Raw genomic sequence first — 72089 nt, forward strand, 5'->3', positions numbered from 1 at the left:
GGCCCTCCAAGTAACTCAAGCTCTCCTTTTTGACAGAATTGACAGATAAATTATATAACAAGATGCAGTACGATAGTTTCTTCGGCGGAGGGGGGGAGGAGGATTAAGTGCAGTCAAAATTGAAAGCTTATTTAGTATTGGGGCTATTCCTTGACTGTGCTACTAAATAAAGCACCTTTTTAGGTGCTCCTAAGGCACTTTACAAAAAGCACTTTGCAAAATATAGCCAAGATTTAAAATGACATGGCTGTCTAAATTAGATTCCTTATTCTATAGTTGAACATACCAATAATAACTCAATAGTCGAAAGTGTTTGACCTCCCACAAATCCCATTAACTTTGGCATGAGGAGCTGCAAATGATTAGTACCTTTGAGTTGTGCAAGTAATTTTAGCTTTCAAAACTGAAACTATAGATCCTAACGTTTGAAAACACTGGTTGAATTTGTACTAGAAACCAACATGTAACCATGTTAAAAGGCAGAATAGATGAGTGTCCTTGTTTCTTCTGACTTAATTTCAACCACCTGTAGCTCCAGAGGAGTTCTCTGGCATTTCCCATTCTTGGTAACACTTCCTTTATAATCAAATCAGTAAAACAACATATTGCACCACATTCTTTATACTAATTTCTAATAAATGTTTTCAAAACTTGTGAGGCTGTCTTCCTTGAGTCATTTTAAGCTCCTTCAGGGAAGACTTATAAAGCAGAATGAAGTGATGAATGAAGAGGAAAAGAAATTACTTGGGACAACAAGTAAATGTTCTCAACATAAGTATAAAGAAATCTTTCTCTCTCTAGAGTTTTGTCTTGAATAGCTGCTTTCACATACTAACAAGAAACTCAACCTACTGAAACATGCTTAGACTTTCATGTTCTTTGCACTAGAATTTCCCTTCATAGCCAACTTAGTATATCCAGGTTCTGTAATCAGTTAGTTCTGGGAAGACAAGCTCATCAAAACCTAATTCATAGAAGTTTTCCAATTCCTTAGGCAATGGAATAGGTTTATGATACATTTTGATTTTACTTTGTGCTCCAGTTCAAATTTGTCCCATGGCCATAATTCATGGATGCAAGCCTTCACATAAAGGTATTTTGGGACATGGTGGATGGAGAGGTCTGGTCCATATCATCAGCACAGTGCATTCAGGTGAGGCATACTGCACCTAGCCTAGTCTGCCACCACATATCCTACTCTTTTAAAGGGGAGGTAAGGATTGCACATAGCCTGAATTCAAACTGCCCTTGTATCACCGAGAATGCCCTGACCAGAAACAGATACACTGTTCAAGAAGATGTGTGTGGAGCTGACTCAAGGAAGATGCTGAGGTGTAGCTTATTCCCTAGCCCAGGCTGCTGAAATATCACAGCCATCGTCTACTTTGACAACTTGATGCAAGTATCTTTTGACAGCTGTAATTCACTGATTTTTGCTCTTTGTAAAGCATTACTGATTCTTATAAGCAATGAAAATATTCATCAGAAAGTTTGCAGTTTTGCATTTTCATATATTTAAATTATATTCAACTAGAACTGCACTACACAAGTAAAGAAGAAAGTTATTTTATAGCCTGTTAGCTTGCTTCGCAGATACAGTAATGAATTAATTTCATAGCTCTGCTCCTGTTACCTATTGTCATCCTTTCCAAGGATGCTAAAATCATGAATCCATCTACAGGGAGCTCATGTGCATTTCCTGGACAGTTTATTGGCAATCTTTTCTCTGTACTAAACACCATACCACGCTGTAACCCACTGGCCTCAGAAGTCTTTTCTGGATTATTTTGTCCTGAGGAGGTAGGTATTTATTTGTTGTGATTTTGTTTATCTACAAAGATGATGCACTGCGTCCTGTACAACAACTAGAAAAGCAATAAAGCAAGCCAAGTCAGCTTTCCAGCAATTACGGGCCTTTTCACTGGCTTTCTCTGTTTGCTTGTTCCTGGTTCTGACTTACAACACATGCGCTTCTAGCAGCCAGTGCTTTAGCCCTTGCATTTCTAGTTACCGTTGAAGGTACACAGTGATGGCGCAGGATGCTTAAAGAACACCAAAAAACAAAGACAAAAACCAGCAGTGGAAGGGAAGAGTCTTTCCTCCCCCACAATTCCTTCCTGCTCTCTGGGTGTCTCCCTTCAGCACATTCACCCAATTCCATGATGAACTGATTTAACAAACTCAGCTATTAAAAAAAGCTACCCAAAAAAGGCAGTCAGATGAAAATCAGTGCCAATACAAAGGGACAGGGCCACCTATTGCTGAGATAGCTGCTTAGCTGATAAGCTTAGTTGTAGCAACAAAATATTCCTGGTTTTCTTGCATTAGTTCTTGCTCCAGACAGCTCAAAGCCCTGAGCACTTCCTTCAATTATTTCTATTTTTTTAACATTTGGAGGCTTTTAATAGCGCTGTAATTTAACCTGCATTGAGAAGTGGCCAGCCATCCTATCATTTCCATTAAAAACTGTGACTGTTCGTATACCACAGACACTTGCCAAAGACCACCACCACATGAAATTCTGACTGCGACAGTCCATGCTTAAACAATATGTCAAAAGATGCAGTATCTCTAGGAGATAATTCTTATTTCCCCTACTAAAAGAAAAACGGGTTCTGAGAAACTTCCCTAAAGTGCTGGCAGCAAATGTCACTCAGCAACTGTTGCATGAACTTGGCAAAGACAGTTCCACCATCCAGTAAAGAAAGCAATCAGTCTCCATATGCATTTTAAGCATTTAGCTTTGTTAACTTGCTGCTTTTCCTGTTAAGGAACATTCAAGATAAAAGTTTCATATTGTAACTTTGCAATGTTATTTTTTGCTATTTGTACTGTGCCCACAGGATAAGAGCTCCCAGCTGGCCCCATCTCCCTCCAGGCACAGCGTTTGAAACTGCTTTCTCCAATGTCCTCAGAATGAGCTCCACACAATAAGCTAAAAAGCTGTCCTTATTTTTCTTCAAACTGTTCCTCAAAGCTTTTGTTTACAGTTTTACATAGGAATCCCAGGAATTGGGAATTTGCTAATGCATTGCTATTGCTGCCGATACAAGCTTGTCACACCAATCCACATGATCCTTCCCTTGTCTGCTTTTTGTATCAGGCTGTGAAATCCTGGGTGCAGAGTTCTGTGATTTGTTTTTTTTTTTTTTTTTTTTTTTTTTTGTGCATTCAGGTTTGTACCCAGTCCATGATCAGAGCTGCCAGCACCGATAATACAAGGAGACACAACGGTTTTAGAGCACTGGAAATGTATATTTAAAAAGCTTTGCTTACTTAACATAAATGGAAAACAAAGTTCTTGCATTCACTTCTCACTCTGCTATGGGCTCTGCAGTCCCAGAGCTAGCTGCTCAGACTGAAGACCTCCCTGAAGCACTGCAGCTCCCTTCTGACCTGCATGCTTCTGGTGTTCCTTTCGATTTCCACAAAAAAAGAATGATAGTTTGCACTCAACCTAACGCCCTGCCACGCTGCCACGTTACACGTGACTAGAAGCGCTGAATGGCTTTTAGGTGGAACGTAGTGCCGGATGCAAGCTAGCAATCCACAAAAACCCCAAAGTGCATCCTTCTGGGCATACACAGATCAGTTCTTGCTAGCAATGGCTGCCACCCTCAGTGCACACATTTACATGGCCTTTACTGCTGCATCTGCAATACCCAAGTCATTTTTCAGTTTAAAAGCCAGTATATTAAAATTACAATAGAAAATGTATAACTCACCTAAACCATATATACTACAATAATATGACAACATATTACAATACAAAGAAAACTCTTACACCAAAACCTTTGTTTACTTTTGATCTGTTATTTTCATTACATATTACAGACCAGTATCATTTTCTTTACAAGAGGTTGGCACAGCCCAGTCAAGAGCATAAAATGCAGTGACAATCTGCTGTAGAGAATAATGTGCCTGCCCTTCTGAGTTGCTAGTGTGATTTAGTTTATACCTTTACTTAATGTGCAGTTGCCAGGCATCTGATTTTGCTTTTCTCTTGGATATTAAAAGTTCCATAATTAACTTGCAGCTAATTGCAGGGAAGGAATATAACTCGCAGATCCCTAAAGTTCCGTATGCTGTTCTTCCACTTCTACATGCTATAAAAGGAATCCAACCTCAGAGGTAGTAGTTTCCCTTACCACTACCCTCCCCTTCTTCTGAATAAAAAGTCTTGAATGACTTTTGCAGGATTACTGTACAAATGCCATCAGAAATCAAGAATTGAGAAGACATTTAGTGAAACTATTAAAAATTTTATTAAGAAAATTGATAGATGAGGAATTATCTTTGCATATGACATAATACACCTCTCCTAAATGAGAGATTAGAGATGAAACATTTTAACCCCCAGAGAAACAGAGCTTTATAGATTACACATGTACTTAAAGACAGAGAGCTACAATCCTTATTTACCATAAATGAGGGAGAACTATTTGGACAACACAGCATTTTAACTGCTCAACAGGTTTTCTGGAAAAAATAAATCAACTTTGCTAAAAAAAAAAAAAAAAAAAATCCTTATATGAGGGGAAAAGAAAGACTTCCTTATCTTCCACCTTTATACTCTTCCTTCCTCCCCTAAGAAGTAGAAAGGGCCTTAAAATGCTCTTCCTCTCTCCCTTTCCCAAGTGCTTCTTTGAGCAGTAACTACGAATGTTTTGTGAAAGCAAAGCCAGAGCAATAGGCACAAAGCTGATTTGATCCCCACGTAATTTGAAGATGAGAGCAACTATTCTTGGGTGTTTATAAAATATCACTGCTATTGAGGTTTCTAAAGCTTAGTCAAAGGAAGTTATGATGGAATTTGCAATTGCCATGCTTGAAATAAGTTGCATCTACTGTCAACCTGCCTCAGCACTCAAGCTCCAGACAGCTTCATCCTTTGCCTGAGAACATCTGTTTTGCCTTCTCTCTTCTGCCCTCTCTTCCTATGCATTTCAATCGTAACTCAGTTTTAGAGAACTGACTAGCAAATGCCTCTTCTGGAAAGTGGAATGAATTCCCTGTATTCTGAAACCTGCTACATTTAATGTTAATGGCTTCAGTGATCACTGCATTGGGGGTCTTAATGCTAGTGGAAGAACGACACTAAAAAAAAGGTGCAAGTTGTACAGCTACAGGAAGTTGAATAAACTTCACACTTCGAGCATCCCAGGAAAGACCAAAAAATGACAATCATTAGCTGCATGCGAGTGTTCTGAAAATTTCATTTTGTTATTGTAAGCCAGGCTGAACCCTTTAATGCGGGCACCTTTGGGAACAGATAGTAGCTAGTTGGCATAATAAATCAAAAGTAGGGGCAATTAAAAATATTTTGGTGTGTAACATTTACATAAGGTATTCCTTACATAAAGGTATTCCTCATGTAAATTCCTACACAGATTTCTTTTAAGGTTTACATATAAAAAAACCCTCTCAAGCCTCAAAACTGATGTTCCTTGCAATATCTGAGGTAAACTGCCACAAACTTAAGCAGCACTACAATCCTCATGCAGTTTTATTATTCGTGTGCACCTGACAGATAAAAGGTCAGAAAAATGGAATAAAAGCTTACATGAGATGAGATAACTTTAAAATTCAATGAATATTTTTTTAGTGAATTCTTCCTGTCAAAAGGAAAGCTGCATGTGGGCCATTTCCCTGCTGTTTACAAAAAACATTCCAATTTTATCTCATTCAAAAATTCTTTAATTATTACACAACAGTATTTTTGTGATTGCACTATCAAATAGGGGATATGGCTATTATGCAATCTGGATTGTTCTACAGCTAGTATTTTGGGGCTGTGATGGTATACAACACCTCTATGGTTTGCAATTTAATCAACTCTCAAGAGAAAAGTTGAGAAACATTATGAAACTCTGCATAAACAAAGAACGTTCAGCCTTTGCAAACTTTGCTCTCCAAAGCCAACTTGCTAACTTCAGCTCCGATTCCTGCCCCTCAGCCCCATCACCATAGGAACCAATCCTATACCTAAGAAAAGTGAATCCTTGCGTCGTAGAACAGATTTTTTTGCATTGGCTTATACAATCCAGCAACCATCCACCTCTAACTACTTACTTCTACCACCTTTTAAATTCCATCTGTCAGGGAAGAGTAATTGTTTTGACAGTCATGGGGTGAAAGGAGCCAGTAAGCACAATATATAAACATAACAATGTTTATTATAGCTAGATCAGCTCTTTGAAGGCACAAACAATTGCACAGTACAAGGGGTCTGGGCAAGAGTGTTGCATGACAGTAGGAACAGGGCAGTAGGAACGATTGGCCATTAAGTGTAGACAGGAGGAAGAGATGAGTGTAAAAGAAACTGCTTGTAAAATCAAAGGGCTTACTGAATGTGCCAGTAACAGTGAAAAATAGTCTTTTCCTAGAAAGGAAAAAGCTTTAAAGAAGCTATGATTAATCCCCCTGCCCTGTTTACTCTAGTTTCAACTGTATTATTCTACAGTCCTCTGTGTAAAAGTAAACACTTCTGGCAAATATGCTATACACTGATTACCTTCTCTTTATAAGCTATAAACATTAGAATGATTTTTGCCCTTTTCTTCTGTCTTCAGACCTATGAGAAATACAGGATTAGACTGTTAACACACCAAAAAGTTAGATGAAATCATCTTCTGTAAATCACTGAAATTACTGAACTAGAGTGTGCTTTAAAATAAACAAATAGTATGCATATTACTAAACCTGGCACATTAAATCATAAAATAATTGAGGTAAGAAAAAAATTCTGGAGGTCAAGTGCAGCTCCCTGGTCAAAGCAAGTCCAATTATATCAGGATGCTCATAAATTTATCTGCAAAGGCAGATATTTCACAACCTGTTTGGGTGACTTGTCCCAGTACTTGACAACCTTCATGATAAATAAATAAATAGAAATCACTCCCTTACAACCAATTAGAATTTCCTCATGTTCTACTTTGTGCCTATTGCCTCTCATCCTGTCCCCATGCATCTTCAAGAGCAGCCTCTCTCTGTGTTCTCCATACTCTTCCATTAGGAACTGAAGACAGCAGTAAACACTGCTGTCAACTTTCTTTTTTTTTTTTGAGGCTATCATTCAGCCAGCCTTCAGTTCTCCCAGCCTTTCCTTGTGTGTCACAAGCTCCTGTCCCCTGATCTTCACAGTAGCCCCCCAGTACATCAATGCTTGCCATGTACTAGGAAGCCCAAAACTGGGCACAGTACCCCAGATGTGGTCTCACAAGGTCTGAATAGAAGGGAATAATCGCTTCCATAAACCTGCTGGTTGCACCCTTTTGCTAATGCAGCCCAGGGTGTTGTTGGCCTTCTGTGCCACAAGGACCTGTTGCCAACTCACCCCACCATCCACCAGGACCCTGGACTCATTTCTGCAAAGCTGCTTTCCATACAGTTAGGCCCCTGTCTGTACTAATATACAGGGTTGGTTATTCCATGCCAGATGCAACGCTTTCCATTTGACTTTGCCGAACTTCAAAAGGTTCCTGGCAGCCAACTTCTCCAGCTCGCTCTGGTCTCCCTCAATTTCAGCCCTGCCCTTGAGCATACGGGCTGCTCCCCCCCAGTTTGGTATAGTACGTAGGGAGGGTTAAGATAATAAAACCTGCCCCAAATTCTAATTGCCTCTTAAAAAAAAAAAAAAATGCCATCTTTATGGACAAATCAGTTCCTGTATATTGTTTCCCAGCTGCTATGTAACTGCAGACACTGAGTCTCATATAGCATGAAGATTAAATTTGTAGCAGTTTGAGGAAGATGAATCATTTGTAATAGTGAAAAACCTCATCCTTCTCTATTCACTACATGGCATGATGCAGGAATGGATTACTGAAGCATCCTCCATGCTAATTTTTGAGGAGTGATTCTTAAAAAAGGCCACATGTGCATGTTACTGCGCATTCAATAATTATGTAGATATGTCCTCAGTGTACTACCAGCACAAAAATACTGCAATTCATCTTCAAGAAGATCTGTGTTTTTTAGCATGGCTCCTCTGTATGCTATGCAAACTAATCATTTCTCATAAAGAAGCATTAAAAAAATACGACTTCAAAGTAGGCAAAATGAACACAGAATTTAAGTAAAATAGATACAGCTGATTTCAAAGTATAAACCTACCTAGTAAGGCAGCTCACTTCATCTTATTTGACTAATATTTAGGCCAAATCAGTTATCTATTCTTCACTCCATCGCCAAAGTTGTTCTGGCACAGGCAAGAGGATAAGCATGCCATGATACAGGACTAGCAACAGAGTAGAAAACGCTTCAAGCCAGAATTGCCACCAAATGCCTGCCAAGAAATCATTTTTGAGCCATAAGATGGAAAAAGGCAAATAATTCTAGCCTGGGAAAAACAGCAGGAGGGTCAGTGAGTTAAAGCAACTTGCCACACATGGATGGGTTCCAGAATTTTAGGAGCAGAGGTGGAAAAAGTACAGTTACAGTGAGGGAAAAGGGAGCCACTAACTTTTCCTCAATTTCAAGTGCAAAACTGCTGGATGAGATAGTAGCTTTTCCTTTCCATTATTTACATTCACCTCGCTGATCAGTCACTACACTTCACACCTCCCTAAGAAGGATCTTGGAGTTTCTTGCTTAGAGGTGCTACGCTATATCCTGTACAGCAAAAGGGCTAAGGAAACCCAGTGAAGTGTGAAACAAGACACCTGGCTAAAAAACAGCAGCTTAGGTCTTCTATTTATGATAGCCAAAAAATACACGGTTTTTCTTCATGGGCTACTTTATGAATCATAAGAACTTCTGATTCCAGAACTAAAAGCTTTAAACTATACCCAGCCCATGAGCCACACCTTTTGAAAGAGCTTCTCCTTTTGAAACAAAAGCCCCATCTTGAAACAGTTTCCAAGACTGTGCAAGAATAAAAATGAGTTTTAAAACAAAAGAATTCCGAAGCACACGTCTACCCAAATCATTCTGTATTTAGATTATGCTAAGTTTCATAAGTGCAGGTAACATATGCCTGCACTCTACTAAACTTTCTGTGGGATGGAAGAAAACACGGAAGGGCAGAAGACGGCTACAGTTTGGCCAAATGTTCAGTGGGGATCCATTTGTTTGTGCCATCTGCTTTTAATATTTGAAAGTGCAACAATTGCAGTAGGTAGCAAACCACTATGCTTAATTCCCTGCTTCCAAACTCAAATGGCTCTGACAGTAACACATCTTTTGGTACAAAGACATGCAACAGAACTGACATTTTAAATTACAGCTATATCTTGGTAAACTGTGATCCAGAGTTCTCCAGAATACCACCATACTAAGGAGCCTCTCTATTCAGCACAGTTAAGTACCTAATTATTCAAATTATAAAGATGCACAAACTGTTAAAAGTAGCCAATTTTATTCAAATAATTTGACAGAACACATAATTACCTTTTCTCAAAAAAACCCATATATTTAATCATGTGATTTTTAGTCAAATGAAAACTGATTTCTTCCCCTCTGCAGATGTATCTCAGTAGAAGCCCGAGTCTTGAGTAGCCCAGTTAGGTGCCTGAAAATAAATAAATAAAATAAAGGATCAGTAGAAGAGAAATTACTATACTATCTGCTGGTTGCTGAAATTGTGAGAAAATAAGTTTTATAATACTAAGGTATAGCTATGAAGTAGACATATTGTTAACTACTAAGTGATCCCCAGAAGTCTGAAGTAAATGTTAATATAGCAGAAATTACACAATATAAGAAAGTTGTGCAGTCACAGTCCCCCTGAGTTAGTAGCTGCAGAAAAAAGGAAACAGTTCTAGAGAATCTCAAAAATATAAAGATAACTTGGCAGCTATATTTTCTTAAAATAGCATCACTTAACCTTTACACAGCTGTCCTCTAATGGAATTAAACCAGCTTACAACTGCTTGTCAGCTTCCCTCCATCCTTAGTATTTGGCTGAAGTAAGTCCAATAACAGTTTTAACATTCTATAAAATTCTTTTAATTATTATTATTTTTTTTTCTCCCAAAGTGCATGTCCATTCAGACAGGTCCTTAGGGGACCTCACACTCATCTACTTTTCATGCTTTTCCCTCACTTACAGGATGGGAAACTTAAGGTGGACAAAGGCAAAAAACAGATGGTCTTCCTCACTTCCTTATTTTCACTGGTTTTATTCAAACATCTGGCTGACCTCATTATATTCTCTAGTCCTTAATGAAATAGGTTTAAGTGTTAGGATTTTGTACTGTGCCTCCATGTTCTAGTCTTCCATCATCCATTCTTTTCCCAATGGTGTATGTACCTACAGATCCTTTGATTACAAATAGCACAGCAAGAAGAACACTCGCTCAAAATGCAGCACTGTAGCAAACAGTACTAATGTGCAAGTAAGATGACTAGCTTGATGTATAAAAATATTCAGAATGGTTCAAGTCCAACCAACTTAAAAATCAACACAGCTACTTTAAGTAACATATGTCAAAACCAGCCCTTCTAAAGTGGTAGTGGAGACCTTTAAAGGAGTATGAAAACTAAGTGATAGTAGAAACAGACCTAGTTATACAATGAAAAAAATGGAATGTCTAGTGATAAGAGAGGTGAGAAGAAATCAATGATCACTGTCTAATGCTCATTTTAAGAAAATAAGCCTTTCCAATTTAATTCAAGTGCCAGAACAGTGAGAAGTAGATCTGATGTGGTAAGAAAGAGGTAAGAATTACACTTAAATATATCTCACAAAAAAAGAAAGATAGGAAAAATACAGAAAAGCATAGCTTATACTAACCTCGGATCTACCACTCTGGTTTAATTTCTTCTCAATGTTCATAGCCAACATTTGGCTACGAAAAGACAGGCTTTTGGTCTTTTCAATCACTTGTTGATAAGGGGAGACTGCATTGTTGCCCATAACTACATGGCCCTGAAACACAGGAAAGATGTAGCATGTAATTTTAATAATCAGTCATAAAACAATCCTTTAATGCTCTACTTTCAAAGCTTTCACAAAACATCTTACATGCAGTATTAAGACAGAATAAATGAAAGCCAATATACTTTATGGGCAAATAAAAGAAGAATAAATTAGAACTCACTACTTCTGAACAATATGAATGAAATTTAACTAAAATTCAGCAAATCCACTTGGACTAATTGGTACAGACTTACCAGCTTTGAATCCAATTTGGCATCTAACCGTGCATTTCGAATTAGATTGACAATCCATCTTTCAGCTTCTTCGGGAGTCATATTTAGTTTATCGGCCAACATGCTGAAAGACAGCATACCATTATCAGAAGATGAAATAGAATGCCTCTCATGCTGGGAGAGGCAATCAAGCACTATGACATATGTGAGAGTTATAAATTAAACCAACATACAAAATTTATCACAGCAGAAACAAGACTGTTCTTCAGTAAGTTTCACATATTTGGGAAACATTTCTATTTGACTGAAATAACTTTAAAGCTCACGAAGCCCCCCTCCTTCCCCACAACGGCCTTAAAAAAAAAAAATCCTGATGCTGCTTTCTATTGGGACATCATGAATGAATAATTCATATCCTGAAGTACGCATGCAAAAAAGACTGCATTAAGCAGTACTTACAGTGAACAACATCATTTTACATTAAAATCTTGGCCTACACAATTTTTAAATATTCCTATTAAACCTTGCCTACATGAAAATTCTTTGGAAAAGTCATGAGATACCAAAAGTCTATTAAAAGTTTTTCTTTTTTTTTTTTTTTTAAACCAGCTCCAAAGCCTACAGAGACAGAGAAGACTTGAGAATAGGGATGCTCTTGGGCACAGCTGAGCAAGGACTATGCCACCAGCAAATCCTGCAAATTCAAACTCTGTCTCATATACTTGCACCAACAGAAGACAAAACTGCCCCCAAATAGATGGCCATCCAACTTACAGCAGAAAAGCTATAGATCTGATATACTTCTGGCAGCCAATTAGCATGTGACACTTTTTAGTCAAGGATGTAATTGTGAACAGAAAACCGATGGACTAATTGGAAGCTAGTGTTTCTGATGGATAAAATATTGTAAACAAAGCCTATCCTACTCAAACATCATCCCATAAACTCTAACAGAATAATTCCTTTAAGAAACCTTTTCTAAAGAACTAGAACTGTCTATAACTGACATGAGGATATATCAAGCTTCCCGTGCTTTCCCTCACCAGTATCATTCAGTTCACCAGATTTTTTTTGTTTTTAATAACAAATTGCTCTATAGAGCAAATTTAGTGTTTACCAACATACTACAATTACCACATTCGCTGCAAAATAAATGCCCTTGACACTTCAAAAACTCAGAATGTGTTACCACAGATTTTTCAACATACTGTTTATATTCTTTTTTTTCATTTCATATTAAGCCATCTTAATGTTTCAAAACAGGAATCAACCCTCTGTTAACCAATAGTTATGAAATCATACCATGACTACAATTCAGAAGACAGAAGTATTAAGTATAACTGTATATTACATAATTTCACAACATAAAACAGCAACTATAATAATGAAGAGAACTTCTATTTTTTTTTTAATCCTGCCAGCAGTCAAGAAAATTTAAAATAATTAATCCAGCAAAGTGTTTCACATGAACTCAGTTAACAATAACACACCATGCAGCTGGCAGCTCTCTGAAGTTTTAGGAACAAGTGCCATGAGACAGCACTCCAGAGTTTGGTCTAGAAGATAGGTCAGCTGCATCACTGGTCCAAGAAGGACTTTACTCAAACTTCTTACAATTTCAGGGAGGGTTTGGAGGTGGACGGAGAATGCTTAATGAAACACGCACTCTTGTCCAGGCGTAATTCCCACTGATGGCATTTCCTGTGGCCTTCTAGTCAACCCCTTGAATTCCTGCTGGCATTTGGCTCACACAGGAGACTTATAACTCTCATTCTTCCATCAGTTTTGAGACTGAGGTGACAAATATGAGGTAAGGGCAGCAGACATTACCAAAAAGCCAGTGGCTATGGTGGAGTTACAGAAGAGGTCAATTTCTCACCAGTTTACAGGATCTTGCTTGAACGTGTTTTTTCTACCACCTAAAAGAGTGATTTTCCTCTAGATGCTTATTATTCTATGTAATTCATTGCTAACTATTCAGTTCCTAGCAGTGTCTACTAAAATAATTCAAAAACAATTTTAAATTTTCAAATGCTGCAAGTGTGTATGCAAAACGCAAGATGTTTGTTATAATTCAAAGCATGTGGGCTTTTTGTCGTCTTCAAGTATAAGATTTTCAGATCTTACCAATCCACTACAAAGAGGCTTAATGACAATGACAAAATTTTGTAACTTAAGAAAACTACAGGTGTTAAGGACAATGTGTTACTAAAAAACAACTTGACTGTGATAGGCAATGCTTCGAAGAGATGTGGAAATACTGTACTGCAATAGTTCATAAAGTGATTATTCTTAAACTGCCATTATAACTCATATGCCATCAAATGGTAATTAGAGACATGTACTTCCTCTACTTCTCCCCAAAGCTGAAGACACAGAAGGTTAAAGTGAGTATCCTGTAACGCAGGAAGACATGCAAAACGTTTCTTGAATCAGAACATCTACCAGGCAAACATGAGCACCTTTAACCCAAATTTCTGTGTAACCTTTTCTTCTCCTGTATGTTTTTGATCTTTCAAACATCTCCCAACTATAAAAGTAAATTCCATTTTTGAGAGAGGTAAGTATGAAATGAGGTGAGCAGAAAGAAATTCACATAACTTAACTTTCACTTCACTGAACTCATTTCAGTGAAGCAACACTACAAATGAGCAATAAGGTATCTGGAGTCCGGCAAAGCAAGGGGAAGTAAAATCCAATCCCGATTGCTTCTATTCCATTAAAACTCTTAATGTATGGTTGAATTAGCTGTTGTAAAGCGTTAAGGCAGACAAGAGAATAGAGGATATTAGAGATATAAGTTTCTGCAGAATTATGAGCCACCTAGGCAGAATAAGACAGATACTTCGGTAGGCAAGAAGCTAGGCATTGCTTTAGTATGTTAAGCACCAGACTTAAAACTAAAGAAATTCAAGCTTGAAACAAAGCGGGGGAGCTTTTATATGTTCTTTTAGAGATATGATTCATATAAAACAACTCCTCTTTCAGATGAGGACAAGAATGGCTACTGCCACTACTTTGGGGATTATGCTACCTATGTAGGGAGTTAAACTGTGGAATCTCCACCCCTGGAGATAAACAAAAATCAGCTAGGCAAGGCCTTGAGTAGCATAACATAGTATCAAGGGGCCCTGCTTTGAGTGGTAGTGGGGTGCACATGATTGAACCAGATGACCTCCAGAGGTCCCTTCCAACCTACAATACTTTGATTTTACATTTATCTTGGTCTAGAGTACTTGTGGGGAGGGAAGCACAGGCTTCTAGAGAAAATAATTCCAAATCAGAAACCACAAAATGCTTTGTACCACCTAGTAGGTAATTCTGTTTTTTCCTATTAAAGGGAGCCAATGGAGATAAGCTGAGTCAACTAGGTAAGCTACAAGCATCTACATAAGCACTTAAATTTGGATCAGGAATGGAAACCTCTCAGTCACCCCTGCTTTGCACACTGATCCATGTCAGGGAGCAGTGACACTTATGATGGAAGCAGCATCAGAACTAGATTCTTCTGATTATATTGAACTAGAACGTGTGCTGTAAGAGTATCTAACGTCCTCTAACACTAAGTGGTGCTCAGCCCCTGGGAGCAAACTTAACCTAATCTGAAATAGAATGGATGTCAGGTTTCCCAGCAACAACTGTTTCACTCTACAGATGCACTCCTCTTACACCCTGCCACTTGCTAATGTGAACACAGCCCTAGGAAGTTTTCCAAACCTCAAGATGACTTCTGAAAACGAAGGAATGCAGATTAGTTCTCTGCATCTACATACTACCACTCTTACACAGGGGACCATGGGCTGTAAGTTTCTTTATCCAAGTCTAAAAATTTTACTAGCTCAACTTTTTCAGGCAGAGGTGGGGTTTTTTGGTTAACTAAAAAAAGTTATACCAACAAATATATAGCATACATATAGCTACATGACAGAAAGCACACGTCTTTGTACAGCTTTCATACAGGTATCTCTTCCTGCATATTAATTTGGAAAACTTCCAAATTACAAAATTAAAACAGAAGGCAAAAAGGGATGTAAGATTTGGTTTTTTACCTCGTTAAGATTTACATGGATTCAAAGTTTTAACCTAAAACTCCCTAAAGTTATGAAGTAACAATACAACTGTCTTTTAGTGAAATAAAGATAAGTGCACGAGGAAAAAACCTCTAAAACATTGTCAGACCTTAGAGACAGAAGATGATCTTATTTCACAACACAGGAGACGTGGCTGGTCAGGTGACACATGCTGCCTGAAAAGCACTCTCCATTCTCTCAGAGGAACTGCCCTGAAGTTTCCTCCTAATTGCAATTATGTTACAAGCAACAGTATTCTCCTACCATACTCAAATCATACATCTAACATTTTCAAGAGAGAAATCATAGCTTAGCTCCCATACACATATTTACCAGCTCAAGTAACAGTGACCCACTTAAGATTCATATACATACTAACACCACTAATCCTAAAGAATAGGAGCATGAAAAAGCTGTCTCCTAGTTTCTCATCATTTTTAAAGATACCCACTGCAAATTGATATCCAATAAAAGGAATTATAATGAAATAATGTGATTAATGTTACCCTTTCAGGTTAACCTTCAGGCTGATTTCAAAAGCTTTTCTTTGGAATATTTTGGTTCCTTTGTTTTGTAAGAAGATTCACTTATTTGGTTCATGCTAGAACAATGTTATTTAGGTTTTTCCTTTGATTAAAAGCAAAGCTTACTGAATTCCATGCATCTTCATGTATAAACAAACTTATCTTGCACTGTCAGCAGAAGGAAAAGATACAGAAAAGAAGAATGAAGCATACTCAGCTCTTCAACGAAATGCAGGCATATCAAGCTAACCAAATCACATTCTGAACTAATTTAATCTATTACTCCCTATTAAGCATATTTCAAGCATTAAATTAATTGCAGGATGATCTGGATTGTATAAATTAAAAAATTACAACTGATAAAGCAACTATGTCCTTGGAAAAATGTCAGCTGCCTAACAGATGAAAGTAGTTAAAAAAATTGAGCCATCTATTTTCTATTTAACATAAGGAATAGCAGATTTCCCACTAATTGTTTTCAAATTTGTTCTGAATACTTAAACAGTACTTATCAAGCACTGTGGTACAACCAACTAGTTTTCAACTCCAGGAATAGCAGTGGAAATCACTTGTGGATAGACAAATGCAAGAACTATCCTCAGTCAAACTTCTAATTAGAGTCATTTCAACTGGCCAATTTTTTCAAAACCAAGTTTGAAATGCACTAAGAAATACTTACAGTCTTACTTAGTAAGCCCCAATCTAATGATTGTCAGAATTTCTGCAGAATTAAGGCTTGTCCATCATTTAAAACAGAACAACCTACTGAAAAGAATATCACTGATAATGGATTGAACATGCAGTTACCCGAAGTGGTACATGATAGGAATATCCATGCCCAGCTCCTAAATAAATGTCTCAACTCGAAGTTTATCACTTTCCTCAGAACACATCACAATGTTTATGAAATAGAGACACTACCACCATATTTATGAATCACTTGGGAATAAGGGGGAGAGACAATAGTAGCTACAATTTTTTTTTTTTTTTTTTACCCTACTGAAGTTGAAAAACTGTATTTGTTACATTTTGCTTTTTGAAGTAAGATGAAACAAATAATGTGAACTTTAAAGTCAGTAAGAAATGCTAAATAAGTTACACCATCTACCATTAGCCTTGTTAAATAAAGCTTCCCATTTTTGCTATAATCAATCATTTGCATGTTATCTATAATTTATCAGTATCTTTTAACAGAAAGACTTGAAGAATACTTAAGATGTATCCTCCAGAATCTCTGCTCACTGCTTCTCTGATCCGGCTCAGAATAGATTCATTAGAATGATATCTACCTGCAGTTAAACAACAATCCCTCTCCCCCGCCCGAATCCCCCCTTAAGCTTCAAGTTTTGTTAAAATCTTGTACTTGGAGATATGCAGTATTCACAATATTAAGAATTATTTACAGGAAAGGCAGGGCACTCCATGAGGTTTTATATTCCCCAAGAACTCATTCTTGAGAGCTTTATTAACATAACTTTTTCAAAATACTTATTCAAAACCCTTCTATCCCTAAATTTGCAGTACTTTGCTTAAAGTGCTTTTACACAGAGTATTAATCTCTTTATTAAAAATGAACATAACTAAGGAAAATTTTGTTCATTGTTCTAGTTCAGTTTATCATCATTAGCATGCTTAAAAAACAACACATTACAGCTGATCAAAATTCTCAAACAGTTCACTGGTTGTCTTTTGCAGACTTCTGTATCGAACTTCTCACTATCGAGTATTTTAAGCCTTCACTATGTGGTATACTCAAAAGGCTGATCTCTAAAAATGAACCACAAGGAATAGGATATTAAGGACGGCAATTACCTGATATAAAGGATAAGAACGTATTATTTCTCAAATGCATTTGAGGGCAAATGTCACATAGTGAATAGAGATTAAGAGTAAAAAAACTAAAAATTTTGATCTTTCTTCTACTATAAACACATAAGGAAAAAAAAAAATTATTTTCTCCATAACCTCACAAAACTCATCAAGATAATCTTCTGGCATGACATTTTCTTTTGGAATCAAGCATCTTTGAATAGCTTACTCAGATAATTGGACGCATGTATTTGCTCTGGATACAAGCAGGTAACAAAACTGCACTGAATTTGATCAATTTACCAGTTTGGGTTTCTGCTGTCTCAAGAATCTCTGCATTGTTCTCTGCCACAGACATTTTTATACATTCAGGATTTTTTACTTAAGGCAAAACAGGGAGGGATCTCAACAATGCATAACTACTTCTTCCTGCTTAATTTCCAGACAAGAGGCATTGGAGCTGGTCCATTTGAAAAGTCTACTTCTACAAAATATATTTTGGGCAAGTGACAGATATCCTTGGTAATAAGAACATCAAATAAAATTCTGCTCATTTTCTTACAGCTGGATCACTCACTTTGTGCTACAGGGAATGAGAGGTACTTTTTACTATTTAACTACTGAGGGAAAAAAAAAAAAAAAAAAAAATACAACCCCAATCACTTTCAAACACACCCGCAAGACAGACATAAGTATCTCTATCACATATAAATAAATCAAACAATTGCCACATATGTGGTAATTTGCTTAATACTACCATCCTCTATCAGTATGTGTGGAATTGAGCTCCAGATTAAAACACCCAAGCTCAGGTGACACTAGGTATTTAAACTTCCATTATATCCAGCAGTGATCTAATCACTCTTCAGTGTGACTGAAGAGGGCTGTGCAACTCAACACTCCATGGTTTTTAATTTGGGGTGAGCTCGTTTACTTTCTAGATTCCACAGAGTAAAGGAACCAATCTTCCACTGACTTAAAGGGAAATTATAGATACCTCACTCAGACACTAACTTTAGGTGTCTTAAGATGCGATTGAACCCAACCTCTGCAGTAACTGTAAGCTATATTAGATGCTTCTCACCTTTCTACTTAATTTAACACCATGAGGAAGTTTTATTTTGAAAGCACTGTTTGATTTTTTGGGGGTGTGGAGGAGGGTGCATGTTTTAGGTTTATGCAAAAGAATTCAACTTTAAAACATGATTACTCTAATTGAAATATATCACATTAGTTCTATAAAACTAGAAAGACAACTGTCCATCTAGATTTTAATGATCTTCATTTCATCTGGTGACTGAACAGTTTACTACTGAAGTTTACGCTGTTTGTCAAACTGTCATGCATGACTGATTTTTATAAAATGTCATATTAAAAATGCTTTCTTACCCAATGCTGATACATTGATGGATGCGACAAAAAGTCTCAAATATAAAGAGACGAGCGTTCTCAATAAAGTCCTCAAGGCATGCCACTAAGAAGAAATCATTCACAAGCACCTGCAAGTGTAAAGAGAGAGGGAACACCAAGAATAAACATGGCAACAGTAATGCAGTTATAGGTACCTTCATTACGATCAACAAGCAGTCCTTCTAAAAACCACTCCTAGAATATTCCATGTGGAGAAAAGTCTACCTATTTAACAGAAATTTTCAGAGTAATTTGCTAAATTAAAACTGCATGACTACACTAAGGGTAACTGATGACTGACCGAAAGACAGCAAGGTCCAGAGCTCTCATTCAGCTGAAGGTCCTCCAAGACGCAAAATTTAGCTCCCCTCCTCATATCATTTCTTCTCTCATTCAGCAATTTGATCAGCTAAGGTAGGTTGTTCTCCTTACCATACAGATCAGCTTACTTAGTAGTGCAAGTGTGTCTACAAAGTTCAGATTACATGATCACTCACCTTACGCAGCTAAGAGAATTACCCTTTCATTTAGATTTACCCCATTAGGTGACGAGTACTAATGAAAAGGGAGCCAAAGCAGAAGCTGTAAAAATTCGCGCTAACGTTCTGCTATTAGAAATACTAAACTTTCACACTTATCTAGTCAACAGGAGTGTCAGGTATCTTTAACTGCTCACAGTAGATTAGACCAAAAAGTTTCCAAGAATAATATTTAGTTATCCCAATATGTTATTTCACATTACTTTTCAACACTGCAATTCTGAAAGATGCATGATATATTGCACTCTGGAACAAAAAAGGTAAATCCAAGCTTTTCCTCAACTCCAGACTTCTGAAACACTAATGGAAAAACTGAAGCTCAGAGATGTATGATTACCTATTTACTTTTTGCTCTAGGAGCTGATTATATCCAATTTTAACACTATATTCTTACCAGCAAGTCTTGTTTACACTTTGCAAAATAAGTTGTTAGAAATAACACTAGTTAACTTTCATAGGCAAAACACTGACAATAGAATCCAGTACTGCTTCAACCAAACTAGCTGGCCAATGTTAATTTTACAGGGATTTTTGCGCAGAGTAAAACTTAAATGTTACAGAAAACTTACTGTTTCACACTCCCTCAATTTCTTCTGTGCGCCATCAAAATCGAAATTAACATACAAGCACTCCACAAACTCTGTGATGGGATCTCTGTATGTGTAGGACTCCTGTCAAAACAAATTACACAACAATGTTAGAAACCCAAAAACATTTAAAGAGACAATTTCCTTAAAGTTCACGTTGCTTGAGTGTTTCAAATATTACTGTTTGAGGAATATAAAAAACTGGAAACAAGTCTCTATAGCACAAATAAAATACTATTAAATAAAGTTTGCTAATTCCTCCAATTACAACAGCATAAGTGTACTTTTAAAATAGTCTGGTTAAACAACAAAAAGCATAGATTCACCTTCAGTAATTTAGTGCTGCAGTCTTCAGGTTAGAGAAGTGTCAGTGACTGTAACTGTTTTTGCATCAAAAACCCCAATTTCTTGAAATATGATAGAACAGATTCTTCCCAAATTCTGATTTTATAACTTAGTCTGACACCAAACACTTTATACTTGAAAATGATCATTCAGCTTACAAGGATGACACATGGCTAGTAGAAAATGCTATTTTCTATATACAAAATACTTGAATTCATTTTGACATTACAGGAGCTACCAAACTTTCTTGATTAAAAGACAGGAACAACAATACATATGCATACATCGTGTAAATCAAAACTTAACTATGACATGGTCTAAGCTGTCTTGAAATCACATTTTCAGATGTTCAACACTATCAGGGCTGTTTTAGTATACAATAGGACTAGCAGATAAAGGGAATTGCTAAAAAGATTTATTTTGTCAGATCGAAGTTACTTTTCCTTTGCAGACTATATATACACTCTCACTAAATTTACAATTCACTTTTATAAGTCAAATTTTATACATCAGAATTGTACTTACTATACTTCTGACGTATTGCAGACTAGGATCTCATTTTTAGTCTGGGATGAACATATAACCGCTTACCTATGACTTCAATACTTCTATAATATTAGTGTCTTTCACCAACTAGAGGATGGACTGACTTGCCTTTTAACATAAGTCTACCATACAACATTGGACAAATCACTTCATTCTGTGTTTCACTTTTCCTATATGTAAACAAGTTGCTAGTTATCCTGTCTGAACACCTTTCAAATCTAAAAGATCCCTACTGCTTCACAGTTTAATGTAAGGAACAACACAAAATGAAGAGTACTAAGAAATATATCTGTTAATAGATAGATATTTCAATACCAAAGCTAACAGAATTGACATTATGAAAAGTAACATCCCAGTGATTCCTTTTTATTCATACCAAATGTACAAGTTGAAGTGAAAGCAAAGTAGTGCTGTTAAATGCTGTCTTACTTCAAATATCAGAACTTTATATTAAAGTTCAATGCAAAAATCAAATTTTAGAACAGATACGGATTTAAGACAAGACACAGGGCTCAACACTTAAACTGTTCATAACTACGTATTCTGTATATTGTTTCGTGAACACCAATGCTTAAAACCATATTAACAGATGCTCAAAATTAGATTCTTGCATTAAGATTGCACTGTGCATGGTTATTACATCAGTATTAACAGTGGATACAATTGATCGTTAGCCTTTAGTAACCGTATCGTCATGGATATATCATGGTTTACTGTTACTCACAATATATGTTATCATTACTAGAAGTGTTTGAAGCACAACAGCTTGTATACATGCTGTATGCTGATTTCAGGTGAAATCTTTGCCATAACACCCCCCCCTCCCCCCGCTTGCTATCAAGCACCTTGAATCTGCTATTTCTGCACCTGTTTACAACCTGGTATAATTGTGACAACAGAAACATTTTCAAGAAAATGCATGCAAACTGGAACATACAACAATACATACAGTTCAATGGTTTTAAAATGGAAACAAGAGCTCCTAGTCATACAGCAATTCCTTTTAAGGATGCCTGAAAGAGAAGACTTAGATCCAAAGCCACTTCACATATTCCATTCTACCCATTCCTTTTTAAAAGGAAAGGAGAAAATTTTATTTTGCCCTCCCACTGAATGATACCACATTTTACTTTATAATGAAAAATGAGTTAAATGAGAGAAAAGGAACACCAGAACACACACAAGAAATCCCAAAACGTTACCAGAAGAAAATTGCTACAGTCTCTGTAAAACAGCACACATCAGAGAAAGCTTTAGTCCTTACCTGCTGAATAACCTTGACTAAATCTTTTAGCACTTGTCTACGTTTTCGAACATCCTTATTTGTTATGACTGCAGTTGTTAGGTATCGCAGGATATGTGGGCACATTGTCTGAATCGCATTGAGATACCTGAATAGAATAATCCAGACACAGCTCAGATGATGCAGTTTTGCATCCAAACAATCAAGATGCATCAAGGCCTATACATCTTCTATGTAACACAGTATCGATGCTTATGACTGCCCATTTATTCAAATATTCAAGGATGATTTGTTAACCTAAAACCAGATTATGCGAACCTTGGTGCTTGGAAATTGACATCCGACCATGACAGGCAGGAAGGAAGGGTGCAGTGCTACAACAGGGAGAACAAACCAAAACAAAAAACCCCACAGTCCATATGTTAAATCCGGGTCACCACTGCCCTACACTGATTTCATGGGAGGGAAGGGAGTGAATGAGTGTGTGTCTGAGATCAAAAGTGACTTCCTTTGGTATGACCATACAAGGCTGCAACTTTCCAGTTCAATTGTCTAATGAATTAACCCATATTTTTAAGTGAGAAATACAATCCAAATTATTACTTTCGGAAAAACTATGAAACAAAAAGAAGGCAAAAAAACCAGCAGAATTTACAAATTTACTGGGTTTATCATGTAAAAATTCAGCCAGTTTTCTTTAGTACTCTATTTAATAGCCAACTGTCATCTAGTATGGAAAAAAAAAAAAAGAGAGAGAAAACAAGACTTAACATACTACCGATAATTTCTCAGAGTTCACTTGTTCCAGACTCTTAAATCTGCATATAAGAAGTCACTCCTCTCAAATGTTAATTTGAGCTGTAATGTTCCATTGCTCCTCACTCAACTTTCAATGCTATTTCTTCCAAGACATTCCTCAAGAATCCTTTTAAATAGGTTCTGCAATATCAGAATAGCATATAGAGGACAATACCTTCCCCTATAGCCCTAAAAGGTGTGGTAGGAATTAGTAAACTGGTTATTTTAATCATGTAAAAATGTTAATAGCATTAGAATTTCAGCTTTGGGCTGAAAACACTGGACTTCGATGATGGCACCAAATACACCACCAAGTCTGCAGATGACAGAACTGGGAGGAGTGGCTGATATACCAGAGGGCTGTGCTGCCATTCAGAGGGACCTCAACAAGCTGGAGAGACCGGCAGAGGGGAACCTCAAGAAGTTCAAAGGCAAATGCAGGGTCCTGCACCTAGTGAGGAACAACCCCAGGCACCAGTACAGCCTGGGGGCTAAGCAGCTGGAGAGCAGCTTTACAGAGAAGGCTCTGGTAGAGAACAAGTTGATCATGAGCCAGCAACGTGCCCTCGCAGTAAAGGCAGCCAACGGTATTCTGCACTGCATTAGGCAGAGAGCACTGCCAGCAGGTCAAGGGAGGTGGATCCTCTCCCTCTACTCAGCACTCTTGAGACACGCCTGGAGTGCTGTGTCCAGTGCTGGGCTCCCTGATACAACGGAGACATGGAGCTACTGAAGCGAGTCCAGCAAAGGGCTACTAAGATGATTAACTGACTGGAGCAACTCTCTCATGAGGAGAGGCTGAGAGAGCTGGGACTTATCAGCCTGGGGAAGGGAAGGCTCAGAGGGCATCTTATCAATATGTGTAAGTATGCGATGGGGGAGAGGTTAAGAAGACAGAGCCAGACTCTTCTCAGTGGTGCCCAGTGACAGGACGAGAGGCAATGGGCACAAACTGAAACACACTTCTTTCCTGTAAGGGCAGCTGAGCACTGGAACAGGCTGTCAGAGAGGCTGTGGAGTCGCCTTTCTTGGAGATACTGAAAACCTGACTGGACACAGTTCTGGGCAACCTGCTCTCTAGCTGACTCTGCTTGAGAAGACCAGTTGAACTAAATGATCTCAGCAGGCACCTTCCAACTTCAACTATTCTGTGATAAGCTTGCATATTCATCTTCTACCTTCATTCTGTTTCAAAAAACCCAGCAACACAGCACAGCACAACTTACTGTGGTTGATAGAGAAATAGGTCAATGATGTTGTCTCTCCCTTTAGGATGGTTGAAAAACACAAATAAAGACCAGTGGATAAGCCATGTTCTTTGCTGAAGGGACTGCAGTGGAGAGCTGACAGACTAAATGAAAACATAACATTGATTTAAACCAAGGTACAAAAAATTAACCAACTAACAAAAAAAAAAAAATCCACACCATACAAGAAAGTTCATATACACACTAATGCACAGAAACCTACAGTTGTTCAGCAATTTGTGATTTTCCACTGACTCTGTCTTGTTGCTATCATTATCAGGCTGAGTTTAACCTCCAGCTTTTTAACTTGTCAGCTGCTAAAGATAAATCTCCCAGAAGTTACAACCTAAGATAGAAGTTTTTCCAATATTATGTTCCAAATTGTTTGCCCAAATTTTTATTCTGTTTTGGCAGCTGTATGGATTTTACTTTTCCAAAGATGACCAGGCTAGCATATATAACTATTTCACTTCTTAATCCTGAACTTTGTGCCAGGTCTTCCCCTCTTCTGATGTGATTTGAGGAACTAACCGGTTTCTCTAGCTTTTTACCTTTTTCTCTTCTCTGAAGCCTAACAAGAATATTTTGTCATGCAAAGCACATCTCAGACAGTGATGAAACACCACAATCACTTTCAGCCAGAAAATAGGAAGGTAGTTATCTTCATTTAAACTAACTGGTACAAATAGAGTTTCAGCCTAAAGCACATAGACCTGCTCCAAATTTCAGTGCCACTTCAAATAAATGTTATAAAGCAACATGTTGAGAATGAATGGACACAGCAAAGTAATAATCACTCAAAGGAGCATAACAACTAACTGATTCCGTCCTAAAAATCCCTTGAGTGTAGCAAAGAATTCAAATTTCATAGTGTTACTATAACCACATAGGTTCATAAAGCTCAGGAAAAAAAAAATCAGAAAAGAAAATCTGCTAGCATTAATTACCTGTCACCAAAATAACAACAAAAAAAAAAATCTGAGGCAGGGAGGCGAACCAGCTCCCCACACCCTCATGATTTTAATTTAGGACAGTAAAGCTCTCCTAAACTATTTCAGATATGGCCACTGAAGTCCCATGAGCAGATAGTAAAACTAAGGCCAAGTTCCTCAATATCTTAAGTAGCTCTAAATTAGTACTTGCAGACCCACACTTTCCCTTCATTTTCCCAGTGCTCATCTGAACCTAGGAGGAGCTGGTGAAGAAGCTGAATTGGGTGAAAACTCATTCTCCCCCCCCACGCCGGCTTCTTGGGGACGGAGTGATACCACAGTAAGGCCTGGCTCTTGCAAGAAACCTCTGCAAGTCACCAGTCCCCTAATATAAGCAGAAAAGCAACCAAGACAGCTTTCTAAATTAAGCTTACTAAGTTAAAACAGCACAAGAAAGAGCAGGATAATTACCAGAGCCAGCAGAAGGAGAGAAGAGAAGAGCAAGGAAACATTTATCCTGTAGACAAGCTCAGTTGCTTCCAAATTATACCCTTCAGAATGCTTTAAACTGTTGCAAAACTAAAACCTGTATGTCCTCTGTCACAGCATTGATTACCTGTAAGCTACTGAAAGCTGTACTGAAGATGTATCCACTAACAATTCCCAGTCATTTTCACACACTTGCTCTCAAACTTATTCTTGAGGGAGGTTCATTTTTACAGGTATTTCCAATAAACAAAAAAAATACAACTGTATTTCAAACACGATAAAGGGAAGCATATCATTTGAAAGATTTCAGTATTTCTTCACCATTGCTTCTTGAGCATCCTTCTACTCTTCCACTAACATCTAAGAAATACATGAGGCTGTTAGTACAAAAGTGTGGTAAATTGCTCCTAAGATACTAAAAGTGCTTCACAAAGACAACTGCACCAGGCCCTCTAACTTCCTACCTTACCAAGATGATCAAGCTTTTTTACTTACATTATTATCTATTGTCTCCTTTAACCTTGTGAGATCTTCCATGGCTGCATCCCAGTTCTGCATCAAGATTTCAGATGCCAGCTTTCCCCACAGAGAACTCAAAGCATTTCTATCTGTTGCTGGAACCTGTTTTCAACAACAGCAAAGTCACACTTTTTTTTTTTTTTTTTTAAATGAAAGAGTATTTTTTGCACTATTTTAACTTTACAACATGCCAGACTTGCATGGTTCTACCTTTCCAAATGATGTACTTTTTTAAAAATCAATTTAGACACAAAAGGACAAGCAGCATTAAAAGTAGAAAATCTTGTCAGAAGCAAGACAAAGCTCCACGTATACTGCAGATTCCTAAGTTAAACAACAGAAAAGAATGAAATGGCTGAGCACCAAATGACACTTTTGTTCCAAGTTTTTGAAACCACGTAAGAATGCCTGTGAACTATTAATAGACACTTCTTAAAAAGCAGATTCCCAAACAGTAAGTAACCACATCATAAAAGATAATGCTCAAAGTTCTTTCTGCTAGCGCTGTGCCTAAAGCATACTTCTTACAGGAGTGTCCTGTAAAACTACAACTTTGCGGTCATGAATTGCATTTCCTGGGAACAGTAGTTTTAAGGTCAAGCAATGTTAGTTTTATACAGGAATGAATTACACTAGGTCATTCATAGTGTCAAATTCTATTCTCCTATGACAGTTACAATAGTTCTTTTCATAGATTATGTTTCACCACATGTAACTTTAAACAAATCTTCTCCTACCAGAAGCAGTAACAAAAGTCTTATACCAAACTACAAGGACCAAAACCAGCATTTCACTTTTAGAAATTAATTTTGACATTAAGAACATTATGCTAAGCTAGAATTAAAGCACCAAAAAATTAAGGACAGCCACACACAAGACTAGAGAAATAGAACTTTAGTTTCTTTCTCAGAATGTGAAATGTACATATAACAAAGTCATACAGAAGAACACAGCTTTATCACCAATGTTTAGACTAAGAATTCAATTCATTTCTACTTAAAACACTATTCCAAAAATTAATGATTCTCTTTACATTTCTCCTTCTTTAATTATAGTCAACTACATGAAGAATTACTGTGCTTTACTTTAGCAGCATTCCATGAGATTTAGGATATTTTTAGATAGAACTAGGAAGTAGACAGCATAAAACAAAACTCAAAATGCTATCACTATAGATTATTTTCAGCAATCATTTCACATATTTTCAAGATACATGGTTTAAAAGTCATTACCTTGCAGAAAACCCAATGTGCCAAATTAGCAGGCAATTTTATTTCAGGAGGTTGACGTGCACTACACTGCTTCCAAATCATTGTGAATAGCCAACTGTAATCACATAACTGCCTTCAGATACTGCAGCTGTTCTAGCTACAGTATCTGGATTTTCAAGCGGTTACCTTAAATTTCCATTTGTTAGTAAAATGTCACATTCACTGACCACTGACAATAAATTTACTGTGCTGAGATTCTTAGAAGACACTAAATCTTCATTCTCAAAATTCACTCCCAGCATTAACAATGATATGAATTACAACAACAAGAAAAGAGTTGGTTAAGAGACCATGGATCTGCTCCTACGATTCTTGTTTAAGCTGTTTACATTTCCTAGTTAGATGATTTTTAGTCTTAAATACTTCACAGAATTCAAGAGAAGACAGATAAGAATTCAGATAAGGTGGCAGTTCAACACTACTACCAGTTACCTTCAATCTATCTGCAAGCTTTTCTCCACTGTTGGTAATCCCTGTACAGAAAAGCGAGTTCTCATTTTGCTGTTATTTTTTCTAGGGTATGTTTAGAGTAGGAAACAAGAAATATTCCATAATTAAATCTAACCACAAGACTTACAAGTTTAAAGAAGAGCTCTCAATTCAGCATGAAAATAACAGAATTGCTGGACAACAGCCAGTGACAGTTATTAATTATAAATCTGAAAATCTTTTCAAGACTTCCTTGGTGCAGAATAATTCTCAAAAAGCTCATAAGTATTGTATTTTACTATAGATAACTAAAATAGTCTAAATATTTCATGAAAAGCACTTACCAAAACTCTAAAAAAGTAGAGGTATTCTGCAGCTCCCGAGTAATTACCACATTCATACTGGAATTTTGCATACCTGTAGAGTGTATCTAAGTACTCCTGCCTAAACTGAAAAGGAACACAAAAAAGGTTGTCTTCACTAAGAAAAAAAAAGTGTTGCTACAGGCTGTTACAGGACTGTTTTTGAAGAGTAAAGATTTGTAACAGACATCTAAGTAATCTTTAAAAACTCTTCAGATTATTTGAAAGATGTTATAAACTGGAAAGACAGAAAAGAAACCATTTTTATTCTTAATCCATGCCACTGAATTAGTAATTATACTAATACTGGAGGAAAAAAGGTGAAATTCTGCATTATGAAATTAAGCAAATTTTTTACCTGCAAGTATACTAACATTAAGCTCCAGCTTCATTTTTATTTGTGTAAGACGTACACGTTCAAAGGCATTCAAATAAAATACCTGAACATTAGGAATTCTGCCTATTAGTTACATTCAAACTAGATAGGCCAGAACATCGGTACTAACATTCTGCAGAACTGTTGGCTGTGGGGGAGTTTCAATGGGGATGTTTAGAATTGCATTCAAATAGATCAAACAATTAATACTTACACCATGCTTCTCAGCCAAATAGTCAAACAGCATTCGACCGTCCCTATAATAAAAAGATAAAAACAGCTGTTTTTACAAAACAAACTGATTGCCACCATTTACTATGCAACACAACCTCAAGTTGTTAAAACAAAAGTTATCTTGCCAAATAGCAAATAAATTGAAAGAAAAGAAATTTTTCTGCTTGTTGCGTACAAGCAACTACAGAAATACTGAACCAACTCCCAAAGTGTCATGAAATTAATAAAAAGCTTCAAAATCTGCTAAAATTAATATAATTAAAAATAAAGAGTGGTGTCTGCAACAATAGCCAGAATTAAGAAAGAGCAGGGGTGGTGGAGGGAGGATTAAATTTGGCAGCATTCTTAACATTTTGACTATGAAAATTAAATTCTGATTTAGAGCTCTTCCCACTCTCACATTTTAATTCCACAGCAATTACTAAAGCTAAACAGTTTGAATTAGATAGCAAACAGGAAAAAACCTGCCAAGACTAAAAAAGCCAAACTGAATTAGAAATGATATTTATCCCGCTACTAACACTGGGATACACTGGTTAGCAAGCATCTAACAGTAAATACCTGCAGAATACACAACTAAGAACAATAAATCACCCTGATAAGTTCTAAATCGCTAGTTGACACATGCGATAACACTTATGAAATTTCTTTATTCAAAGTGGACAACAAAAAGGCAACAGGTATTATCTTGATCACAGGAAAGTTAAAGCCTCCAGGAGGCAAAATGGAGATAATCTGCAGTCAAGAAGCCTCCCATTAATGCTAACACTTAAAGAGAATGCTGACCACAGGATTTTAGACACCTTTACTATTTTTAGCAGTAGTTAACTTAGCAAAAAATTTGTTATCCAGCATCTGCAATGGATCTCAGTCAGCCCTTACATGGAAATTTTAGTATACTCTTTTCAATGGAAAGAGAATTCCACTCAAACTCAGGTGCCCATCCTTTGTGAACAAGCACCATAGTCGAGTTCAAATACAATAGCATTTTGAAAATATTCTCAATCTGGAACTTCGATTTTACTGACTGTCTTTCTACAATACAGGAATTTTTTTTTCTATTTTACACCAATTTCACCTTTTGCTCTAAAGAGTTAATATTACATACCCACATCTTGCAGTCCCCACCCCTGCATGACTCTATAGCTACCCTCCACTTCATCTCTTCTGAACATTCTCTTTTCAATCAAATATGTGGACAGACACAAAGATTTAGTCTAAGTCTCCAGAACAACCTCTGGAACAATGTTTGATGAACACTGTTCAACTGCAAACTATTTCCGAAAACTTGCATGCTAGCTGTTCTTTGTGAGAAAATATATACATATGTTTTTTGCTAGCAGATCAGATAATTCTATCTTCTTCATACTTTTAAATATATGTCATGGTGGCCTGGTAAACAAGGTGGGGGAGGGAACCTTTTCCATATACCAAATGGAGTAAAACTTTAAACAAAGAAATTCGGTAGCTCTTAAGAGTTCTTACACAAAGGAAAGCATTCACATTTTTAAGCAGCATGATTATGGTATTAACTAGTGTCATATATTAGGCCATGCTGCTGAAAGGAAGTCATTGCACAACAACAAATTAGCATTTAAAGTCGTTGCTAAGAAAAAATGCTTCGTAACAGAAGCATTTCCAGGTTTAGAAAATAAGAACCATCCAACTCAAACCACTTGCAGAAGAATCTTGCCAAAAGAGGGTGATATCCTAGATGGATGTTTCTACTACCTTACCAAGCAAAAGAAAAGATAAAACAAAAAGCTAGGAAAAGCTCTGCGAATACCATGCAGTCTCCTAGAAATCACAAGACATACAGGGTCGACAAATGCATTTCCACATGCAAGATAGTTCTCCTCTCAGTCCTCTCCCTGCTATCGCCATCAAGTAAAGAATCTGACATCTGTCCGCTGTTTTGACCATCCTGACTCAAAGCGAGCCATCAAGGGGCTACCCTCCATTCAGAGCTTAAAGCCAACTACATCATTAGACAGTAAAAGGAGATTCTTTTCCATGTCTAACAGCGAGCTGAATTTTTTGTGCAAATCGAAAGTCTCATTCCATTTCTATAAACACCCTTCTAGGAAGTGATGCATCACCAGGGCATCACCAGGGCAAGCAAGCTGAATTTATGTATACAAATAGATCCATATCCTTTAAAGCACTTTGTAAGATGTGTGCAACCATGCTACCTAAGAGTCCTGAGGTCTCAATTAGAGTTACGTAATCTTTAAACTTACAGTGAGTCAACTATGTATTTGATTTATGCCCTTTTACTTCTGCAGAATGTTTCATTCAAGGAGTAAGACAACAGTAATGCTTCTCGTACCTAAAGAAGCCTATGGAAATCTTGGAAAGGAAGATGTGGACAATTCAGAGAACTATCATGTTTGATAGAACATGATTTAACTGAAGAAAAGAGTGCCAAGCTATAAATTCCTCTTGAGACAAAGATGCAGTGAAAGTACATGCAGAAGACACTTTCAGAGAGCATGGGGAAATCAACTGACTGCACAGCTAAAAGGTTGTTTAATTAGAAATTACAGTATATAGGTCAAGATTATAAAGCGAAATGGCACATTGCCAAAGTAGGTAAGAATGACGGTCCTTAGGAATACTCTTGGAAGCAATGGAAGAATCTCATGAGTTTTTTCCAGTGAAACACACTTCAAGGGTGAGGAATACTGACTCTTCCTCTCTAATCTTTAAAGTCTTAATGCCTTTCTCCAACAGCTGCGTAGAAGAAAGAAGAAAAGAAAGAAAAAAAGACTTTGGCTTATTTTTGAAAGAACCTCCACTTGCAAAATCTCTTTCACACATCTTCTACTATATCCCAATCAGACTTTGATCTTCTAAACAGCACTGTGACGGATCAAAAGTCATGATCTAAAGGCCTGATAACATACATCTCTGAATTCAATACAAAGAGGTCCAAATCACAAGCAGATATTCAAGAGGTCAAAGAACCAAAAAGCTAGTATCTACTTATTTAAAGCATGTTCCTCAGGTCTAGGTAAATCGATAGCTTCTGGCTCAACCTGATGCTCCCCCTTACTGTAGAACCTCAACAATCTGGATTAGAAATTTTGTTAAACTAATAAAAAACAAAACACACTTATAAGCAGTAAAGCTTTCAGCTATTTTAAGAGTGAAATAGATATACCAGCTGTGAAACAAAACTTCTTGCATATGAAGATAGACCTAATGTTTCATAGCATTAGGCAGGTTATATTTCAGATGTTTTTTTAACATCACCTCTTGCTTCCAAACAGAGTATTTATGCTTCAGAACCTGTATGGCTGACCAACTTCTTTGAACTAAAGATCATGTAACACAATATTTTCTCCAAGAAATGCTCATACTTGGAACCGCAACAAGATTTTTATGCAACAAAATTGTTTTAACAACTGGCTGGAGGCAATGCAAGAACTGAAGATCTCTATATATGAGTAAGAAGTTCAGTCAGGTCTGAAGACTGACATGATAACATCAGGAAATACCTTTTCTGAAAGTTAAGATAGTCCCAGACAGTAACGTAGATGCAGTTAACTAATTTTCACTTCCAAAGCTATCCTTTCAAGGGCTCCTAGCTTTGAATAACCACTCATGTCACAGGCAAGCATAAATCCTTTTCTGAACAGAAAGGATTTATGACATGAATATCTATGCAGAAGTCTGATATAACAGTGGCTCACTTAAACCGACAATGCTTTTTGCAGCAGAAGCTTAAGTATTTTCTGTTTATTACAGAACAGAAAAAGCTATGTTCTTCTGAAATGCTGAAGAACTGATGAATTTCATTATTTCCACTGAAATATTGTTTCACATATACACCAAGACCCAATGTGCTGTACATCACCATTTCTGCATCAACTGCATTCTATGTTAGATCATAACAAATTCTGCAAACCATGTGTAGAGCAGAGATAAAACATGTACTGTTTATCTACATATGCTAAAATGATGATCAGATTTCTGAGTAAGTTTGAGGGGGAAGGGGGGAAAAAAAGAAAAAAGAGAGGTCTGCACTGACTCCAGTCTAAATATTAGAATTTGAAAAATACTGGTACCTTCAGAGAGAATATCAGCTGAGGTAAAGTAGTCTAAATGATCTATTAACACAAGCGACAACCACCATCTTGTCTTTGTAGCTTCTTTGAGCTTGCCAATAATAAACCTAAATAAAGGCTTCACCTTCAAATTCAAGTGGAGCCACATATACTCCTGGAATACATCTGATGGGGAACGCGCTATCTGAAATCTTAAAGCAGATGAGGCTGAATAAGGAATATATCTAGTTCATTTTCCAGGGAATGTCTGACATACAGTTATAACAGTGATCAGACAACAAGCATTTCCGATGCAAAGACAACAAGAAGTAACTTAAAATAAATGAGTATTTTTTCATATCTCTGTTGAACTGGTACAACTACTTCAACTACTACAGCTGAATCCTTTCCTAAGGGGACTGATTTAGGCTTAACCATACAAAAACCCTCATAGACCTTAGAATACAAGGTTTAGACAAACTCATTCCACTTTACTCTCACAAGCAAAGTGAGGAGAAATCATCCATCTTCCTCAATTTGCAAAGCTCAAGGTTTTGTGTGGCATATTTTAATGACATGAGCACCTATAGCATTTAACTTGGGGCCTAATACTAAGTCATAGCTGCAATAAGGAAGATTCCAGTCTTCTCATAAAGAGGGTGACCATGCACTGGAACAGCTTGCCCAGAGAGGCTATGAAATCTCCATCCTTAGAGATATTCCAAACTCAGCCAGACAAAGCCCTGGGCAACCTGATGGAAGGTAACCCTGCTTTGACTAGGGAGCTTGACCTTCCTCCCAGAGGCTCCTTCAAAACTAAACTATTCCATGATTCAAGAATTATCAAAGTCTCAGTCCAGAGGATTGACCCCCTCTTCTCCCCCCGCCCCCAAATCCTTAAAGCTTGGCACTGTTCCTTAAAAAGGTGATTATAAGCAGTTCATCAACAAGTTAGCCTGTTCGGAAGGGGAAGGCTGGGGTGGAGAGGAAAAACAGGACACTGGGATAGACAGGACTCCTGAAAGAAACATGCCCTAGGAGGCTGAAAGGATGCGTATCCACCAGGCCTCCCAGAGTAAGAATGACAACATTCCATAATTCTCTGTTGAAGGTAGAAAAGAGAGAGAGAAGGCCTCCTAGAAAAGGGGTTCTGAATTGTTTCATCCCCTATTCCCTCCAAAAATCATCCTTGGCTGTAATTTGACAGCACTAAGTGACTAAATGAGTGTCATTTGGCCCCAGTTGATTCAGCTAAGCATTAAGAGGAAAGAGAAACCTCACATACCACAGATAAAAGCACAGAAAAGAGTAACTGTTTTGTGGCTGTTTTAACCATGTCACCACAAGCACTACTTAAATACTGTCTGGAAATAAAAATGCCTTTCTTTGCAGTTGCTACACAGAGATCATTCCTACCCTTAGCATCCAAGAGGTACCAAAAATCTTCTCAGGAAAGTTAATATATTAAGAATTACCTAGTGGACTGCATTTGCCTTGTAGTCTCTGGATCTTCAAACATCTTGACAATAGGTTCAGTTTCTGCCTGAAGCTGTTTCAGCTGTGCAACAACAGTAGTTCTCTTTTCACGCAAAGCTAAAACAAACAAACAAACAAAACAATTGACATAACATTTAAAATTTTTAAAGGAGAGCAATTGCAGTTATCTGGTGCTGATAACACAGTTCAACTCCATCTTCTCCAATTCCCATCTATCTTGTCTTCTCATCTCAGTCAAGTTACAAAAATAGAGGCATCTAAAAACTCCTTAACTGAAAAAGTTTCTATCATTTGGTCCCTTTATCCACAGTGCAGCTCTAAACAAACGAATAAAGAGCAGATAGCTACAGCAGAGTCAGTAAAAGCCTGCAGATACCCTGCCAAACACAGAGAGAAGAATGGCCTTTTAGATAAGTTTGCTTATTCTAGATTGGTTTGGAAAGTTTAAAAAAAAAATAAACATAATGGTATGATAATTTTCCTTTAACTAACAAGGTCCGAAAAGCTCATGTTTAGAATACTCACCTGAAAGTTGAGAGAAGAAAAGAATTTATAAAGGAGCTCAATCTGCAAAACTGTAATTTGAAATATTGTGTGTGCCTAATTAGATCATTAAATCATTTCTGGAAATCAGTAGGAATAGAACTTACATGTTTAGAACTACTTTACACGTGTTTAGGATTATTTTACATAGATCCAAACTTTTCCACCCAGTGCTACCACATGCAATAAAGCAAACACTTAAACAAAACTCTGAAAAACCTAAGTGCTAAAATAACCAGAAGATAAGCAGTTTTAAATTGGCTGTGGGAGCAAAGAAATTTATGGGATCAGCCAACCCAAAAACAAGTCCCAGGAGAGACCAGTATGCAGGAAAGGATGAAAGTGGGCCACACACCAGAGCATCCAATGCCACAGTGAATCTGTTTGATGTTTCTTTTGTGATTATGACTATGCATGTATTTGTAAGTGAGGTCCAAAGTGAATGAACACCATAACGGTGACCCAGTCTAAATCTGAGAATGACTTGCCTGATAAGAAGTATTCCAGTAAGGAGACATTATCTCCAACTTCAGAAGAATCTTGAGATTATGAAAGAGGAAGGGGAAGAAACGAAAGCAAAGCCACTCAGTTAACTTACTAAGAGTACAGAAATGTTTTTCTTTGACATCTGCTGGCTCTAGGATTGTAAATTGATCTTACAGAAGACAAAGGCGAGTATACATTGCACACAGACATTTCAAAGTATAGCAGCATAAGTCAACTTAGCTGTGACTAGTTACAACAGTAAGATTTAAAAACAAAAGTTTAGTAGGAAATTGTAATGAAGAGAACAATTCTTCAGATAAAAATACCCTGTCCATACCATCTTGGTAAGTGTTGATGCATGAAGTGACATCTCAGAAAGCTCTCAAAGTGAAGACCTCTTTACAAAAAACTGCACAAGCAAAAGCACCCTGAACTACTGATTCCGTAAAGTATTACTTCTGCTTAAGTTAATTCTATACTGTTGAACCATTGTTGCTAGTCTTATGCATCATCACATAAAAGTCTTGCTAGTCTTATGCATCATTCATAAAAAACAGTACCTGTGCTAGGATCTCAAAAACTTGGTCAAAACGTTGGATTCAACACCTATAACTCTATCAATTCTCTTCACATATCTCGGAAGGGACTAGTTGCCAACTCCTCCGTTTAAAGAAACTGAAGGAATAAGATTCAGAGGCAGAAGAACAGTTGGATTTTTTACCTGACTAGGCAACAGCACCCAAGCCTCTTCCTTCTAAGCTGCAGCTAAGAAAGACTGCTGTCCCACTACAGTTTTAGCAAAACATGAGGCACTCCATAGAATGAAAAAAAGAGAGGGGAAATTAGGTGGCGGGCAGGAAGCAGATATTCAAGAAAACCAGGGTTGGAGGGGAGGGGAAGGCAGGGGAAGGAACCCAAACACAACCAAAGAACCAAAACCACATCAGATAGAAATTACAGAAAAAAAGGATGTTCTATTTCTCTGCTTTTCCCAAGTGGCACGTGGGAAAATAAAAATTACAAAAGTAACTACGAAAGCTTCCAAAAAAAAAAAAAAAAAAAAAAAAAATCCCAGAGAATACAAGGAGGTTAATTTTTCATATGCTTCTATGATTTCATTTGGAGTTTCTTCCCCTAGAGAAATAGTAACTTACCTCTTAACAAAAGTTACCCATGCACTTTCACATGCAACACTTACGTATTTCCTCAAGATCTAAAACATCAGCCATGAAACAGACAAATTCATGGCATTACTTATAACAGAAATCCAGTCTTAAGACAGCATATACTTTAAAGAAAGAGTTATACTGACCCCAAAGTACTGTTCAATACCGTTTAATTTTACAGGTGAAAAAAATCAAGTGTAACTCTATTAGGCTCTACCACTGAAGCACTTGGAACGACCAAGACTGCACTGAAGTACTTCATATACCATTCTAAAAGTCTAAGCTTGTAAAAGACTAAAAGTCCACATTTTCCAGGATTAGAGGAGACTGTTTCAGTAGTGCACACTTTTTTCTTAAAGTCAAAGTTACTAAACAGCATTCTAGTTTGAGAGCAACATGCAAATTCTACTAGCTGTTTATTATTTTATATACAAAAGTTGTAAAATTGGCAATTATTTTACTTCTAAATGAGCAGCTTACCATGAGGAATTTCATCAGAATAAAGATTTTTATACACATCCATAGCAAAATCCACCATGTTGGTATCGCTAAGAAGATCCAGTTTTCCTTGGAGGAGTTCTTTCTCATTGTATATCTAAAAACAACAATTAGCAAGAGATTTCTTTGGATACAATGAAATGGTCTCCAATTAATATAAGCATTTACCCTTATAGTATGTTTATAAAGTTTTGTCAAAGCATTTAAACATCAAATCTCACAGCTTTTCAAAAGGTTTCACAGCTTCTTTGTCATTTGCATACAGTCTGTCAACCTTTCCAATCTTGACATCAATTTCTTGCTATTTATGAATACCTAAACTTTCAAGGATAATCAGAAGACAAACAGCATTCTAGATGACTTTCCCTAATGAAAGCCAATTGGTTACTTAATGGGCCAAAACAGATGCTGATTCACAAGGAAAATCCGGCATGAACGTTTTGACCCGGTTTTGCAGTTCTGAACCCAGAAATTAAACAGATGCAATCCACAGGTGAAGTTCAGTAAATACTTTTCAAAAACAGCATGCTAAACAGTACAGACTCACCAAATAATTTAATGTGGAACTCAGGAAAAATACTTAGGGTCAAACTTACCATTTAATTCTAACACAGGTTAATATGAAATATGTTACTAGGTTTACAACATAAAAGCAAATTTAATTTAGCTTGTATAATTATGTGATGTTCTTTTAAACTTGTTCAACTATTTTTACAGTTCCTACCCCATAATTTAGCCATCAGTTGTATACTGCTGTTACATATTCAGGATGTATGTGGGGACCTAAACTTACATATATCCCCAAACTACATCTGCATGGAGACTGTATTACAATCCACTGCATCACAGTTACGGACATCTGAGATGGAAAACCCACAAGAGATTAATTCAGCTTTGAACACCATTTGGTTCAAAAGCAGGCTAGCAAAAATAACAAGGTTTAGTTAACTTCAACTGGGTTTAGTTAACTTCAACTGGGTTTAGAGCAAACACTGAAATACCAAAAATAACGTCCCTAAGACAACAGACATCAAGCAGCAGCTATACACAAGATACAAAAACATAGTAGGTTAGGCTGTTTCACTGTACGCAGGCTTGATTCTGAAGCCTAAAATAATACTTATTTCAAAATTCAAGTATTACAATTTGTTTCCATTCATTTTAAAATGAAACAAATTAGATGCTTCAGACGCACTAAACTCTCATCAATTTTAACTGCAGCATTTACCTCGTTATTTGGGTTCCCTTTAATTTTTATTAATATAATTAAATAAGAAAGACCAACGGGGGGGGACTTGCGCTCGCTTTAAGCACAAACGCGGAAAGTTTTAACGATGACGGCAACCTTCACGTAGCGTCGCTCAGCAAGACCTCCGCTGACGCAACTCCTCGCACCGCCCCGCGGCCGCGCAGCGTAGCGCCCGGCCACCGCGCGGGGCTGGCGACGGCGACCGCCGACGCTACCGGGAATTCGCAGACCGCGAGCCGCGGCAGGGAGGGAGGCCGAGAGAGCTCCTCTCCCTCCCTGCCGCAGCCCAGGGCGCGGAAGGGAAAACGCAAGGAGGGAGCAGAGGAACTCCCCCCACGGCCGCCCTGCTCCCTCCCCGCGGGCAAGGTCCCCACGCCTCCCCCCCCAGGCGACGTCGGGGCCCCGGGCCGCCCCGCACCCCCCCCACCGCGGGCAGCGGGCGCCGAGGGCCCTGGCGGGCCGGGGCCAGCCCGGGTGCGCCAAGCGCGGCGGGGCCGGGGAGCCCCAGGCCCGCGAAAGGAACCAGCCGGCGGCGGCGCCTGCCGCTTCCGCGCGCCCAGCGGCGGCGGGCCCGGATGCCCCGGCTGCGGGGCGGCCCCGTACCTCCTTGACAGAGAGGAACTCGAGCAGGGGGAAGACCAGGTGCCGGTCCAAGAAGTGCGCGATTTTGGTGGTCAAGTCGTACTCCGCCATCTTGGGGCCGGGAGAGAAAGGCGCGGGGCGGGGCTCAGGCACGCGGCGGCGGCCGCACTTCAGGGCGCTGCGCATGCGCAGACTCGCTCGAGGGGGGGGGGTGGCCGGCGGCGCGCGCCTGCGCGAGGCATTTCGCTACAGCCCGCGGCCGTTGGGGAGAGGGTTGTACTCGGCTGTCCAGGGGGCCCTTGCGGGGCTTCAGCCCTTGCGGGGCTTGGGGCCTCTGCCGCGGTGGTGGGAAAAGAATGGCTGGGCTGGGTCTTGGAGTCGTTCAGCCTTGCTTGAGGCGGCTGCGGAGCCTGGTCGGGTGCGCAGGGCAGCAGGACTGAGGTCTGAGGTCTGGTGGCGCTGGGGGCTGGGCCCTGGGCCCTGACCGAGGCTGGCCTCAGCCTGGGCGCGGTGGCGATATGGCACGTTACTGCGCGTTCAGTTTGCCGGTTGTGCTGCAGTCAGCTTGTCAGGGCCTGAGCTCAGAAGCGATTCGAGTTGCTCCTTAGAAAGGGTGTGGAGTAGCCTCGAGATGTGGGTCCTGCTCCATTGCTGTGTGCTCGGCGTGGAAACTTGACCTGGCTGAATCTGGGAAAGAGGAACAGGAAGGGGGCCTAAGCTGTCTTTGTCGCCAAGAGAGACCGGTTAAATGTGACAATGGAGTTGTTTGTTGTGGGTGTGTGACCGATGAGATGCGATGAGATGGGAAGATAGTGGATGACAGCTGCCAGAGTGGAACTCAGGGAAGGATGTGCTAGCATTGAGCTTAGCAAAAGAAACGTGGAACCATTAACAGAGATCATAGCTGGTGTGTATATTTCTTGTAGTCAGTGTAAGGAAGATCAGCAGGTTCACTGAGATGTTTAACTCACCAGGATGTTAAAATAAGCTATAAAAGTACAAAGTGCATTTTACACTTATAAGAATATGTTAAAAAGCCTAGAAAGGAGCATTCTCCAACAATCAGAGCCTAACTTATCATATCAGCTGGAATTGTTGGATATCTGGTTCCTTTTCAAGTGACCTGACTGCCTTTTTTCTTTTTTGTATTAATCTTTTTTTGCTATTTTAAGTTGGAGGTCAGAGCTCCCAGTCAAAAAAAATGTACACCTTCACAACTCACATCATTCAGACTTACTGTTAATACATGTTAAATCTGTGTGTGTTAATCAGGTTTGACTGAGTTACTTGTTTTTTATTTGCTTCATTGTAGATTTTTTAAATGTACCAAAGTATAGTATTGATAGGGGAACAGAGAATCATTGCTGATGAGAATGATATCACACACTTATCTGGATCAAGAAATGTGGTTTTGCTTTACAAAGACACTTAAAGAGTCCCAAAAGTGTTTTTGAAATATGTGGTCTAGGATGCTGTCAGGTACATGGCATCTGTAAAGCACAAGGCCATAGCTACCACAGATGTGGTCTACGTTGAAGTGCCAAGCCTGTATCTTGTATCAGTTAGAGGTTAAATCTATATCAACAGCTAAAGCGGGTAAGTGAGACCTTTTGCAAGCACTTGTTTTTCCGTAGTTAGTCTTTCTTCTTCCTGCTTTCTATGAAGAGTACTTCATACAGTTATTCCTGCCTGGCTTGAAGTCTAGTGGGTCAAGAGGAACCTTCCAGCCCATAACACTGGAGAAATTTTCTTCTGGAAGTGTAATGTTAGTTGTGACTCATTTTAAAAAAACTTTGTGTGACATGTCTTTTCTCATACTCTTTGCATTTGATAAAAAGATGATACTGATGCATTTGTAGCTGGTATTCAAAAACTGTCATAATTGGAGAGTCCGTGTCTTTGTTTCTCTTCTGAGTTGGTTATTCTCAGTGTAGGCCTTACAGAGGCATTGGATACAATGACAGCAAACCATTTTCTTCATATAATAATAAAATTGAGACATGCAGTTGAGGGAAGGAGATACTGATAAAAGAAGATGTAATTGTAAAAAGCTTACTGTTTTGGAGGAGCACTCACTTTCCTCAGCAGTGCTCACTTTCTTTTTTTAATTATCATCAATTATTTAGCATTCAGTCATGCAGTTGGTCCAATCTGAAATAAATCTGTTGCCTTACTGTATGTAGCATCTTCATTACCTCCAGTTCAATTCTGTAGTGCACTCATAACGGTGACAAAAGAGGTATAAAGTAGCAAATAGCGTAGATAGAAAGTTTTCTAAAATAATTTTTAAAATCCTTATTGCAACCAAAACCTGATTGCTTTTAATCATTAATTTACTGGCCTACTGTAATTAAAAGTTGTGACATGAAACTGGAGACTAAGCTGAAAGTCAGCTAAAATACCTCTGCTTCTGTCACTAAAGGTTGATTAAGAAGGAGAGGGAAGTGTTTCCCTTTTTGGCTGTGTTTATTTGAAGTACTGAACACTAAAACTCACGAATTATGTAACTTTTTAAACCTTTTGATTTGAGGTAAAGTTTTGGGGATGTGTATAATAGAAGCTACTGCAGTTGCATTTCAATAAATTGGGCTATGCATGACAGATTATTGAAGGGTATGTGAGTTTCCAAATACTGTGCATGTTTAGTGCATAAAAATATGCTGTCAAAAGGATGAGAAGAACTTGTTGTCAAAGCTCACTTTAATGATTTTGGAGGATATAGGTCTGAAACTATATAGATCTGTAGTACTTCTTCACATTAAGTATCCAGCTAGAGTATTGATTTGGAATCTGCAAGATTTATCGAAAGCACTAATGTTGATCAAACGTGATTCAGCCAAAGGTGAAACTCTTTACAGCTCTGTTGCCTTTAAGTAATGGGTTGTGGTTTGTTGATGACACTGCAGAAACACTGCTTCTCAATGTATAGAGGCATATACACAATATTGAATTAGGTTAATCAGGAATTCTACGTTAAGATATGAAAATTTCCAGTTTTAATATGGGTTCTCTTAGATTTGGAAATTTTTACTTTATTGATAAAAAGTACTTACTGCAGTGCTGGGTGGTTTTTTATTGATATAACTATAGTTTGGACTGGTTGAAATATTTGAAAAATTTGATTGTTTTGGCAAATCAGGATTAGCCTCCTAAAAATTCAGAAACATTGGAACTGTTCATTTGGGGCATATTTTTAACTTGGAAAGTGTCAGTTTGGGGGATTAGTTTCAGCAGGAGACTTAGTGAGGTTGAAATGGTGAATAATACTGTGCTTTCAATAGGGATGTGGCAGAACTATGTTCCAATCCATTTCGTGCTTAATTCAGAGCAAGCACTTAAAAGTGACTTTTGTACTGTTTGGGTGAATTTTCCTAACAATGCCACTGTGGGTTTCTTGTTTGTTGAAACTTTTCAATGTTTAATTAAATAAATATGGTGAATAAAATATTTGTATGAGGAGTTTTATTAAAGAAAATGTGATCATGTTTCCCTGTAGCCAGGGATCTAGACTGCAGGAGTCCAGGATTCAAATGTGTGCAATAAATTGGGCAGAGAAAATCTAAAGTATGGAGCATAATTGTAACTTTGTGACTAGAACACTCATCTGGATCAGGGGATCTTAAGTCTCAGTGTTTTTTGTTGTTTATTTATGCTTTTTGCTTCTATGAATTAATATGATCTCATTCAGAGCAGGGGGCCTCATTTTTAATGTATTTTTAAAGATTCCTATGTTTTATTCTGAGGAGACACTGTAAATAATAACTGATTTTAGTGAACCAAGTTTTGGAAAAAATATAAAAGGAAAATTTTCATCCAACACTAGTTCTTCATGCTGGGTAGATCTCATTAGTACTTTTCCTAGGGTTGACCAGAAAGTAGGAGTGACCAGTATGTGTTTGGAAACTAAGTCTGTGATGATCATTGGCTTCTTTGGAACAGAAGCCAGCATTCAGGGTGTGACTAGCCTTTCCTTTTAATTATAACAGAATGTTTTCATTAACCAGACTACCAATAAAATAATTCTTAATATTCACAAAGCAAGGATCCTACTTACATTTTTTTTAGACAAGAAGACATTTTACCAAGACATTCCCAGTTCAGCTTTTAGGGATGGTTGGATGGATGGTTGCTTTGAAAAAGACGATGGATGACTTGAGAGAATCACCTGATTTTCAAATATTTTAGGGTTTTTTTTACTTTTGTTTGGTGGCCAACATTAACCTGTTTTGTGTTTGGTTTTTTTTTGAGAGTGGAAGGAAAAAAGGGAATCACCCAGCAGAAAACAGCATAAGGAATCTAATAGAAAATGAGAACTTTTTCAAACTGAAATGCTGTCTTGAAGGTTTATGTTTTTGACTGAAGGGAGGAAATGTGTCACTGTTTTCTCAGCTATGATAAATTAATGGTACAGTTAGTTTCGGTTGTGTGAGATTTATTCCAGCTTTTTCTTTTGTGTTATACAGAGTTCATTTTTGTTTCTCTTTTAAAAATGTGAGATGTCAGATATGTTTTCCATGTATTGTCAGAAAAAAAATCTTTATGTTGCTAACTGAAGGCCAAAGAAAAAAGGCATCTAACTATTGAGACGATTTGAACAAGAATGTATTACTAACATTCTGGTTTAAAGCTCAATGTCATTCTGTTTAGGACTTGTGAACAAGCTTCATGAATTAACTTTTCTAAATTGTGCATAATAGATATATCATGATCCCCTTTGAGAGGTTTCCATTGATCTTTATCGAGAGATGTAGCTGATCCTAGTAAGTCATGCCTCATCTAGTCACATAAGGCCTGGCTAATCTCTGTCACAAGGATACTGAAACTTCTTCCCAGAGTGGAGGCCTAAATCATTTTCTTAGTGAATCATATAACAACACTTTACCGCTATGGCAGTTACAATAGCTGTTTACATTACAATAGTGAATTAATATACTTGAAGTACAGATTAGTTTTAGAGTTGGTTAGTTTGTTTTAAATGTAATTGAGAGGTTAGAAATAAGAAAGTGGTGCACTTACTGCACCATTCTTCACAGATGGTTAGTGATATACTCCCTAACCTAACAGGAAGGTGTAAAGACTATAGAATTCAGTATGCTACAGGCTGGTTTGGGGGAGTAACTCTTTAGAGCAGCACAGAGATTACAATGGTGATAGGTGCCCTATACGGAAAAAGTATTTATGCACAATCCATTAAATTTGTTCTTCACAGGACCATGAGTTACTAAATTATTACAGGTAACACTTTTATCTGAATCTGTGTGGTATTATATATAGTAATACTTAAGCTTCTCTACATTTCAGCCATGCAAATAAATCTTTTTTTATCTGCAAGACAAGCTTAAATTTTTCATAGTGATTGTAGCATTACTAGATGTCATTTGCTTTAAAAAATTTTTTAAACTTAGTTTGTGAAGGGTAATACAGAATATGTCCTGTAGTAGTTTAATCTAACTTAGTTTAATGCTTGAATCTGCTTGACATTTCCAAAAAGCTTTTCAGAACAAGGACATTTTGTTTAAAAGCACCTGATTATTTTAGACGAGCAGTAGCTTATCTAAAGACATTATTCAGCAGTTGCTAGAACACTGCTAGAATACTGCTAGACTAGTACAGCTAGAACGCTATACTACCAGACTGCTAGATCAAGCATCCGGATCAATCAGTGGCTGATCCGCGCCATTCTTGCTCATTCACTTCTTTCCCAGTAGTCTGGAGTTTTGTCCTGGTGTTGTACAAAGGATTCTGAAACTAGTTTACACGCACAAAGATTTATTAGCGGAGCCCATAGCTGATGGTATACATCAGCTCTAACCATGTAAGTTGCCCTTGGGGAAAAACAAAAATGTGAGGTGAACTCTCCCCAGCAGCCAGCCGGGAAGAGAAGCGATGGGGGTCCCTGGGCGAGCGTCCTGCCCGGACGCCCTCTCCAGCGCAGCTTCTGTTCCAAAGAAGCCAATGACCATCATGGTCAACCCTAGGAAAAGTACTAATGAGATCTCCCCATAATACTTTCGCTCTTGTAACTACATGTTTTTCATCAGGAGTCCTCACACTCCCTATTGGCTGTTCCTGCTGATGACGCTTAGTGTTGATTGGAGCATGCTTTGGTCAGAGGCAGGTGCTGCGTGTTGATTGGTTGGTAAGCTTTGCGCCTGCGTAGGATTGGGTTCCCTGAAGTGGACTGAGAGCTGCCACCAAGGGGCAGGGTGAGAGGGGCAGGAAGGGGTCATTCTTGTGCTGGTGGCCGTCACTTCCCGTGAGAGCCCACCACACCCACAGTGTCTGTTGGCAGCGTACTTAAGGTCTCTATTTTTGTCCATGAAATAAAAGCCATTTGGTTAGAATTATCTAGAAAAATATTTTAAAAATCCACAAGTATGCATCTTGCTTGGGCTGGCTATTCTGGTTTCATAATCCTTAAACAGCGAGCAATCTTTTCTATCTAATCTCTTTATGTAATTGGCTGTCATTTATCATATTGCTCACACAACAGTAAAAATCAACAATCTTTGAATTGCTAGAATTCAATAATCACCAGGAAATCGTAGTAAATTATTTTCCTGCCTCATATTATTGGGGGAAATTGAACCTATTAACTTATTTTACATCCTCACTGACACAGAGAATTGACTCTATGATGCAAATCTCGTATAACTTGTTCTTATTTAATACTTTTCACTTTGGTATTTGCAATTCAGAAGTAATATTTCTACTTTTTTTCTTTTGGCTTTTTTATATATCTGAAATAAAATTTTAATTCCTGCAGCCCATAAATATTTTATTTTCACTTGGTAAAATAAAAATATTCCTAAATGCAAAAATACGATATTTACAAAAATTCACTAATGTCAAGTATTTCTGAACAGAAATCAGACTTAAAGTCAGTGTCTCATAATCTAGCTGAATCATCATAAAATAGAAAAACACTATGTTGATGTGCTATTGAAGTATGTGGAAATAATGAGGAATCCCGCGAGACAAAGTGGAACACCATGCTAAAACTTCTTAATCATTTCTTATGCTTTCTATGGTGCAAGAATATGAATGAAGCACTTGACTAGAGGTGCTGGACCAAGTTCCACTGTAACATACATGTAAGACCAGAATCACGATGAAATCAGTTGAGTTACTCTGCATTTATACTAGTGGAACTTGCAAAGCAGGTTTTTCTCCCCTTACAGGAAGGCCATATTGAAAAGCTAAGGGCAGCAACGCCTACCTAATTGAACCTTACTAGTGGGTGGTATTAGGCTCTGTCTACAACTTTTCCGGTGATGTTTTCTGTACTTTCAGTAATACTTCTTTTCTACTTATGTAAATTGTCTGTGTTATATAGTGTTACAAGGCTTACCTGATAATTCGAATCACGTGAATAATTGAGCAAAAGAAGTCAGTTCCAATACATTCTTCAAAGTTTCAACTGAACTTGATTTTTCCTAAAACAGGTATATGGAATACATTAATTTCGCAAAAGTGATGAAGAATACAGAGGAAAAGGGACACATTTATTTCATAAGGAAAAGGTTTTTATGTGTACATTCAACTTGTGAGGAAAAAATCTTCTTTTATGCTTGCAAATATAGGATACACAGCTTTTGGGCTGAATCTCTTATATGGATGTCTCTACTTACAGACATCCTCTTAAAGGATGTACCGTGTATTATAATATATTGATAGATTATAGGGTTAAAAATGTAATTGCAAAGAAACCTATTTGACTTGTGGCTTTGAGCCTATTCATAGTCTACTGCTTTGCTTTGTTTAGACAGTGCGATACATCGAAGGACTTGGGGGGAGGGACTTTCACACAGAAATAATCCTAATCCTTCTACCTTTTTTGGTACTTTTTTTTTTGTCATGCTAACAAGAAAATGTAGGAGAAAGATTGTTTATTACAAAAATAACAAATCTTTAGTGTTACCAGCTTGCCTGATTCTGTGCAGGCTTTCAAAGGAGATTGGAAAGGCCTGTTAGAAGACAGAACTAGAAATGGGAATTACAGACGACTTCAGTGAGCTCAGTTGGATTGCTCAGGAATAAATGAATTTGGCTCTGTAAGTATGACATAGTATACTTTAAATATACAAAACAAGGCGAAGGAAATTGTAACTAAAGCTCTTTATCCCAGAGTATTGAGATCACCGAGGAAGGGCATAATTTAATCTCAAATCTTTTATTATTGGTGATGATGGATGAGTATGAAAGAAACCAGCTTTGCTTTCCAATCCCAAGTTGTTTGCAGGAGACATGTTTGGAGAAAAATGTTTCAAGTTCAAGTGTACTTGAACTGGAGATCAGAGAAACAAATGAGGTTTTTCAAAAGTATGCATTTTTAAGTTATTTTTCAGAACAGCTTTATAAAGCGGTATAATAAATCATGTGTTGAGTAACTTGAAATTCATTAAGAAGACTGTTGCTCCTTTGATTAAAAAGGAGAGAGGGGGGAAAAAAAGGTCTTCCTAGTGGAAAATATATTGAAAAGTTATTTCCCCTGAAAGAATTTGGGCCAACATAATAGGTTCTTACTAGAAGTTCCAATATAATCAGTGTACAACAACTTGAAGTGAATGTTCTTTGGTAAGTTTATATGTGAAAAGAAAGCTTAACTCTATGCTGATGAACAGAAATCCACTGTTATTTCATCTTCTTGCTTCATTGGATCAATTTTGGATTCAGTTATGAAAAAACAGACTTTTGTAAGATGATGGTACACAGAAATCTGAAGAGATGCAGGCATTTATAGCACCAAGTTTTGAAACTAATTTTAAAATCATCTGAATTTGCTATAGACCTGATCACAGCCTTGAGTTCAATGACCATTCATTCACATTATATTGTCTCCTTTAGTCGTCTTTAGTCTTACATGTATTTTCTCATTATGGCTTTAAAAATTTTGCTCCTCTCTTCGTTGTTCAGCAAACAGGGCTTGAAATTGTTTTTGCTTAAGGTGTTTTATCTACAAGTTCAGACTTAGTGTTTTTTTTTTAAACATTTTTTAAAAGCTTTTTAATACATAGCAAATGGAGAGGACATTTATAGGTTTCCTGAGGACTTCAGCATAAGCAAACTGTATACATAACATAGCTTGTAGGTTTGTTTCTTAAAACAGATTTCTTTTAGCTTTATCCAAAAAAGGGAGAGTAAAATCATTTTTTTTCACACTCCTGAATGTTAGGTAGTGCCTGAGTAATTTTACCAGCTTGTTACAAATTCATTTCAGTTGTGTTTTTTTCTTTCAGTTTAGTGTAAATGCTTTGTCACTTCTATGCCGTTATTTAAATCTACCTTTGATGAAGCTGGTTTTCTTCCTTTCAGTGATTATGGCACATTATGAATACCATATTGCTGTCACAGGGGCTCCAAATCAGTGAAAGTGATAGCCCTAAGTTTGTCTCCTAAATACACGATTTCAAACTACCTGAGCAAAGGTGGTACCCACATTTGAATGCTGTGCTTGCTCTGCCTGCTCTGCCTGCTCTCCAGTTTGGTTAGGAGCCAGTCAGCTCTGATCCAGAGGTCTAAAGCTCTTATTTCAGTGTAAGCACAGCACAAAATCCTTAAGAAGGAGCTTGCTCATATCCTGTTAACCGGAGCACAGATCTACAGACAGACCCATCCCACAATAAAGTAATGCTCAGGTAAACTGCCCCAGCAGTTTAGGGGGGAAAGCAGGGGAAAAGAGACATACAGGCTTGATAAATGCACTTTTTTGGGTCAAAATCCATAGCTTTGTAACCAGTAGTGGTAGGTCTGACCAAAAACTTAGGCACACATTAGAAATCAGTTCAGGATCAGAACTGCGTGGAAGGGAGCCATATCTCCTCCGCTTATTATTTTCCCATCTACTGTCTTTTCCATAAACCAGCTCTGTGCACCCTGGCCTGGGTTGCCAAATATCTCATTTTCCCTCGCAGAAGGATGGGGTAGCAAGACAAAATACAAGGAGAATGGGGACTTCAGGTTGTCTGCTGCGCAGCTGGGCAAGGCAGGTATGGCAAATAGTTTGAGGGTGTTCCTCTGTTGAAACCATAAATGTTACTGCAAGCAAATGGTCTGGACCTTAGTTCCAGGTGTGTCAGGAAGAACTTCAGCAGACACTTAAAAACAAGGGCACGCTTTAAAGAGGTGATTCCCTGGCAGTCACATGTTTACCCAGTCTTTTCTAAAGAAATAATTGGTCTTTTACCAGGATCACTCTCGATAACCACTGCACTGTCAGCCTGTCCTGTATTGAGGCCTGCCAACCTACTGAGGCCTCCCGGTTGCCATGCTGGAAAGGGAGAGAGAGACTTCAGTTCTTCACTTACTGCTATTACAGCTAAATGCTGTTGCCCGGGAACGCACTCACTTGAGGGGAATTTTGTGCAAGACTGCAGCTGGAAAGGTTTCTCTAACTGTCTAACGTTCATTGGGTTTCCATCTCAGCATCTGAAAAGTCTCAGCCTTGCTCTTAGGCAACTGTGTGCGTCCCAGTATTTCACAGTGTGGCAGGAAATAAAGTGAAGAATAACTAACGCTCTGCTGAGTTCTTCACAGAGCTTCTAGATGACTATAGGAATTATGGAAAAGGGGCAGCTGATCTCTGGAAGGCAGATTGAAGGCTTGTTTTCTTCTCTCTCTGAACTCTGCTGTTTCCTGGCCAACACTATAAGCTGTCCTCTGTATCCTCCTGTTGGCTCTGAGCTCAGAAGAGATACTGGCTAGGCTGGTGTACTCTGGGGATGCAGTCTTGGGGAGAAAGGGAAGCCGTGCAAAAGAGTTCAAGCTCTGGAAAAACAGCTTGGGGTAGCAAATGACTTGCTAGGAGTTAGTATAGGATGATCCTAGAAGACCAATGTGGGAGACTGGGTGTTCACAGATCCCAGTCCTGCTTGTGCCCATTTTCCTTCCCCCTTTCATTATGAGACAGCACCAGGGTAGGCAAGCCTAGTCCTGTCTGCCTGCAGTAGGCTCACTAGTAGTGTAAGCCACTAGGGAAATGGTGGTGGTGAGTACTTGCAGGCAGTGCTAGATGCTCTGGGCGGCTATGTGGTATACAGTGTGGATTTAAGGGCACTCTGGAGACACCCTATGAACATGCTGTTATAAGTACAGGCAAGACACTAAGTTCAGATGCCTTTATTTTGCCAGTCCTCAGTGCGATATATCATCATAGTCACCATGGCAAATCCTACAAGATAGCTGTATTCAAATTAATCTAGTACATCCATGGCCTTGTGCATTGGTGTTGAACAGACAGCCTATTACTTAGAGCGGATGGAGAACCACTACAGGCTGCAGAATACTAGTTTGTGATTGTCAGAGGCAAGACAGACTAAGTGACAGCCTGTAGTGGTTCTGGATACTGGCATTTATTCAAGAAACTACAAGATCAGAGCTTTTACCCTTCTTCATTATCTCTCACACTCACTCACTTGCTCTCTCACTGTCACTTCCTTCCCCCCCCCCCAATTATTGCATTTGCTGAGTCTTGACTTCCTTCCCAGCAGGGAGATTGCTGCTGATCCAGGAAGGTTGGGCATGAAGTCACGCTGATTTGTGCTGTGCTGCTGCTTGCAGTTAGTGTTTTCAGGTGTTACCAGCCAAGGTCGCTGGACATCCCATGGCCACTGTTTCTGTGCATCCTCCCTGAGCTCCAGGACCTTGCCTTGTTTCCAGGATTCTTCCTCCAGCCAGGCTCTTCACTGCCTTCTTTCTGGGCTGCTTTCTGAGACCACATATTCTTTTCAGGGAAACCTTCTTTTAGGGCCCTTAGCCCCTTTTTTCTCAGGCTTAGATAGTGTATATGCAGAAGCACAACAGCTGATCAGCCTCCTAGTTGATTATCTAATATTTGGAGGATTCAGGACATGCCACTTTTGCTTAGTGCAGGTGTTATCGACCTTTACAAACAGCCCATACGGATGCCAGTAGCAAGTAGCAGCTTCCACAAAGTTCAGTTTTGGACATTTTACCCCCCCCCCCCCCCCATTATCATGCGCCTATTAGCATTCACAATTTAAGCTTTTTTTTTTTTTCCTCCTATGACAGTAATGCCCCAAAGATGCCTGAAAATACAAAATGAAAATACCACTGCTCTCAGGCTTTGTCCATGAGAAGAAGACTGAGTCATCGTGCTAGCTAGAACAATGACATTCCATTCTTACAGTTCTCCATTTACTCATCTCAAATTAATTTCTCCAGGAGGCATAATACTTTAAGCACATTTGATGGAGCAAATTGAAGCAGGAAGATGCTAATGACTTACTCAGAATAACACAATAGATTGGTGGCAGAACCAAGAAGAGACCTCAGTCTGGTGTCTTGCCATACTTATTTGTCGTGGGGGCCTCTGGTCAGTAATGAGTCTAAGACAGTGGGAAGGCAGAATTTCTCGAGGCGGGGTTGTGGTGAAGATGTTCATTGTTTTGTTCACAAGCTGTCTTTGAAGCCTTTGTTCTTCCGCAGCTGCAGTGGCCTACATTCATTGTGGTAACTGTGGGACAATATGTGGGATGGATGATTGATATATTAGATAATGTTGTGTCAGAATATTACTAAGAGATCATACGGAGATAATAAATTATTCAAAGGCAGCTCAAAGAAATAAGCTGAGGACAATTTTAGTGGGGTACAATAAGAGAGAGAGTACAACAGATCCAAAGAAATATCAGAAGAAGAAGAAAAATGGGTAAGAGAAACAAATTTTAGAAGTACCTGCAACAAATCATGTAACAGGACATGAGTTGAAGTATTACAGATAGGTGGGGCAGAAAAAATACAGTAAGTAGCTCATGGACAGAAAGGAAAGCAAATTCTCTGTCTAGGCTCATGGAGAGCCCTGGGCCCTGTGGTGTCTTTGTTCCACATCAGAATGAGATTTAAGCCCTCTTTCTTTCTTTGATAAGAAATGCAAGTGTACAGGCAGGGTCTGGATACTGGGGAGAGCAGGACTGAGATGTACTGCAGAGCTCACAGACGGACAGAGCAGCCTAGACACAGCCGAAGGGGCATTAAGATGCAACAGTAAAGAGAGTGCTGCTTTATAAAATGAGAGATGAACTCAAAGCATTCAAGGCAGAGCACAGGGGGATTGAGGTCATTCATACTTCTGAAGGGTGTGGGATATAGACAACAGTGAGAAGCAAAGTTTTTTTTATTTGTTTTGTTTGTTTGTTTGTTTTTCCTGAAACATCCTTTGCAAGTTATTACCAGCTCTGCTCTAAGGTGTTTGAGAGACAGATATTCTCAAGTTTCCAACTCTTCCGTTCTCAGTGTCTTCAGCCATGCTATAAGCCTGGAGAATTTGAGCTCTCAGAGAATTTAGTCTCAAGAGCATCTTGAAAGTTTTTATAACTAGAAAGTTAGAAGTGTGTGTGTGTGTATGGGGGGAGGGGGCGGAAATGGGAAGGGAAGATTCAGCCTGCAGTGAGGAGAAATTGTTGTCAATGCTGAAGGAGACCAAGCATATGCAATGATGTCACTAACAACCGTCTGCAGAGCCCACCGCTTTACCACAGTATCTGCTAAAAGAAGACCCAGCTGGCTGCTTAAGGATAGGGACAAGTAATTAAAGAAGGAATGGCATGGGCACCTCTGGTAAGAAGTTGTCAAAGTCACTCTGTAGTCAGGGACTTCTCCCTCCTCTGACTGCGAAGGGAGATTGGCTACTGCTGACTAAGGCGCTGTGACTGCTCCTCACGGTGTCAGCTTGCTCATAAGTCGCATTGTAAACGCAGTCTCAGAAAGGAAGGAAAAGGGAAAGCTGCCTTTCCTTTCTTGCTGTTGTACACATAGTACAACACTGACTTGTATTTTTTTCATGTGCTTATAGATATGCTTATGCTATCTTATAAGACAATCTGTGTTTGCGTTTCTGGTCAACAGAATGTAGAACGTCTCCGATTTCAATATTTATTGCCTCCTTGCATAACACGACTGTTTGGCATGTCTAAATGTCTGGTAATCATATTGTTGTAGACGAGTCTCCTTTGGCATGATTTGATCTCAGGGAGTTTGATCCACAGCCTGTTAAAGGCAGTGGAAAGGCTCTATAAAGGCAGTGGAAAGGCTCTATTGATTTCAGTGGATTTTAGAGGATCAGATCCGGATATGGGGTTTGGGCCAGAGCATTAGCCTAACAGATAATGTTATTGTCTGCAACAGCACAGCAGTTTCCGTGCTGAAAAACTCTGTCCTATGCTAAAAGACCTTAAGATAGTTAAGGAAATATAAGAGATCCAGTTCTCCTCTCCTCTCCCAATATATTAAAAAACCTTTCTATCACCTATGATAAACATTTACAATATTACATTAGAGAAATACAGGCAGTGTGAGCTACATACAGGCACAAAATGTTAGGAAACCATGAAACTTCTAAGTCTTAGGTTGTTGCAGCACCCTTGGTTCATGATATTACACATCAAGTTTCAGCCCACAGGGATTTTTGTTTCGTTTTGTTTTGTTTTACAGCTGAGTTATAAACCCTTGAAAAATGGAAGTGCTGATGCAATCTGAAAGTGTGTTTCCTGAAGGGCAATGTTATAGTAATATTCTAGGAGTCTAATAAGTCCCATTGTGAGAGTAATTTGTCATTTTAACCCTACAGGCAAATTTGTAAAGGTCAGAGAAGGCTATTCGTCAAAGTTAAATACATCAGCTGCTTAACATTTTATTTCCAAGATATGAATAGTTTGAAGATATTACTAGCTGTCTTTTCCAAATTATTTTTGGTAAAAACTGATTTTGAATAGGATAGATGGAGAAAACGAAGCTATTCAAAACTCTTTATACATTTGCTTAATTATGAAGAACTCATTTTTCTGTATGAATACAGAAAGCAGTTGCAAGCTGGGACTACACAGTTTTAGTCAGAAAATTAGGATGACTTCTGTGTAAAAGCTCTGTATGCCAATGGCCAATACTCAGAACAATGCAGACATTTTAAATAGGATTGCTTTAAGAGGAGAAATTAGTACATTGGTGCTTAAAAGTGAGTCAGTTATGTATCCTGCTCTCTATTTGTTCTTCTCTAAATGCAAATGACTGCTTGTAATTCAAAAAATGTCCTTGTCAGTATATTTTCAAATGGTTATAATTGCAGATGGAAATAAAGCTTCCAAGCTAGCAAATTCCCTCCACTTAAAGCTCTGATCCATTTTATTAAAGTTTCCATATAAAGCATTTGTAATACTAGGAAAAAGGGCTGATACCTGAACACTATATTATAATTCTGTCTTCTGCTTTTGCAGTAACAAAATGATTTGTGGTATTGCTTTTTAACATGTTCTTTAAAGCATCACTACATGAAAATACTTGTTATTGAAATGAAAATTTCATTTAACTACAACATTGGCATTTTACTGGGAGTTGTGTAAGAACCTTTTATGTTTATTTGTGTGTGTGTATATATATATATGTATGTATGTGCATGTGTATATATATGTATAAATTTATATATATGTAGGCTTATGTATATATAATCTAATCAAAATAGCCCTTTGGTGGGTAATAGTTCTTCCACGTTGCTGTCTAACCAGTAACCCCAATTCATAGAACAAACATTGTAACAAAAAAGGGAATGCTTATTTTCCTAAACTTTTTAATCAGCAAATTTTTCCCAAAAGATGACTCAAATCCTCTTTTTTAATTTATTTTGCAGAAAGGAATTAAATTGAAACCTGATTAGCTCACAGTTGGGAGAATCTCATTGCCATGGCTTGGAGCACTTGCTGGGGATTAACCCCCCGAATCCCAGGCCCTGTGCTCTTCTGCACTGCCTTTTCTAGGAGCATCGTTTGCTCATGGTAAAAGAGATGTTAGGGCCCTTCTTTTGGATATGATACTTCAACAATTCTTCAGTAAGAGTTTCTCGAGAATCAATTAGTGAATCAATGTTTATGAACGTCTTAGAGTTACACACACTAAAATATTATTATATTACTCTAAGCAGTACAGAAATTGCCATGACTGCAAAGCAGTAATTCCATTAGTTTAAGACGTCGAAACTATGGCTGCTTCTCTTCTGCTAAAGGCAAATGTTTTTGGGGAAGTGCTTGCCCATTATCAAGAAGTAATAGGGTAATACTATGCAATTAAGAATAAATCTTTTCATACTTATATCAACAATATGTTTATGATAAAATAAGTGTATTATCATGTTGACATACTGAGCGCTTTAGAAATAGTGTTACAAACCAAACATTCTTAGAAGTTTTACCAGGAAGTCATGTTTTTATGTCCAGACCATAGCCAAAAGGTGGCAGTATTCTATTCAATATTCATTTGCAGAACAGTATAAAAAATGCATATAGTTATTGAAACTTTGCTTCCAATATCAAAACCAAATTGAATGCTTGTATCCTAAAAATATGTCAGTTTATTAAAAGGACTTATTTAGAATGAAATAATGAACGACATTTCTTATTTATACCTGAAAGCTTGCAAAAAGATCATCTACATTTATTACATACTTTTAAAATATTAGGTGTGTAGTGTTTCACATGATGTGTACGTTGTTGCACAAAGGTAAGTTTGGGATCTGTATTTGTATGGAGTGCTTCAGAGCGTTGGAACTTCTGGTGTTAGCAGGGTTAACTCATTTTACCTTCAAAAAACATAATTAATCTCCGTATGCTTTTAATGTGAGCCAAAACTGCTGCATTAAAAACAATTTATTTTACACACCCTAGAGATCTCATAATAGTTTTCATAAAGGAAGTATGGACTTCTTTTGTGCTGAGACAACAGTAAGTTGAAGAACTGTTGAAATATTGCTTTTCCTGGCTGCCAAGTTGTTCGCTGTGTATCAGCAATTTGTCTCAGGATACTTAGAGATGAAAGTTTAAATGGAGTTACTGGAGTAAGTTACTGGAGGAGAATGTTTGCAAGTGCAGTCATTATATTCAAGCAAATGTTTCCACATAAATTTTGATCCATGATTATGTTAATTTTGTAAGTACTGTAATTTTGTATTTATTTCTGTATGTAATTTATTAAGTCCGATGCAGTAAATAAGTACTTTGTTGTATGAAGTACTTTTAAAAAGTGCTTCTTGTTTCAGCCTTTTAAAAATATTTAAGAACCAAAGACCTGTCTGCAAACTGCAGGCCAATCTATTTTCCTGTGACTGATATTTTGTCTTTTTCAATGTTGAAAAGTTTTGATAAACATGTGTGGTAGAAGAAAACTTGATTCAAAGGACAGGAGCTGGGAAGTCTAATTGCAGTGGTACTGATATTTGATATATTTCCCTATTCAAGCTCCAGTAGAGTGTAATTCATCTCTATGTATCTTCTGTAATATCAAGGAAAACATAGCTTGTACAGTTCCTAAGGGAAGTGGAATTAATAGGCCTTGAGGTTCAACACTGCTTCGCTCCTTTTTGCCACCTTTTTCTCTGGAATAGCCCACTTACTAAATCTGTTCCTTCAAAAAAGGACAAGAGACATATTTTTGTTTAGGAAGCATATTGCTGTTTGTGCCTCAACAACAAAGTGCTGTGAAAGTTAATCATTTATTTGGTCAAATAAGGCAGACCATTGTATCACCAGCACAAATTCAGAAGGCATCGTGAATGTGAGTAGGATGAAGATATCAGAAAAAAATAGTTGGATGCCGCTGAAATAATGAAGAGGCTGTTCAGAAGACCCAGGTGAATGCTGTTAGTTTTTCACAAACAGCTCATCACTTTTTAACAGAAAGAGAAGTCCTAAGGAAGTACAAGCATGTCTTTAATTGCTGACTTTGCTAATAACCTGTTTCCTGCTGCATCCAGTGTTTGGGATCCATCTGCTTCTAGAGTTTATTCCCAAAGAATATTTTAGAGAAACTTATTTATAGAGAAGGGCCTACAAGTTTTGTGAAATTATTCTGGGAACAAATCCAAAGAATAGTGAATACTCTGGAACATATTCGTGTATGTGAATATCAAAAAGAACTTGGGGCAATGCTGTTCCCAAGCTATGTAACATATCCCTGGGAAAAAAAGGTTTCTCAGCGTATGCCTCAAATTTTTAGGAAATTTGGTCAGGAAGCATGGCATGACTACAGCAGTAATGTAGTTGCATAATATTCCAAATACTGTGAGTACATTTAAATCTAACGCAATACCATACTCTTCAAATAAAATGCACTTGTCATAGTAGTCATAGTGTAGGTCAAAGATACTTTTTATGTGCACAATTATGTAAGAGATTGAACAGATTATGCTCACAGTTTTCTTGCTTTAATTGAAATAGGTTTTTTACCCTTTCAAATGTTACTCTTAACAGTAAAATTCTGTGTGATCATGCATAATTAGAGCTTTAGATTAAGGTTTTGTCTACTAAGAGAAATAGAAGTTTCCTGAGTTAAAAGCAGTACAGATGGAAGGTTTTTTGTAAGGCAAGTTCGAAAGTGGGAAGAAGCTTGCCTCTGCTGGATGCGTGTGTGCATGGGAGTCACCCCTGCACCTTCGCTGCTGTGGACGCCCTGTGCCCCCGCACTTGCTTCTAGGGGCTGCTAGCTCTGCTCCTTAGAGAGGCTGCAGGTCCTCTTGCACCTCTTCTGCCAACACCCCCTGTTTTATCTCGTGCCAAATGCAGCAACAGTCTGGGTGAGGGAGGTCGTGCGAATGCGCGACCATTCCTGAAGCACGGGTGCCGCATCGTGTAGCACTGCTCAGGGGAGGCTACAGCCTCCCGCGGCCCCAGCGTCTTAGCCCGGGATCTTACTGACACCACTGTTGTATGCGACTCGTTTGCAAATTCCATCCTCTGCGCTCCTCCACAAGCTTGCAATCTGCAATTAATCAGCACTTTTATGCTACAATATTGGTTTTGACCTATCCATATTAATTATGGAAACTAACGGGACATTTGCTCTCTCCTAGTTGATATGAATTTCATTTTTTGGTATTTCTGTAGTAGACCTTTTAATAGCTAGTATCCCAGCTGTTCTTCCAAGTTTCATTTTCTTTAAACATACTTTTCATACTTAAAAAAAAAAAGAAAAAGGACAATAAACACTTAACTAATGGGCAAAAGTTGCCAAAAAACCTGTTCATCACATTTGCATGCATGGAGTCAGGATTGCTTTCAGAGAGTAAAGTCAGGGAAGAAAGTAGGTTCTAGGAATTTTTTTTGTCTGTTAGGGATTCTGGTATTATTTAACTTGGGCATAAAATGCAAGCGAGTAAAGAAATATAATTCATACAGAACCATGTCCAGCTCTCTTTGAAGTCAATGGGTGACTATTCAGGGTCTGAACTGACGTCGGGGAGGTCGGTATCTCTTCAAGGTACTATTAATGATGACATTGCTAAATAACATGAAGACAATAGGACTGATGCTGTCCTGTTTGGATGCTCTAAGATTGCTGTGAAATAATTTAAGCTGCAGTTCTTTAATTCTCCTAACATTAATTTGTAGACACTCATGGCTACTATACATATTTCCTTACACAGCACATAAACAATAGCACAGGATTAGTTTGACAAGAAATTGCCATTTTCATTGCAGATTATTGAGATGTTATAGTCTAGATTCTGTAGCGCTGGTATCTTCTATTGCCACTTTTTGACAATCCTAAACCCACAGAATGTGAAGAATTTGATTTGGTGAATGTCGTGTACTAACCAAAATATATATCTTTTTAGAGGCTTTGGGGCTTTGTCTTTAGGGCTCCCTATCATTACCTGGTATGCATAATTATATTATTTATTTATTTATTTCCACCTAAAAGGTAAAACTTCTTCAGGCCAAACTGTCTGCTTTAGGAGAATCTCCTAATTTACAAAGTTCAGTAACTCTATAAACAGGATGTTTATTCTATTCATCTCATTCCTCCTTGAATCTATCTATAGATAGGGAGGACCTGTGGGAATATTTTCAATAGTGTGAGGTTATCCCTTGCCAGAGTTTTGAGCTGACCTAGCATTGTGGAACCCTTTGCCCACAGGAGATTTCACCGGCTGTGGAGGATTTGAAATAGTGGAAATTGCATGATAGTGACATAGGTGAGTTATTAAAGCTGAGAGGCACTCCCTTTGGCCTCTCTCAGCGTGATCCTGTAAAATCTTATTTTAACTGTGCACGTGAATAGTTATTCTTGCATTTAACAGCCATTACTTCATGTACGGTTATTCTTGAGATTGGGTGTGAGTGAATATTTAGCTTAGTTCACTGAGGAAGTAAGGCTTTTGCTGTAGATGTTTACTAATGCCTGTGTAACAGTTGCTTAACCTGCAGGCCAATTCAGTCAAGTTTAAAAGTAGGACAGAGGTCTCAGAAGGGAAACGTTCCTGCCGTAGTTCCAGTGAATACAGCCCCTGAACCTCCTTGCTCATCCACCGGCGGATGAGGGACTTGGTGTTTGGGAGGACTGCCTGGCGGCCAAGTGGATCAACGTACACATTGGTCAGCCAACCAGGTGTGCACCAAGCTCGCTCCAAGATACTCCCGGTGCATGATGGCTCTTGTCCAAAAAAGCACAAACACAGGGAGGTGGGAAACATGGCGAACTTGAACATATGCTTGCAAAACATGTGTGTGTGGGAGGCCCTGCTGGTATTTTAGGTCAACCATGAGACATGAAGACAAAGAATACCAGCCTTGTCAAGAAATGTTTGACTGCAGCTAATCAAGTGTGCAAGAAGCCTTAAATTCTATTTAAAGATATTAATAATTGCTAGCTAGTGTATCTACAGTTGAAAATTGTATCACATAGGTTAGACAAATTTAACATGAAAGAACTTAGCATATTTGTACCGTTGCTGTCTGCTTCGTGGTCTTTGGTGATGAATCCCACAGTCATCCTAATTTTGTCTTAAATTATAATACTAAAACTCCTGTATACTATAATACTATAACTACTGTAATATTTTAATATTTTATTTAACATAATGCAACTTGAAAAAAAAGCTGGGAATATTCAGATAAAAACACTTCCTCTAATAAGAAAAGGCACAACCACGTGTTTGATGAAGCTTTCAATATCTTATTTGATCTTTCTGGCAACCAGACTAAAACCAGTCTCTAAGAACAACTTTATATATCAGACTTTAGGAAATGCTGAAATCATGAGAAATATAAAATTAGAAATGGACTCACTCATATTTCATTTCCCACAGTGGTAAAGCCTGGTCATGCTCTAAAAATCATGTTGACTGCATCACATGACTTCGTGGAAAGGGGAGTGTAGTGGTTCCTGAAGTGGTGGCTTTGGGATCCTGACCTTTTGGGCTTAGGTCAAGATCATAGCAGAAATGGCATTCCCTTCTCCCGTAAAAGGGCGCGGATCTTGCTAACGCAGCCCCTTGAGGGCATGATTATTTTCTCAGAGGAAGCTGCTTGTCCGCCCATTGGCAAAATGTGTGTAGGAATCACAGCTGTTACTATGAAAACTGAAAATACCTCCAATAGCTGTATATTCTGAGCTGAAATAAAGTCTGACTGGCTCTAGCTAGTGTTGTGGTGGAATTTAATATTTCTTATGATCTATGTGTTGCTCCACACTGCCTGAAGATAACCGTATGTCTATTTTGAAACATTTAAGCCTGTATGTAGGTTCAAGGTTTGATGATATCTTTTAATGAAAATATTCAAGCTGATTTACACAACGTTCACAAAAATAGAAAGCTTTTCGTAGGAAAGCTGAGAAGATGACTCCCTCTCTTGATTCCACAAGCTCATTTGAAACAGATTTTTTGCAGATAGTAGAGTTTCAGAGTTTACAATACAATTTAGTTTTCAAACTTTATAAAAACAGCAGGCTTTCTTATAGGGTATCTACATAGTTGTATGCATAGTATTAGTTATTCCATCCCCTCACAATATAGTATACTTTTAAGGTTTACTGACAGACCTATAATTTAATATATGCTTGGTTGACTCCTGAATCTGAAGACCTGAAAGTAAGGGACCATTCAGCGTGCTGCCTTATAAACAGCCGTGTGCCACTTCAAGTTCACTAAACCCTTCCAGTTTTTAATCATATAGGGTTTGTATTAGTTTGGAATGCAATTTAATGTATTTGCATTTCAGATTTCACTGTCCATAGCACAGTGCATTGCCCTACTTCCATTAGTTATACTGAATGAAAAGAGATACAGTTGTAGATCTCCAGACCAAGACAGTTGAAACATCAGCTGGTTCATTCACTTTAATGGAACAACTCATTGAACTACTACTATGTGTGAATAAGACTGACTAACATGCACTTAAAAGAAATCCATGAGATCAAGTGTAGGTGATAATTTTCATTGACAAAGAGCAGAGGAAAATCCCTTTGTTTCTACAGGTTTTTCCAGCAGTGTTTGTTGCAAGTGGGAAATAGTTAACTTCAGGGTAGGTTGATTTAAGTTTAAAGTATTCCTGACGTATTTCAAATCATGTAAAGAAGGGAATTGTTTCCACGAGTTTAGAGAAGAGCATAGAAGAACGTTTTTCCTCCAAGAAATAATTTTTTACTCCATCCAGTGCTGCTACTTATACATAGTATTTTATATTGCATGAATTATGTTACTTTTGAACTTTTGAAGACTTTTCCAAAAGTAAAAAAAGCAATTTTGTACCAAACTCCCATTGACGGTCAATAGGTGTATATAGTATACTGTTTTGTCTTTGAAGAGCTCCCTTTTTATACAAATGCAATGAGGAAGATCTAGACCAACCCACTGAGTTACTGTTGCCATTTGAATATTATTTTAAATATATTTATTTTGTTTATTTAAAATCAGTGTTATTCTATATTTATTATGCCAACTGCATGTGTTTAAGCAACTGTCATCATGACAAAAGTATAACTCTTCTTTAACCAAACTTTCTCAAGGATTTTTGATCTTTAATTTGATTTATCACCTTTTGTTTTTATGTTCCTTATATGTGGTTTTGGCATTGAAAGCAAACATACTAAATAGAAACACAGTATGACAAATGCAGAAGATTTATTTCAACAATCCAAACTTTTGATTTAGAAATCCATTTTTTGGTAGAAAAGCAGAAATATTTGCATGTGAAGCACTTTTCAGTAATATACTCAGCCTTTCAAAACTCAGAAATAGTACAGTAGGTCTGACAGTAAAACATTGCAGTGAGTATCTCATCTCCAAAAGAGTAAAAGCCCTTTAGCACAGGATTTAGAGGAAACACCTACAGTCTACCCAAAGTGGCATAGTAGGAAGAAGGATCTTTCTGATTCTTTTTCTCTCAGGTTTTGGGAGCCCTTTAGCTGTGCTCATCATGCATATCTACAAGTGGCATATTCCTTATCTACAGGCCAGTGTATAGCCTAGCATAGGTTGACCTTTTCCCAAGCAGCATTAATACCTGCGCTCTCCTCAAAATGAGTATGAGAATGAGATTTTAAAATTAGGAGAAATTCCAAAATAGCACTTATGTGCTTGAAGTCCAACTTAGGTGCAATTTACACTCCTAAATACAGGAGAGCAGTCCTGGATCGGGTTTCATCTTGCCTGCCCTTTCTGAATGTTGTGTTCTTGGCTGCGCTGGGCTGGCTTTGTTCCGGGAAGGGGAGCAGGCGAGATCGCTGTCGGGCCAGGCACTCTCCTGGGCTGGAGGAGAGGTTCCAGCAGCTTGGGCTGAGGGTGGCCCTGGAGCCCTTGCCCTCCAGTTTGGATGCTCCAATCACCTAAGCTAGTATCAACATTGTTGGCACTATTGCTATGGGTTTTCTTTGCAGGAACAGCCCCCCACCCCAGCAAACGAGTGAATCCCAGCAAGGCCCAGGAGCTTTAATGTAAGAAGTGATATCTGGTTCTGAAGCCCAGTTTAACATGCCACTGCAATCCTGGGTTTGGCACCTAAAGGTAGGTGAGAAACAGATTTTAGGCATACTTTTCCTGGTATTTCCACTGAGGCAGGCAAGGAAGAATTCACTCCAGGAATATTTACAATGAAGCAACATTCACGGTAGCTTTCATCACTATTTGTTTCAGTGAGACAAAAAGTTAAATGACTCAGATCAGCTGCCCTCGTTCACTAGTCCTTTAGATCTTTCTGGACATCAATAAAATTTTTGGCTTTAAACTGACAAATCTGGTTCTCAGTAGCTTACATTTTGATAGAATTGTCTGTGACAGGGAATCGTAAAACTTCCTTTAAAAAAATAAAAGTAATTTAATTCACCACTAAAGTGCAGACAATGCAGGAAAAACAATTGTTTTAACCAATACTCAGTAATTAAAGACAAAAGGCAACGTGCAGTATAAGTATCTGAAATGGCAGCTTTCAGTTCACTTTAAGAGTAGAATTACCTCCTTTTTCCCTCTGTTTTAATCTACCTTTCATTTTATATATGCAAATCGGATCATTCCAAGGAGGCATCATTAATCTTTTCAGTTATCCTGCTATTATCCCTGTGGCCTGGGGATGCAGATCTTAATTACTTTGAAAGTTCTTAATGTCAGTACAGCTACGCACTGTGATCCAAAAGCAAAAAATCTGTGATGATCCCATGAATTGTCAGCAAGAGAAATATTGGAAAAAACAAGCAGTTTTCTGGGATTTTAAGCTGCAAGTTCCATAAAACAGTTTTCCAAACATACATGGCAAAACTGAAAACTTTGGTGAATTTTCATCAGCTGCACTGAAAAAAAAAAATTAATGGTCCTGTAGGCATCATGGACTGGAAAATCCATTGCAACATACTGTAACTAACTCTCAGTATTTCCTGATGAGCTAACCTGTTTCTTTCCTTTATGTGGGTAGTTAAACTTTGTTGTCAGAAGTCTGGCATAGTTCATGAGCAGGATTTCTTCTGTCATCCACTCATCATTTGCTAGCTCTTACGAGGTGCTGCTGGGGACAAGGAAATTACTTCTAGTCTGTATAAAAGCATGTTGGCCCTGGCGCCTGACCCAATCAAACAGGCGTGGGAGAAGTAAGCCCATTTGAGGGAATGAACTTGTCTGGATAGAGCTCCTAGGTTGTCTTCTGAATGATGGTTTTGTGATATCAATTGTCAAACTTGGAAACCAAACCTACATTTCAAGTCATGAGCTAGCTCAGCCCATGATGATATAGCTCCAATGACTTGTGAAAGCTTTTAAAAACTCAATGAAATCTTGGCCACGTTGAAATCAATGGGAAGCTTTGAGGCAGGAGGTTACCACTGACTTGAGCAGGATTAGAACTGTGCCTTGCAAGCCTGGACTTAGCTTATAATTGAAAGTTTCTGAATATTTTTGAAGATGCTGAGGATATGCAGTGCCCATTGGCTTCTGTAGAGCTTTTGGATGTTTGCATTTCAAAAGTTAGACTACTTTTATCTGGTAACTTACCTAAGAATTTAAGAGAAGTTTTATGCTTAAACTTGACATTTCTGCTGTGCCATTAATTACAGGAAGGCAATAGTACCTGTCCTAGAAGTATATAGCTACTTATATAGCACCACAGAAATCCAATAGCTTGTCTAGCTGTCTGAAAATCTCCTAAAACAATAAATGTTTTCTTTTGCTACCAGTGCCACTGAGTAGTCAGCTCGGATTTTGTTTGGGTGTGCCAAATTATTCCCTACTTTCTCTCTTTGCCCTTGCTGTTAGTAAAAAGATCAATATAAAGGTAAACCTTAGTGAAAATCAGAATTGAGATATGAATATGGCATTCAAGAGGGTATTTTCTCTTCTCTTCTCTTCTCTTCTCTTCTCTTCTCTTCTCTTCTCTTCTCTTCTCTTCTCTTCTCTTCTCTCCTCTTCTCTTCTCTTCTCTTTTTCTTTTTCTTTTTCTTTTTCTTTTTCTTTTTCTTTTTCTTTTTCTTTTTCTTTTTCTTTTTCTTTTTCTTTTTTTTCTTTTTTTCTTAAGAGACCATACCAGCTTAATACAACCTGTATGTATTACATGACTCCAGGGCTGCACATACCTGGTAAATGTTTTTGAGTCTTCTTGCAATAAACTACATGGTCATACTTTTAGCTTTGGTGATCCCAGAATCTTCCCCCACACCCCACAGTGACCCTGCGATGAATGTTGCATCTAAATCTCATTGCCATATATCCATATGCATTTAGGGGTTCATAGCAGTTGAAGACTGCTCTAGTTAGGTCTGTAAAATGAAATGAAACATAACTCAAAATGTTATATACGGAATTTTTGCAAATATGATGTTTAACTTTAAAGATAATACTGGTAATAAACTAATTTGAACTCAGTTCCTCATATGGAAATTAGTTTGCTATATGCTAGCAGAGAATGAGTAAAGGATATATTTTCTTTTTTAAATGTCCACACTAAGTGAGCATTGGCAGATAGTAGCTGTACAAGTAATGAGATTTTTATTAACAGACATCATACATTCTTTTCAGTAAAGTTATCCATATGTGCTTTGAGAAGATAGTTAAAATCATTTTGCCCCAGAATGACAGAGGACATACAAACATTCAGGTTGACTTTTAGGACGATTCCTTCAGATATAAGTGTTAAGTAAAAACAATTATTTTCATTGTGATTCTTTGAAATTTCCATTTAATATACAGTCCAACACTAGGAAATTTTAGATCTAGCACCTATAGTTTTCTTTTTAAACAGGAAATTTGTTTATTAATAAATGTTATGGGTTACCATTCTGATATAGTGACGTTTTTTCATATCTTAAAAAGATTTATTGAAGGAGATTTTCATTTAGAAACTGTTTTGTACCTTTGTAAACTTCTGTATATATGTATTCATATATGTTTGCTCACATGAAGAGAGATATGACAAGGAGCCATCTCTGTATATGATCTACTGATTCTACTGAAAATACTTAATTATTCTACATATAAAATACCTTGACTACAGAGTAATTTATTACAATATATTCACAGATACTCTGTCAATGCACGTTTGACAGATCTCAAATGATAGGATTTCCACCACTTGTCTTGGGAGACTCTCCATAGCTTGATAATCAAATAAGAACAGCATTAGAAACTTTCTCCTTGATTCATGGCCTAGTTTTAATGCTTATACCTTTTCCCTGCCCGCTTTGGTTTAAACTGTTTTTCTAAGGAAAGACAAATTATTTGATTATACTGCTCTTCTGTTCCTCTATCCGTCCATCTGCTTGTTTAACAGTCCTCTAGTAATTTCTGAACCTGGTAGCCAATTTCAACCAAATTTGACTGAGGATTAGAGGTCTCAGAACTATTAAGATCTTACACATTTCATGAAAATTGATGCTAAAGGAGACAGACTCAAATTAGTGCCCCCTCTGAGGAAAGTTCAGTTACAGCTTGCCACAGGGAATCTGCTTAACTGATTGCGAGTTCATGCTAGTAAAATTAAACATATGTGACTGGCTAGCTCAGACCTTAATTTTGTAATGAACAACAGGATTGTTTCTGCAAACAAATTTTTCTTTTTCTCTTTGCTTTTGACTCTTCCTTGGCTTTTCTTCCTGGCAACTGACACTTTGCTTCTTCAGCAAGCAGCTGCAAAGGGGATTTTAAAACTGCCCTTGAGTAGATGTCTTTGCTCGATTTCAGACACTTCCAAAGTAGCAACGTATACGTTAAGCTGAGAGTTGAGAGATAACTCGCAGATCATGTTCTGTGGCTAGTTGTGAGAAATCTGCAGAAAGTATGGCTTGGTTCATCTTCTTTTTAAATTGGTCAATAAAACTTATTGGATGAGTGAAATGTTTTGTTTCTGTGGGAGTTAATGAAATCCCTCTTGGTAATGCGATAGAATAATTAAAGATTTTTTATTGTTGTAATTTGTATTGCTTTAAATATTTTCAACATGATTTAATTTCACTTCTTGCCAAAGAACACCCTTATTTTCACAGCAGTTGCTGGTTTTGTCTGTGAAAGTGCATGACGTTGTAGCTTGGAGTCCATCTTTACTCAGGCAAAAGTCCCATTCATTGCAGGATTAAGATTTTATTGTTATTAATAATAATGGGTTTTAATCTGAGTCCTCAGTGGGAATACAGAGATAAATATTGGAATAAATCCCTTTATTAAACTACTTATTCTGTCAGAGCTGAAAAATCTCACATGGTGACACCAGAATGATGCCTGGGAAACGAATCTGCGTACGCTCAGCACCTGCAGTGGGAAAGCAGTGTTGACAGGCTTCCACGTGGGCCCTCTGATGCCAGCGAAAACAATTTAGAGCTACCTGGCGCCAGAATCGCTGCCCTGCCTTGTAGCTTAGCTTGCTAGAGTTTGGCACATCACCGTAGTTATGGCCGATACTTCTCTCTATAGGAGAGCTGAAGCTATCTGTATCAGCTCGAAAGGGCAGCGCAGGCAGAGATGGAGTAGGGATTGCAGGGGGGGCAGTGAGGGGTGGAAGGGGCGCCTGCATGCTCTCCCTACCTCTGTAGCTCAATCTATGTTTTATGGTGCAGCGCAGCTCTCAAGTTTCCAAGTCTATGCCGAATGAGGTAGCTCACATTCAAGGGGCCACCCAGCTAGGCCATTGGTTCTTCAGGGAGCTGGGCTATCTTTCCCAGACCTAGCTTAGACGTCTCTCCCTGACACTGCCTGGTGCCTTTTGACATAACCGTGAAATTCCTTTCACTTTCCTCCTTTGAGATTACAGATCCAGGACAGAGTTTACTGCTTCTTGCTCTCCTCAGATAACTTCTCACATGTCCAAGAGTTTCCTATAAAGAAACTAATGATGCTCTTAGTACATTTATGCTGTTAAATGTATTTCCTTTAGATTCCTGGCCCCAGGATTATTTTGGTGTGGAATGGTCACAACCATGTTTTTCAGGGCTACTCCACTCTGAAATAGACTGATCATGTTCATAGTGTTTGACTCTTGTTTTTTTCTTGGCCTCATGTGATGCCTTGGTGGCCCTACAAGTGGTTATTTTTTGTTTTTCAGATCAAAGTATAATGTGTGAGTTGTACAGTCCACACACGTTTGAGTCACAGTTCACAGTGAGGTGTAGCAGTTCACTAGGGTGGTGTTTTCATTATGTGAATCTTCAGATTTGTGTTGCAGGCCCTGGGGTATGACACAGAGGAATGTGGGGTTATTTGGAGTAGTGTTGGAGGTCTACATTAACCAGGATCCTAACACAGAGCAGGCTAGCCCTTACTGTCTTTTGGGAACGGCTCCTTCTGAACTATCTGCAGAGCTGTGCTTGTGTTTTGATTTGAAGCGAGTTAGTTGATTTTCTCCAAGGGAAAGCTAGAGTAAATTATTATTTATTCAGTGTGGATAATCAGGTGACCAGTACCTGGGAGTCTGTCAAGGAGCTAAGCTATCTGACAGTGCAGATGTGCTCACTGAAGTCTCCGTTTGGTATTTTTCTACCAGAAGATATGATATATATAGCAGTATTGCATGATATGAAGCAGAATACCTAGCTCCTGAGACTCCTGGAGCATTTAGTGCTTCTGCTGTAAAACACCAGATTTCACCAGGTCCGAAAGTTATAACCTTTGCTGTTTTAATGGCCTTGATCATGAGCCTAACCATAGCAAAAATGCTGGATGACCTAAGGCAGCACAAGAACGTTAAGGAACATTTTCCTTAGTTTGACACTGTTAAAAAAAAAAAATTCGCTTTTAATCATCTCTTTGGGTCACTTTCACGCTGTTTTTCCACTTCCATCATTTGTGGTATTGTAGCAGAATTACCTTCATCATTGGTCTAACAAAGCTCTGTCTAATTCTCTCACCACTGTGTAATGAAGCTATTGTTTCAGACGGTGCATATGACAAGATCTGTTTGGTATTTGGATGCTGGTAATGAAATGTTTTCTGTCATCATTCTGCAAGAACAGGGCTCATGACTAAGCACTATACCAGGGTCTGAGTCACCGAGGACTATAACTAATGTCTGCATTCAGATGTGCTTCCTTGGAAGCATGTCCACAGTAATGTCTTGAAGCTTTCCCAATCATAAATATATCAATCTGTCTTCACCATGGGAGAAGTAAGAACTAGGTGTTTTTTCTAAAGTATATTCTTTTGCATGCAGAAAAAGGTAGAAAGCAATAGTTCATTAGCTTAAGTCATCTTTCCCCTCCTTCCTGTGGATTTCACACTGTGGCATTAGATTAACATTTTAATGCAGATCAGGAGTTTACTTTTGAAGCAAAACTCCTGATTGTCTCTACTTACTGTGCTTTGCCTCTCATTGCAAGGTGGATTTGAAGCATGTGGTTTAGATTCCTTTGGAGGAAACTAAATTGGAGTATATACTCCAGGAGCACACCTAATGCACTCCAGCCACAAGTAGGGCATTTAGTTTCCCAATTAGAGCTAGTACAGAGGTCTTTCTAAACAAACCAACAAACAAACCATCTTTAAATGTGTGTAGTGCAGATGTCAGGTGCTCCACACCAAGTGTTTTGCTCTACTGATTCTCTCCTCTTGGTCTGCTGTACTTGTTGTTGTAGAAAAAGCCAAAGAGCACCATGTACATGTTAAATGCTTTTGAAGAAGAGAATATCATGGAATCGTGATGATAGAAGAACCACTTGTTCACATATCCTCGTTAACTCCTTGGAGAGTTGTTTGGCTTCCTGGCTTTCCTATATTGGAACAAGAATGCATGGGCTCTATACCATCTTGTGTTGGATATCTAGCTAGCTACTAAGGCGGTGAACTCCATCTAGACACATACTTGTGATGAATCTTGTATTTCACAAAAATTAAGAGCAGCAGCTTTTTTGTGGAGGGCGAGGATGGGAACAGGGGAGAGGTTTCCATATATGCATCAGTTGGTCCTCACACTGAGTTTACATTTGTCGTTGAGGAGTTGCTCTTGATTTTCACAGTTTTAAACAGTGTGAAAATGAAGGACTATGGCTTGCTGTCCCCATTTTCTTTATGCTCCCCCAAATACCTTGGAGATTATTCAAAGAAATGCACTCAGTCCCCTTTATTTGACTGTCTGATGGCTTAATCAGGTAAATGAATGTGTGGATGATATTTATTTGACTGCCTGTCATGTGGTCTCTTTGACCGTACACTAAAGCATACTTTCTTTTTCCCTGAAGAAAAGAATTAAATTAAACGCAAAAAGCCCATGTTGTAATGCTACAGTTGAAATTTTAAACACACAAAAGTCAGGACGTTCAAAATTATGATTCCCTAGAGCTTGTAGCTCAGCCGTGTTGTACATGTGGTGTATATTAAAGCAGCGATTTCCTCTCCTTTCTGGACTCTCTTTCTCTTCTGTGTATTTTCCTCTTTTAGTGCTTTCGTACTGTCTGTGCTGGCTGCCCCCAGCGGGGATGAGTGATCCTATCGTGCCTGGGAAGGCGCAGGCTGAGAGGCAGGGGAGCAGATCCTGTGCCCACGAGCCACTTGAACTGCTCGCAGGCTCGGGGAGCTTAGCAGGAAAAGAGGGAGCCCGGGGCAGAGAGCAGCCGCGCTGCACATCCCGCGTGCGGGGCGGCTGGGGCAATGCAGAATCCACCTGCACTTCGCGCTCATCCCACGCTAGCTATCCTGCGCTGTCCATACTGCAGGACATGCCAAGTATTATACGAATAGCATGTTTTGCTTCACATACGTGCGGTTCCCATGAACCTTTTCCTTCACGTGTTATTCTCATGTTGGTATATGTTATAGAGAGGACAGCAACTTAATTCAAGAGGCCCGTAAGATGTTCTGTGAATGAAAGACGCAGCCAAAGCAATGCCATTTTTCAGGAGCCAGATGTAGAGTAAGTTGACTGATGATAAAGGCTGGATGCGTCTCAGCGTTCATGTTGATGATTATCTAAAAAGAGTATGTGAATTCCTGCAACATTTTTATTTCCTGGATCTCGGTACTTACCCATTTCCCTTGTTCCTTTTTTATATTCTGTATTCCTATATACTGTATACCCTGAATAGTGTACTGTATACTCTTTTATGTCGTTGCTGTTTCTTTGCTGGTCTTGTAAATAACTTTCAGTATTTTCTGACTTGGCAGAGTAAAACTCCCTGAAGTTCCTTAACAATATAAATTTCCGGAGGCTGAAAGGTGTAAATTGCCCTGAAGAGAATGCTAGTTTGTCTGCAGTGCTCTAGGCCAAATTTTGCAATGGGAGAGACTGTCTGCCCAACTGCTTTCTTTATTACAAGTGCATATCATTATACCAGTGTGTGGATTAAAAAAAAAAGTATTTGAGAATTTCATTACTAGTAGTTAAAAGTTCCTGCTTTTTCCAATTCTATAAACATTAGAATGATTAAAATATTAATTTAAATCCTTTTGAAATAATAGTTTTGGTTCAGTTATTGCTTGTTAAGCACTTACTATTGTAAAAATAAACACCTTTCTATTTCAAGTTATACAAGCAGGATATTATTTCCAAGCTCCTCAGGGCAGGGATTGTACTTGTCTTTATATTTGCAAATTATTTATTGGAATAGGGGCCCTATCCTCCATAGGGCTTCAGTATTAATATTAAGTGATGATCTTCATATGGAAAATATTGAATCTGAATACAAGGAATTTTGTAAATGCCAGTAACCTATTGTAAAATCATGACAGTGCTTTCTTTTCCAACTGCTCAAATTTCTCTCTCCAGGACCATGCTCCATCTCTTTGTTTATTTGACTAGAGGAACACAAAACAGAAAAGTTTTTTGAGCTTGTATCTGAAATGCAGTTGCTCGAAAAATTGTCAGTTTTCTCTGTGATGGCTGAAGCATTTATGTTCAGAGTGATGGGCAGGTGCTTGGGTTTAGTTTCTGAGGGATTCTGTTTCAGACCTGAAACTTCACATGACTTTGTGGAGCACGGTTCACCGTGTGCCAGGCATAATCACCCGTCTTCTCTTTGGAGCAAGGTACCCAGGGACAAGCTCAGTTCAGTTCCCTTTTTTCTGGGCGTACATCTGAAAGCCAGCTCTGAAGATGGCACACCTCTTTCTGGCAGGTTCAGGTAATTGGGTCATGCTTTTATTCAATTTTACCTCCTCTTCCTAAAGACATCTCCTTCCTCAGATGTGTAAGAAAAGCTCATCCTGACAGTAAGTCAGTAACGTGCTTCATTTCTCTGTGATAGTGCATTAGTAACACACTAGCTACTAGTTAGCAATATTTGTGAAGTAGTACCACTGTAAGTAAACTGTCTGTAATTAGTACACTGTACTAATCTTTTCACAGTGGCTTCATGCATGTATCTTCATCCAGTATCTCAGGCGCAGCGTCGTTATGCCTGTACTGAGCCCTCAGCGGAGCCTTTCCTGTGACTTCTCCCATTCCTGCAGGTTGATAGCTTTATGCCTTGCAAAAATCTTTCTTGCTTGGTGGTTCATGGAGCTGAAACCTGAGCAAG

The 72089-nt window shown here is 38.2% G+C and overlaps 1 protein-coding gene across 1 annotated transcript; it reads right to left on the minus strand.

Annotated features, from left to right (window-relative positions):
- Positions 1–9341: 9341 nt before the first annotated feature.
- Positions 9342–39074, minus strand: EIF3E (eukaryotic translation initiation factor 3 subunit E). Its single transcript, XM_026099714.2, has 13 exons — positions 38916–39074; positions 37046–37160; positions 34349–34466; positions 28805–28847; positions 28197–28301; positions 26129–26254; positions 24192–24316; positions 22189–22315; positions 20016–20117; positions 18887–18996; positions 11116–11218; positions 10736–10870; positions 9342–9511 (listed from the first exon to the last, which is right to left on the minus strand). Exons 1-13 carry the CDS (start codon positions 39003–39005, stop codon positions 9473–9475), a joined length of 1338 nt encoding a protein of 445 aa, XP_025955499.1. The 5' UTR covers positions 39006–39074; the 3' UTR covers positions 9342–9472.
- Positions 39075–72089: the final 33015 nt, after the last annotated feature.

This window comes from Dromaius novaehollandiae, chromosome 2 (assembly GCF_036370855.1).
Source record: "Dromaius novaehollandiae isolate bDroNov1 chromosome 2, bDroNov1.hap1, whole genome shotgun sequence".
Lineage (NCBI taxonomy): Eukaryota > Metazoa > Chordata > Aves > Casuariiformes > Dromaiidae > Dromaius > Dromaius novaehollandiae.

What these genes read in the sequence shown, in the direction of transcription:
- EIF3E (XM_026099714.2), bottom strand. Translation starts at nt 39,005, where the DNA reads ATGGCGGAGTACGACTTGACCACCAAAATCGCGCACTTCTTGGACCGG. An exon ending in AGGCAAATGCAGTCCACTAG is followed by an intron (nt 28,848 to 34,348) that starts GTAATTCTTAAT and finishes TTTTTATTATAG; the next exon opens with GGACGGTCGAATGCTGTTTG. An exon ending in ATTTGGCTGAGAAGCATGGT is followed by an intron (nt 28,302 to 28,804) that starts GTAAGTATTAAT and finishes GTTCCTTTTCAG; the next exon opens with TTTAGGCAGGAGTACTTAGA.